The sequence below is a fragment of the Dermacentor variabilis genome, chromosome 11, assembly GCF_050947875.1.
Source record: "Dermacentor variabilis isolate Ectoservices chromosome 11, ASM5094787v1, whole genome shotgun sequence".
NCBI lineage: Eukaryota > Metazoa > Arthropoda > Arachnida > Ixodida > Ixodidae > Dermacentor > Dermacentor variabilis.
The window spans coordinates 9,890,719-9,945,185 of NC_134578.1; the positions used below are offsets into that span (position 1 = coordinate 9,890,719).

General features: G+C 45.4%; 1 protein-coding gene across 3 annotated transcripts; it reads left to right on the plus strand.

Annotated features, from left to right (window-relative positions):
- Positions 1-1,026: 1,026 nt before the first annotated feature.
- LOC142564282 (venom metalloproteinase antarease TserMP_A-like) lies at positions 1,027-44,926 on the plus strand. 3 transcript variants are annotated; one of them, XM_075675223.1, is made up of 13 exons: positions 1,027-1,178; positions 8,748-8,920; positions 22,737-22,829; positions 25,551-25,689; positions 26,395-26,549; positions 32,713-32,784; positions 32,862-32,992; positions 33,084-33,133; positions 33,795-33,903; positions 36,225-36,392; positions 41,715-41,856; positions 41,982-42,125; positions 44,667-44,926. In XM_075675223.1, exons 1-13 carry the CDS (start codon positions 1,097-1,099, stop codon positions 44,826-44,828), a joined length of 1,620 nt encoding a protein of 539 aa, XP_075531338.1. In that variant the 5' UTR covers positions 1,027-1,096; the 3' UTR covers positions 44,829-44,926. The 3 variants fall into 3 exon arrangements, with proteins under 3 accessions (XP_075531338.1, XP_075531339.1, XP_075531340.1); XM_075675224.1 differs by lacking the exon at positions 36,225-36,392 and adding an exon at positions 39,979-40,044; XM_075675225.1 differs by lacking the exon at positions 36,225-36,392.
- Positions 44,927-54,467: the final 9,541 nt, after the last annotated feature.

Consider the following 54,467-nt stretch of genomic DNA (forward strand, 5'->3'; position numbering starts at 1 on the left):
ATGGGCTGGGGTGCGTTTGGCAGGCATTCTCAGATCATGAACAGCAGGTTGCCATTATCCCTCAAGAGAAAAGTATATAATAGCTGTATCTTACCAGCACTCACCTACGGGGCAGAAACCTGGAGGATTACGAAAAGGGTTCTACTCAAATTGAGGACGACGCAACGAGCTATGGAAAGAAGAATGATAGGTGTAACGTTAAGGGATAAGAAAAGAGCAGATTGGATGAGGGAACAAACGCGAGTTAATGACATCTTAGTTGAAATCAAGAAAAAGAAATGAGCATGGGCAGGACATGTAATGAGGAGGGAAGATAACCGATGGTCATTAAGGGTTACGGACTGGATCCCAAGGGAAGGGAAGCGTAGCAGGGGGCGGCAGAAAGTTAGGTGGGCGGATGAGATAAAGAAATTTGCAGGCATGGCATGGCCACAATTAGTACATGACCGGGGTTGTTGGAGAAGTATGGGAGAGGCCTTTGCCCTGCAGTGGGCGGAACCAGGGTGATGATGATGATGATGATTTTTTTTTACTTGCGGTGTTGCCTCAGTTCTTGCGTCTGCTTCACTCCTGAATCACTATTTAAAAAGGTGGCCTGTACTGATTAAACAGCCGATTTTACTTAGGGAACTTAAAATCAACTTCTTCAATACGTGAGTAAAAATGAACGACTTCGGCTTGCGCCTTCGCGTTAAAGTTGGAACGGTACCTAGTGCGCTGTCTGCTTTTTATGTAAATAAGTAAATGTTAAAGCGTTCTCGAATGTGAAGCATCTAATGGGTATGGTAATTAATCATTAACCCCTGGCCATGTGATTTTATTTTTGTTCGTGTCCCTTTTTTTCATCACTGAACTGAAAACAGAAAGAAAGGTGTCTGAACTGTGATAAATAAATTTACGTTTGGTAAAGGTAAATGCCATGAAGCACGAGGATCAACCTTTCGTGTCTCAACGTAAGCTGACGGATCGGTAATGACACCTCTCCCTCAAATGACATGCCGTCAAGCGCGCCGCTTGCGGATATAAATAAATTGTTGCTGGTTGGTTACAAGAGTCTGCAGTTTAAACTCACATTGATGAGATAATCAAGAGAACCATGTGGACATTTTATGGGTCGACGCATTGGAGCATGCTCCGCTTTGTCTATTTCGTGGCTGCAGCGATACCCTGTGTGGAAGGTAAGCTGGTATCTTTATTCGCTCTTACTGAAAAATGATTCTGGCTCTATGGGAATCGCTATACTAGTAATGAGGTGCATAGCGACACCCATAGAACTAGAATAATTTTTCAGTTAGATCGATAGCCTGACTGACTGACCGACTCATTGTTCCGTTCATTTAATTATTAGCTCAATTGATTTGCATATAATTAACCGCAATGCTGAGTGGCTTAGGGTGGCGTGACAAGGGGATGGGGAGGGGGGGGCGGCCCGCTCCGGGTGCTGCTGACTTCGTCACTGGTAGCCTACAGCTGATGATCTTTAACCAAGAAGTGTTCGCACTAACGGCATAGCGTCTTCTCGGTAACATAGCGTGACAAGATCAAGATGACGCTCGAAGCAACATTGCCCTTCCAGGATATTTTTATCAATCCGAGAAGTTTTTTTCAAAATGAATACGCACAACATATATCAACCACGTGAACAATCTACCTGATTAGACTAGACATTTGCTGTGTGATGCCATCAGGGCAGTCGTATGAAGAGTGAAGAGTATTCGAACCAAAGTAACGCTCCGTCATTCGTAGCATGTTCTCGATAGTAATGAGCAATTGTGAACGACGACGGCAGTCGTTGCAAAAAAAGAAAGCTGCACTGTGCTTAGCACCGAAGACAACGGGCGAACATCACGTAACTGCTATAAATGTGACAAACAATGGGAACGAAGCGCTTCTGTGCCAACGCAAGAGAACCCTACTACGCCCTGTTTATTGCTGTTGGAGATGAAAGGATGAATGACAGCATCAAAGGAAACATCAACTATCTGAGGAACTGAACTGGGTTTAGTTGGTGTCATGGCATTCCTTGAATAAGTACGTCTCACTGTTTCCTTACGTGTGGTCGTTTTTTAATGAGCATGTCTCACAGAAGTAGAATTTCAGCATCTAGACGCGAAGAGTTAGAGCGTTCACTTTATTATTGTTTCATTACATCTAACTACGACTGATTGACCTTACATATACACAGGGCTCTAGCTGGCCATTATATAAACTTTTCGAATCTGGTAACCAACCGGTGTGGTGCACCTCGATCTTTTGTGCTCGTGTTACTTTGACTGGTTAATGAAACAACACTAGAAAGAGGATCAAAGACACATGAACGTTGGCGACAATGGCTACAGCAGTGCATGAAATGCAAATATGTCCTCATTTTGGTTTCCAAGGGTTCCCCAAGAAGGTTGAAGGGTTGCACACGATTCGCGAGCACATAAGCCTATCTGCGCACTGGACGTAAATCACCCCTTGAAACAGGGACATATTGACAATGAAATCAATGGAGGTGTGAAGGTGCTCACCGCAGATACCATATTGGAACTTAGGTAGAACGCAATCGTAGAGTAAATTTGTCCTGTCATCAGCACGTCTATTTCGCGCTCCATAGATGATGCAGTTATCAAGCTGAATTGCATGCCATTTTAAACTCACTTAAAGATAAGACCACCTGAGCCTTATTTTATCCACGAGTAGCGTGGAAGTCAAGGGGAGTGGTGCGAAAATAGACGTTATGCCGCGGAGGTGATGATACATCGGAATCGCGTTAAGTGCGGTTCACACTTAGTGGCAGAGTAGGAGTATTCTTGCAATGTGATCATGCATTTTCGCTGTCCCTAAAGGATACAAGGTTTTTTTTTGTATTCATCAGAATTCCGAGTGTATCGATTTCAAACGCTTCATATGTGCATCAGCATACCATGCTGGGTACGACGTTCCTCAGGCTCAGCTCTACATTACATCGTTGGCTACAGCTCCCTTTCTTTCTTTTATTTTTAGAGCCCAGCTCTTAGGCTTGCCTGTTCCTGCGGTGAGCGTCGGTGTCGGCTGCGGCGTAACCGAGTGAACGACACCAGCGAAAAATGAAAGCGAACGTGGAGCGCAGCGGGCGATGAAAGATGCGGGGAGAAAAGCGGAGAGAAGGATGCATCGGAACCATGAGGCGGAAAGCGGAGGGTATGGCGAAAGCGTGAGAAGAAAAGCGTAGTACCACGATGATGGGTACGAGATGGCACCAGAGTAGCGCGCGCCGTCTGGGAGGTCTGTCGGCGGTGGCTGCTGTGAATCGCTCCCCCGTGTCGGCCATGCGCTGGCTCTGGCGATGTCCAGATTAGCGAGGCAGTCGCACCGCATTTCGCTCCATTTGCAACGTGCCGCCCCAGGTTATCCGCGCTAACCAATATATCGCGAAATGAAAACACGTATAGAGCTGCACTCAAATTTCGCTAATAGCGTATCGTAAGCGTCGATGAATTTTTTATGCAAAATCATCGAATGGTCCGTTGAGCGAAAAAGCCGGCACCTGTCGTCTGCACAAGCAAAAAACCGCGCCTAAATTCCCATTGGCGGTGACGCCACGTCACCTGCACGCCTCGACGAAGCAAAGCTGGCTAAATGGTATGGCTGCAGCCGCGACAGCACGCAAGCAGTTGCGTGAGGGGATAGGGCATCGCCGTGACGCCATGTCATCCTCACTCTCCGAAGCCTGTGTCATTCATGGGTTCCTTGTTCGCGCAAAGCTTGTGCCGGCATTCTAACTGCGCCTCGGTAATCGCTATAAGAAACTAATGTGTCTATAAAAAGCAGCATAATTTCGAAAAGAAAAACGTAGGCGGTACAGAGTTTCAAACCTACGACCCTACGCTTAGAAGCCGAGCTCTCATTGGGCTAAACCAGTGCCTTCTAGAGATCAGGCCTGTGCATTCTGCTTTATGACATAATGCTGCTTGGACTGAAATTTTTATTACCAAACCCGGCGTGACGAAGTCAAATTCACCGTGGCTTACTAAGGAGTGTCCCCGTTAGATCATATGGCAGTCGGGTAAGGTAGTATGACGTCACGGATCGGAGTGCACCGGCCTTGTGCTATCTAGGAGGCGTTGGGCAGGCGTCTCAATGCGCTCGCTAGCCCGCGAGGAGTTAACTCGAAGGCCCGTTCGTAAACTTCAAAACTTGAAAACGTAAAATTCAAAACTCGCAAGAAGTGCTTAGGTTTCCTAGAGTTTCTTACAGAGAAACTGTTAGCCTCTAGTTGGCAGGGATTTTTCACGGCGTTGTTTTCACGGAAAACAGAACTTCAGCGTTCGAAGCAAAAAATGTATACATTGTTTGGTATCACGCATACAACATATAGCCCATCATTCATTTCGATAAAGAAAAAACGCCATAAGAAGCAGCCAAACAACATAATTGATGATAAGGCGCTCCAGCTAAAAAATCGAGGCAAATATCGCTCCCCGTATTCATTTCCCGGTAAAGATTACTGTTGGGCAAGCTGCCACGGCGACGACAGATTGCGACGTGGGGAGTGACGTCACTAGTCTTTCATATATAAGAGAACCAGCCTGGCAACTTATTTCATTGTTCTTGCCGTACCGAGTGGTAGGCAACACATAGTTAGGACTCCCGTGGACCAGCATGAACATGAGGAGCTGCAAGGGGAAGAGAAAGGGCAATATGAACCAGCGACGGCGTGCTGCAGCTGGTCGCATTGGCGTGGAGTTCCAGCCCAGGGGAAATCCGCATCTGCACATTCTCATGTGGCTCAATAAGCGCCGGAGAAGGAGCTGAGCAATGAAGCATTGCATAGCCTCCTCAGCAGTTGTAGCGCTGGTTTTCAACAGCTTCGCTAGATATCAATTTGTAAAGATGTCACTAGGGTAGTAAAGGTAGACCCGATTTATTGCTACGTTTCTCTGGCTGACCTCGTCCTCTTCTTTGTCTTACTACGCCACTGGCGATGTGCATCGCCACACACTCCCAATCGGCTATCCTGGGCCCCACGATGATAATAAAGTAGCATATTCCCGATTGAAGCCTTTCAACTTTTTCACTGGGTCCTTGGTAGTATATTGCCTTCAGCAGTCCTTGCTGTCTAGCTGTCTTGATGCCGTAGCAAGGTCCTGTAAACGGCGTTTCCGAATCAAATCCCTTTCGGACCAGAATCGACGAGTCTGGTTCAACCTCCGGCATCTTTTAGCAGTGTCTGTGGTCAAAACTCTTTTTCGTTGTCGCTCTATATTTTTGTCACTGATGAGAAGTCATGGAATGTTCCTTTAGATCAGTATGTTTTACTATGCCCAATACGTGGTCCGCTGGTAGCCATGAGCTCATGCCAAATCCCGCAGAATATGGGCTGCACGCTAGGCCCGCTGCATATGATCTGTCGTGATGTGTAACGGCGGCTTCCAAAGCGCAATTTCAGCCGCGTTTGAATTCGGGGTATAATCGTACGTGCATCTTTATGTCTATTATAATTCGCATTTCAAGGGAAATCGCTTCTGGATGGTAAGGTGCTGGGATGCGAAGGGTGATGTTTCTTTTCTCAGCCCAAGGTCGCAGTTTTTCGTTTTTAAAGGCTGGGCCTTTGTCTACGACAACGACTCTGATGTTCTTGAAAATTTCTCGTTCCAGAAATATTACGCAGTTTGCGTCCTCCTTTCCAGTTTTGGCGGTGACAAAACGCGCGCATTCCTCCACGGCGACAAGGAATGCTTACGTCCTCTTAATTCCCTCCCCCATCTTTTTGATTTCAGCGAAATCAAGATGCACAACCTCGAAGTCGATATCGCAATACCCTGGCAATACCATCCTGTTGGCTCTAGACTTGTACTTGGCTTGAAGAAGCTGATACTGGTGACAAGTGTTCTCATAATTTGTGATGTCTTCTTTCATATTTTTCCAAGCGAAACACTGGGTTATATTCTGGCATGTCTTCCAGAATCCGTCGTGTCTTCCTGACTCTGGACTAGTGCGGTAAAGCTTCAGGACTGTTGGTACTTTGGTCTCCGGGATGTATAATTCGCCTTTCTTTACATCCATCTCCTGTGTGCCTTCCCAAAGCTGTAAAAGGTTTATATTTCTAGTTGGGGTTTCAAGCAACATGTGGAGTCGAGATAAAGCATCGGCATCTTGATGTTTTTGTCCAGGGCGATGTATGATGTCAAAGCTGAATTGCTGTACTTCGCTAACGCATCAAGCTATTCTGCCCTTCGGCTGCGATAGATCTAACAAGTACGTCAACGCATGGTTGCCTATGAGCAGTTGGAAGTGGTTGCCTTGCAGGTAGCTTCTGAAGTATCTCATGGCTAACACCACCGCCAGTGTTTATGTCTACGTAGTTGCATAATTTTGGCGTACCTTCGTAAAAGTGGAAGAGTAGTAACCAACTGCCCTCAGCTACTTTCCTTGGTGCTTTGTAGCATCACGCTGGTAGAGTATGGCGCCAACTCCATAATAAGATGCGTCGGTATAGAGCTCAAAGGGCGCAGTCGGAAACAGGAACCCGTGGAGAAGAAGATGAACGTCGCGTTCAAAGAGGGACGAACTACCATCGAGGGCTACAAAGCAAGTGACAAACATGCCGGGCCGCTGGATGATGTCACCACGCTTGGTGTTCAATGGAGCGTTCCAAGTACCTCCGCTTTACGGCTGGCGACCCCGTCACTAAAAGTACCGTTGCTGCCTACAATAAACAAGACGAGTCATCTTAACCCATTAAACTCAGACAGCTGCAACGCCGCCAAGAAAGTGATATAACTGTTTTCAACGCACTTCTTGACCTTCAGTAAAGCTCGATGAAGCGACAGCAGCAGCTGGTAGATCTTGTTACGCTGTCAAGATCTGGAAGCCTTCCTTAAAACCGGACATATTTGATGGAGATTCGTCCGGTGTACATACCTGGCTTCATTTTTAGGAGTATGCTTGCTCCATGAATAAATGATTGACTGACGAGGATCGCATACAGAACATGCAGGTATTTCTGTGGGGCAACGCACGGAAATTCATGCTAGCAAATAAGGCTGGAGATCGGGCTAGTGGGTGTCGTTTTCACGGTAGTTGGGTGGTGTTGTGGCTACTCTGGTCATCTTTAGCTTCACGTGCTGAGTGACTCCGTGTCCCTCAGTTAATAAGCAGTGCGCTTTACATTGTGCTTTATCGATTCATATTTGTGTAAAGCGACTCAGCAGCATAAATAAAGTTGGAATGGACTACAAATAAAGAAGTATAGCATCGCGCACGCATGTATACAAATAGATAAGTAAAAAACACATTATGCCTACCGCATAATTTTGATGCGTTGGCAGATATTCTCGGGAGTACGTTTTAAACAATTCTAACCTTGTAGCCGACGATTTAGGCACTCATTTCATTAGTAACGAAGCATTTTAACAAACCACACAGGCCGCTCATTGGGCTCATTAGACGGCTCTGAATGCAAGTACACGTGCGTATAGCGTTCATCTTGCATCTACACGCACTTTCGTTCCCTATTAGTCAACGGAAGCTCTGATCTATGCCACCTGACCCGTATGCCATTTCAGCGTCAGTCGAAGCGCACTCAACTAGTAATTGGGCTTTTCTGGTGCAAAGCGTGCCTGATGTTAACGTATCAGTTCACATATAAGCTCATCTAAATCACTTTTGTCTTGCAGCCTGACTGGATGCAGTGTGTCTAAACCGCCCCTTTCATGGTAGCATGGCCATGGTAGCAGATGCCTGCCACATAACACAGACTTGTCCAGCCTTACAACCCGTATAGGTTGGCCTTGTCGACGAAGACACAAGATGGCACTACTAACATAGCCAGTGCGTCCCTTTTTATTTAGATCATGGTGACGCGAAACAGTAATTGTCGGGCTGCCTAGAGTTTGTCGTTGATTCTCGGGTTTTCCTTGGCTTCCCGAAACTTGGAGTGGCTTCGTGTGACCATGAAGGACTTAGTGTTCCCGCAGGAGTGATGCATTTCCTGAAGTTGGATATTTTGGCTCCTGCTTAAGTTTTTCGAGAGAGGCCGCATTGTTCAACGAGTAGATACGTCTAGGAGTACTTATTTCTGGTCAGCAGCCGCTGAACGTAGTCGGACTGGCTGCTCAGTGGATGTGGGTTGGCTTGTCGGAGCAGAGGCTCCGTATCTTCACTGCGTCTGGTACAATTCTCAAACAACTTTGCAGCGTCAGTGCTAAGTAACTACGTTTTGCATTTATTTACTTTACATTTAACTGTGCGGCAAGTTTGTCTATTGCAAGTCGGAAAACGATGCTCGGGCGGAGCAATTATAGGCCTGGCTATCCAAAGCTAAGTTTGCCTAGCTAACGCCATTCTCCTCCCGCACAGTTTGAGACATATCAGTCACCGATGCGCGATTAGAGCTTTAGACTGAGTTGAGAATGGTTGAATGAATTGCAAATAAAGAAGGCTTGGCTGGTTATCTTGTCCTTCTTGCACGCAAAGTGGGTGAAACTGTGCAGACTGCCAGGTCTGTTTTCTGGATATGTCAGTGGGGAAACAAGAAAAGGGATTATTTGTTAGCTCAACGAGGGACATTATATTTTTGTAAAAAAAAATCGAACGATACAAAATTCATGTCGTGGGCGCAGCGAATTTCGTATCATATTTAATATCTACAGAAAATACATATCTAATGTGGACATACCGAGTGGACATACACATATACTCTTTATACAGAATGGGCCCTTGCACCATCGAACCCCACACATCATTATCAACACACCCTGACCACAGGCTTTGTCATGCAGGTAAGCAAAGTGCGAGGCTCGTTTACCCAAGACTTCTGGAGGAGAGGTCTTCCGACGGGAGGATGGTGGTTCAAGTGCACGATGACCTCACGCTCAACCTCAGGAAATCGTCAGTCGCAGCCGGAGAAATCCGTGTGCTGACGGAGGAAGACGGACGCCGGGTCACGCGATTTGTGAGTTGAACATGTAGTGAATGTCAGTAAACTATGAAAGCTACTGTAGTGAAATATTTATCATGATTACTTGCCCCAATCTCACGAGATGCGCACTTGTTTTTGAAACCCCGTAAGGAGGCCCTATAACCGCAAGTATTCAGAATAAACAAACAAGTATTGCGCAACATGTATGACGCAAGGCTCAACAGTATCATGACTTCTTTATCTTCGTTGCCATAGCATCTGGGGCCGAATTCACAAAGCTTTCCGTTCGTAAGTGCTATTTTTCATTGGCTGATCGCCTTCGCTCATAATATGGCCTACATCACTATTGGCTGGCACGAATGCTTTAAGCACAAGAACGTTTGTGAATACGGTTCCTGATTGTCACAGGAGGAGCGAGGAACCTTTCACTTAAGAATGTGTAATTATGATAATCGCGTCTTGCCTTACTGCGACGCCATACTAGTGACAGCAGACATCAGTAACGGTCTGATTGTTACTGGATATTTAAATATCTATCAATATTCGCTAATCACTTTGTTTAGAACAAGTAGGACGCACAATAGAGTGGCGTCGCCAGCGCCTAGCGGCAGCTAGTGGAGCTCCATCTTGGGCAGGGGTTTCAATCACGCCTGAGACAACTTCGTGCTGCAATAGACTGTCATTTATTTACTTATTGTTATTAATGCACAGTTTTTACAAATAATTGCTTAAATATTTATTTACTTTGAGGCGAGAGTGGAGAAAAAAATTTAACTAACAAACGACGGCATTTGACGGAATTGACGGCATTGAAGTGCACGTAATTTTTTTTCTTTAGACCTGTTCAAGTCAATTATTTTATTGAACATGTTAAAGCTGTACAAGATTTCGTGGTTATTCCTCAGTACTAAGTAGGAATTGGGAAAATAGCAGCAGATCCTAGATATCCAGCCTTCAGGCTCTCGGAATTGTGAATCGGTTTTAAAGATGAACATTTTAGAAAAATAAAGCTTACCTCTCTTAAGGTGAAACGAACCTAAGCGTAACGCCAATGTATTTGATGAGCGATTAATAGAAGCAAGTTTATGATTTTTTTTACTAATAATACATCCCGACTGCAATTCGGCAACTGCAAGAAGTGAACTAGCCTAGGAAGTAAGAAAGTACAATATCTTGTATACTATTGCCTAATTACCGATTACTACAGAATATCTGAGGCCCTTGTTCACCGTCTTCCTCGCCTAAAAGTGTCGTTATTATGTCTACTTATATTTATATTTGAGAACGTTGGCCTTCACACAGATGAGGCAAATGAAGGCATATCACTATTGAGACCTTTCGAAGTGAAATCGCTTGAAGAACATCTGTAAAACTTATTTACTTATTCAGCTATTTCAGTTTTATGCAATTTTACAGTATAAAAAAACAGCTGCCATAGAAGTGCTTTTCCTAATAACATTCGGCAGGGACCCTTTAACAAATTTGTTGGGTCCCAAAAGTTTGTACTTGGCCATTGTAAGCGTTAATTAGGTTAAATAAACTTTCAAACTTTCAAGCCATTGCAAGGTGTCTCTTCGCGCCACTAGCACCAGGAAATTTATTTTGCTTCGTAGACGTGGCTCTGCAAAACTTGTGAAATCAAGTATGACTTTCACAGAAACGATAACTATAGTAACCATCCAGTACACAAGAGCAACTGCAACAGAAAACCTGAATAATACGATTCATTAAAGATAGTAAAGCGAATGGATTCAAAATATATAATTAATTTCAGGAGTTTTAAGGACGCCTCCGTTTTACAACAGATACGGCAGGCACCGCTATAATATGAAACAATGGTTTAAATGTCGCCATGTTGAAGAGTCGTCCAGACACAAGAAAGAAATGTCGCTCAAACGTCCACACGATTAAAAAGTCCAAAGGACACGAGCGCTACTTCAAGCGACATTTTATAGAAAAGACCAGCGAGTATACGATGAACAAAGAAAAATCAAGACGGCTTCAAAGAGTGCAGAAAGCGTCTTATCGTCTTACTTGCCTGCAATCCCTAGATGGTGCAATAGCTGCCTGTAGTTAATACTGCATGCATGTTGTGCTTTCTTACCTCCATCGTCTTATTGTATTATTGATGGAAAAGTAATTTTTTTTATCCCATTTCAGACTATCATAGAAAATTGCCCTTCCAGCTTTCTGTTGCTCAATAGATGCTAGCAAAAGATTTTCCAAGCCAATCAGAAAACCGGGAAAGTACTAAGAAGTGAAGCAGCACTTTTTCGTATTTCGCGGGCTTTCTTTCACGTATATGTTTATAAATATGTAGTCAACACTTGTTAAGGCAGCCAATAATATTTGTTTTCAAAGGAAACGACAGTGACATCTCATGAATGTTTGACTGAGTTGTTCGGACGATGCTGTGGGTCACCGCCCGATGCTTCCGTCGGTGGTACAGTAAATTTGAGACCTGGAGACTAAATGAAATCAGATTAGAATAGTTTTCCATTATACGACTATTGCTGTGTTCAAGTCACAGCTGACCAACAAATCACTACACACCTATCTTGGCCGATTTTTTTCGTCGGTGTAACGTCGATACAGTGGAACAGAACAAGTAAATTTTATATTTATCATACAAGATCGAATGCATGCGTATTGCCTTCAACTAAAATAATGTCGTATGTAACAGGTGACAACACTCCTTCAAATACAGCAGATGAGTTCTACGGAAGCCCGCAAGGTGGTGGAAGGTTTGTGAGCGGGAACTAAGCACTACAGATAGATGGAGAAAATTTTTTCCATTTAAAGACGTTCCTACGGGCTTCGGCAATACTGATATGCCTGTCGTATTCAGTTTCCCTGTTCGAGTTCTCGATCAATGCGGCCTGGCTCTGCGATTCGCTGGCCTCCTGCTTAGCTCAGATAGCAGAGCGACCTCCTCGGAAACGGGTTGGTCCTGGGTTTGATCCCGGGAGCAAGACAAATTATTCGTAACTGCGAAGTTTTCTTTCTGAGAAGCCCACATAGTTTCAGAACGACAGTGAAGCTGAGCTAGTTGGCAAGGATTCAGGAAGCAAAGAAGGGGTAAAGCGTGCAGACACGGACACAAAAGAAGTGGAGAACACGAGCGCCGACAGCGTTATGTTGTTCATTTCTCAACTTTTGTGTCCGTGCCTGCACGCCTTATCCGTTCTTTACACTAAGTAGGTTTGCTTTGTAGCTTCGTGCTAGATTAGGAATTTTTGGCAGAGAACAGGACAGAGTTATTCACACTAGCTATAGCTTTGTTACATTAATGCTTGCTGCTTTGGTATTACATTCGTGACACTTTACTAAGTTTCTTCCTTTTATTTTCATCGTGATAAATTGGTGAGGGCAAGGCAAATCACCATAAACTTCGAAACATTTAAGAGGGCTTGATATTTTTTTGCTCGCGACAAGTGCCCGAAGATGAAGTTGTTACGCCGGCTGTGCGAAAAGATAACTGTGCTGAAAAGCCTCAGATGCCTACATATACAACAAAGCTGTCATAGTGACAAGATGTTACTGAGATCGTGCACTCCAACCGCTATTGCAAAATGACGACGGAAGTTTATTGAGAAAATTGTTCGAGCTAGAGCGTTAAGCCTTAAAGGGCATGTTGAGAGAGAGAGAGAGAGAAACGAAAAGGGAAATGTAGGGAGGTTAACAATGACGCGCCCGGTTGGCTATCCTACAAGACAAGTTTTTTTGCCGCAATTGAACACTCACAAAAGGAAGACATAAAGACAACACGGGTGTTCTGTGTCTTCCTTTTGGGAGTGTTCAATTGCGGCAAAAATCATGTCTTTTATCAAGCACCAACTAGGTCAACAAGCAGTTCTGTGGCTATCCTACACCTGGGGAGAGGGAAATGGGAGGAATAGATATGAAAGAGAGAGAAGAAAAATAATAAAGAGTCAGCCATTCACAGAGTCTGTCGCAGAGGAAAATCAACTGTCACAAGCGCTCGCACAGTCCAGTAGCCTTCAAGAGGGGCAGAAGGGCTCTTCTGGCCTTCCGCATGCAAGAATGCACAGACCATTTTCCGACTATGTTTTCCTCCGAGAGCCCTCTATTATATGACAGGGTGAGCTTAGGTTGTAGAGTACTTCGTTGAGCGTCAGAGGATGGGCAATGAAACAGAAGGTGCTCTAGAGTGTCAGCTAACTCGCACAGAATGATCGCCGCGCTGTTGGTCATTCCTATTAGAAATGAATAGGTATATGTAAGTGCGACGCCCAACCACGCGTGACACAGTAATGTTGTTTCGCGACGGGAGAGTCCCGGTAGCAGCCGAAGTCACAAATTAGGGTCGAGAGAGTGCAAGCGTGAGTAAGTGAAACCCAGTGAACTCCATTGTGGAAATGCAGTGTGGCGAGACAGTGATTGGAGTTTCCGCTCAGCATCCGTTACTGACAGTGGTATAGGCACCCGCTGATGCGTTTGATGAGCCGAGCGAACAGTTTCATCTGCACTGTCGTTGCCGACAATTCTGCAGTGGCTCGGCAACCACTGAAATAAATTGCGTCGAAGAGGCCGAGGAGTGCGGATGTTTTCATGTCGGCTCCGGCTTTCTCAAATGTTATCGCAGATTTCTCTGTGATTAGCGACCTAAAGTTTTCACCAAACGATTCTTGAAGTTCTCCGGACTCTGTGGACACCTCGCCTTCAGGTGGGACTTTCCATTTTCGTGGGAACCGCACCTTTTCTCCACCCGCCACGCCGCCGCCGCACTAAGCCTAGCTGGCCGGTCGTTAAGCCTCCGACTGCACCGACTGGGTCTCGGCGGCGTGTCGCGCCTCGGCGCGCGGCGTTTACATCTCCTACCAGAGTGATCCCGCACCTCTGTCTTCGCTATGGAGATCCAGGTCGCCGGCCAGGATATTTCGCCAGATGAAGTGACCGCCCAGTCTGGCTGGCTCACTGCACGATCCCGCCGCTCAAAACGCGGCACGGACAGCTTGACCCCGGCCGATGAATCATCTCAAGCCCCAAGTAGCCGGCCCCGCTCTCGGGTGAGGCAGCCCGTTAAAGCTCAAGTTTTGAAGGCGGGCCGCATGCCGCCGCTTCCGACGGAGGATATCAAAATTGTCATCCGCCCCAAGGGCGCCCTTCATATAGCCAAGATCGGCAGTCCTGTGGTAACCACCGCCATTCTCCAAGCAGCCAACCTCACGGACGAAGAAAGCTCAGGAGACACTGTCTGCCCGAATACGCAACAAAACATCGTTGTCGTGAGCACACCTCACCCGGACCATGCAGACCGGTACGCTCGCATCCGCTCTATCCATGTGAACGGCATCACACACGAGGTCAATGCATACGAAACCGCAGCTGAGCACACGACGAAGGGGGTCATCCGTGGGATCCCACTCACGGAGACTCCCCAGCAGATCCACAACAAAATTGTCACTGCCCGAAACCCGACAGCCTTGGCAGCCAAGCGCATCGCTTCTACTACAACAGTGATAATCGCTTTTGACGGACTGGATGTGCCTTATCAGGTCCGCTACGGTTCCACGTTACTCCCATGTTCGCTATATCGGAAGCAAATTGATATTTGTTACCAGTGTGGCCGCCTCGGACACCGTATGGACGTTTGTCCCTACCCAAATAACAAGATATGCCGGGGCTGTGGTGTCCGCAACCCCCCCGCCGACCATAACTGTAACCCTAAGTGCTCACTCTGTGGTGGTCCCCATCTCACCGCGGACAAAAGCTGTGCCGCTCGATATAAAACCCCGTACGTCATCCGCAAGCGTATCGGAGAACGACGAACAACCAGCCAAGCCACCTATACACAAGCCGGCCCCTCCACCCTGAGCACCAGAACCAGGCCACGCTCCCGCACACCGTCAAGGGGGAGCCGTTCCCGCTCCAGAACTCCATCTCGATCCAGGCAACAACGCTCAAGATCCCGGTCTGCATCGGCTTCACGCATCACATCTACCAACCACAGCAAGGTGAGCTTCGCAGACGCTGTCATGGGCACCTCGCGAGAGGGTCGTAAGATCGCCAACACACAAGTCACCCACCCTCCTCTTTCACCAGAAAACCCAGAAATAGCTCAGCTTAAGCGCGAGAACGCCATCCTACGCGATCTCCTAACTAAACTCTCGCAGGAGGTTAGAGACCTCAAACAGTCCCAAACACCAGCCCCTACACCTATCGCACAGAACGTCCCTGCCCCTAGTCAGGAGGCCCCCTCGACTCCCGCCCCCAAGAAGAGAGCCCTGCAAGATGGAGCCACGGGCCAGGTCCGCTCTGAAGTCAAAGACATGCTCATCTCACTTCAAACAACTATTAGTACTTTCCAACATGCACTGGACTCCATCCAGCAAGCCTTCATTGGTATTGTCCAACGCGTGACCAACCTGGAAACTCATATTCTCACGCCTCCTAGCCATGCCGCCCCCGTCTGCGACCCTTCTGGGACGCCGATGGCGACATCCACCATCTCCCATCATGGCTCACACTAATCAAGACGCCCTCATCTGGCAGTGGAACTGCCGAGGCTTTCACCATAAACAACCGGTACTCAATCAATACCTACGCCAACATACCCGCCGCCCGGATGCTATCCTACTTCAAGAAACCAACAACGCCCCGACCACGCTCCCCGGTTATCAAACCTTCCATACCACCCACCCTCTTCACCGGGTCTCCACCCTAGTACGGCGTCGTATTCCTGTTATTGAACATGATCTCAATAGTCCTCACATCGAACATCTATTCCTCGAATTAATTCCCAATCGTAAACGGAAAGAATGCATCTTCCTTCTGAACATTTACAATAGCCCCAAGGATAAAGCAAGGTGTCGCTTCCTCACCCTGTTTAAGAAGGCTCTTCACGTAGCTGGAACGCACCCCCTACTCATCGGCGGTGATTTCAACCTCGCCCATACAGGCTGGGGCTACGTTCGCACGGAAGCTGCAGCTCGCAACCTCTGGCAAGATTACCACGACTTAGGCCTTACGCTCATCACGGATCCCTCCTTTCCTACACGCCTCGGTACTTCCACTACCCGGGACTCTACCCCCGACCTCACCTTCATCAAACATATCAACAATGCACACTGGACCAATACCCAGCAAGACCTGGGCAGCGACCATTATATCCTTGCTCTCTCTTTACCCCAACTCGCTGCCGCCCCTGCCCCCACTAAAGAATTCACCATTACCGACTGGGACGTTTTTCGAAAAATACGCATAGGTTCTACCTCAGCAGAAGGCATTACCGACATTAACACCTGGATGCAAGCGCTACGCACTGATGTTCAAACGGCCACTCGGGTGGTAACTACAGATGCCTCAGTTGAACGCATGGATAGCCGCCTCGCCCATCTTCTGGAGGCTAAAGCCTCTATCCTAGCTCGATGGAAGGGGCAGCGCCTAAACCGTCGCCTCAGAACTAAGATCTCCAAACTGAACACAGCCATCGAGGAGCATTGTCAAACCCTCAGCCGGCAACAATGGACTGAGCTGTGTAACACGGTGGATGGACAACTTCATCGCCCTTCCTCGTGGAAACTCCTCAAACATCTGCTTGATAATACCACCACCCGCACCACCCAACAGGATCAGCTGCAGAAGCTCCTGTATACGGAGACCCTTAAGCAAGGTCCACAACAGGTGCTTGACTACCTCTGCGCCAGATATATCTCCAGGGGACAAGTCAGTCCACACAGCAATTACATCGGTAGCCCCAACCCTACACTAGACGCCGATTTCAGCGTATCTGAAATACATGCCGCTCTACGCAAGCTTAACGGTCGTTCTTCTCCAGGGCCAGATGGGGTCACTAACAAAAGCCTTCGCAATCTCGATGACGAGTCCGTGTCCCATCTGACTGACTACATCAACGATTGCTGGCGCAGTGGTGCCCTTCCAGCCGCCTGGAAGACTGCCAACGTTATCCTAATCCCAAAGCCTGGCAAACCATCTAGCCTCAATAACTTAAGGCCCATCTCCCTCACTTCATGCGTAGGCAAGGTGATGGAACACGCCTTCTTAGCACGCATCAACAGTCACCTCGAGGACTACTCTCTCTATCCCCACACCATCATTGGATTTCGCCCTCACCTTTCTACTCAAGACGCTATGTTGCAGCTCAAACATCAAGTGCTAAACGATCGTTCCCGTAACATGAAAGCCATCCTCGGACTCGACCTCGCTCAAGCCTTTGATAACATTTCCCATGCAGCTATCCTTGACCAGGTCTCCAACCTCCACCTGGGAGAGCGAGCCTACAATTACATCCGTGACTTTCTCTCCAATCGCACGGCTACCCTCTCGGCCGGGGATTTACGATCAGACAAGCTTCCCCTTGGCAGCAAAGGCACCCCGCAAGGTTCAGTTATCTCTCCCATGCTCTTTAACTTAGTCATGATTGGCCTTGCCAAGCACCTACAGCAAGTCGACAATATCAACCATACCATCTACGCCGACGACATCACCATCTGGTCGTACCGAGGCAGTGATGGTCAAGTGGAATCAGCCCTCCAAACGGCGATTGACACGGTTGAAGCCTATCTCCAAGGGACCGGACTGCGCTGTTCGCCGGCTAAATCGGAGCTTCTGTTATACAAGCCCATTCAGCGGGGTCGCCCTCCCAAACACCAATCTGATCACCGACCCTGTGACGCCATCACCCTACGCCTTCAAGATGGCAGTCCTATCCCACACGTCCCTAGTATCCGGGTTCTCGGTCTCACCATCTCTACCAACGGCTCCAACGCCTTGGCTCTCAACAAGATCTGTGCCCAATCGCAAAACACCCTACGACTTCTTAAACGTATATCTAACCGTCGAGGAGGACTCAAAGAAGAAAGCCTTCTCCGACTCGTCCAATCCTTTGTCATATGCCACATTACGTACGTTGCTGCGTACCTCAACTGGTACCGGGCTGAGCAAAACAAGCTTGACACCCTCATACGAGGGGTCTACAAGCAAGCACTTGGGCTCCCGCATTGCACCAGCACTGAACTCTTCAACCAACTGGGAGTTCACAACAACCTTACCGAACTCATTGAAGCCCAACAACGCTCCCAGCTTGAACGGCTCACCCTTACTGAAACGGGGCGCTTTATTCTGTCCACGCTTGGCTTCACCTACCATCAGCAACAGGGCCCCAAACAACCGATCCCGACCGACATACGTAGCTGGATCTACATAGACCCTATCCCTAGAAATATGCACCCTGAATACAACAGGGCCCGGCGCCGAGCTCGGGCCGGAGCTATCATAAAAGCCCTTGCCCACGTACCTGGCGTCACATTTGTTGATGCAGCCCAATACTCCCATGGCACACGATTTGTGGCCGTCGCCACACGCGATGGAGCCCTACGCCACGCCTGCAGCGTCACTACCCCCACTTCCGAGACGGCTGAAGAAGTGGCCATCGCCCTGGCCACTTTAGATCCCACCTGTCACACCATAGTGTGTGACTCTCGCTCAGCCGTTACTAACTTCAGCAAAGGCCGTATTTCTCCCCAAGCTCTTCGCATCCTCTGCCAGGCACCACACTCTAAAGACAGCATAATCTCCCTAACATGGATCCCGGCCCATGCGGGCCCTGTCCACCCACACCTCCCCAATCTCAACGAGGTCACCCACTCCATTGCGCGAGGTCTAGTCAACCGCGCCGGAGTCACTGGAGATGAGTTGGACACCAGGGAAAGTCTGACAACTTATAACGATCTCGTTAAGGCATTTCACCTCAGTCGCCGAATCTTCCCCCCGCCTCACCCAAAGTTCAGCCGGGCGCAGGCTACCACCCTGCGTCTACTACAAACAAACACGTACCCTTCACCCGCCCGCCTCCACCTTATATTTCCGGACGTCTACACTACCCCCAACTGCCGGTGCTGTGGAATTCACCCGGCTACGCTTCCGCATATGCTATGGGAGTGCCCAGCACAGTACACCCAGACTAACACCACGACTCTCTCGTCGAGGTTGCATGAGGCTCTGCGGAGCTCCGCCCTCGACGACCAAACCTGGGCGACCCAGCACGCCCGCGATGCGGCGGCGAGGCAAGCCCTCGACGTCCCTTCGTGGGAGGCTTAGGCCCGGCCATCATAAAGTGCTGGTTCTAGAATAAAAGTTTATTCCTCCTCCTTGCTCGAGCCTGTGGGGATGAACAAGGTTGACGCGTGTGGGGCAATAGGCGCATGTCCCCGTTTACAGTGCACCAGTAAATAAAATAAAGCGTTTTGATGCACTGCTGCACTTGTGTATGTAAATGAGTACTCCAATCGTTTTACAGCACGAGTAATATTGTCACGGGTATAAAACTATTTACAAGATGTGTTTACAACGCGTATATAAACAGCAGCCGAGAATCCCGAGAGGCTGTTGTCACTTCGTCGTCTTCACTATAGACGACCTTGTCCTCTTTTCCCCATCGTAACACGAACCCCGGCAGAAAAAAGTACCGTCCCGGTGCTTCAGATGGGGCGGACTGTAAGGGCATAGTAAGGCTTAAGCCGAGAGACGTGTACGACGTCAGGCGGTGTTGAGCGAGGTGGCATGACGAATTTCTCGGGGATTATCTCGTAAGTGACATTGGTCACTTGACGTAGAACACGGTAAGGGCTGTTGTAGCACGGAAGGAGTTTCTTGGAGGGGCCCACATGGCGGCAAGGGGACCAAAGTAGCACGAGAGAGCGTGGTGAAAATATGTGTCACGACGGTGGCGATTGAAAGCGTGCCGTTGAGATTCCTGTGATGCTAACAGATGAGTACGTGCAAGCTAGCGCACATGGTGGGCGTGGGCGATGGCGTCACGGGCATACTTGGTCCTCGAATTATGTATCAAGAGAGTGAAGCGTCCAATGGTAATACAGGGTCACGACCGAGGAGTAAGTAAATGGGGAAATACCCAGCATTATCGTGGTGTGATGAATTATAGGCGAACGTGACGTAGGGCAGCGCCACATCCCAGTTCTTGTGGTCGGGTGAAACGTATTTCGATAGCACGTCAGTAATGGTCAGATTAAGTAAGGCCGTTGGTCTGGGTATGATAGGAGGTGGCCAGTTTGTGCTTCGTAAAACATGAGCGGAGGATATCGGTGATGACTTGGGAGAGGAAAGTGTGGCCTCGGTCAGTAAGGAGCTGTCGCGTGGCGCCATGAACTAAAACGATGTCCCGGAGTAGGAAATCTGCGACATCGGTTGCGCAGCTCGTGGGAAGTGCCCGAGTCGTAGCATAGCCCGTCGCGTAATCAGTAGCGACAGCGATCCTCCTGTTGCCGGCGCTGGACTCGGGGAAAGGGCCAAGGAGATCCAAACCCACGCGAAAGAACGACTCGGGTGGAATGTCGGTCGGCTCTAAGTACCCGGCAGGAAGCGTTGCTGGCTTTTTCCGATGTTGACAGGGCTTGGAAGCACCTACATAGCGCTGCACGGAGCGTGCGAGGCCGGGCCAGTAGAAGCGGTGGCGCACGCAGTCGTAAGTGCGAGCAAAGCCAAGATGTCCGGCAGTTGGGGCGTCATGAAGCTCCTGAAGCACGGATGAGCGGAGGTGTTGAGGAACGACAAGGAGAAGGGGAGGACCGTCAGGATGAAAACTGCATCGGTACTATATCCCGTCGTTGAGAACGAACCACCGTAACGATGGATCAGTAGGATCAGATTCCATTCGGTCAATGAGGGTCCTCACAGTAGTGTCATGGCGTTGCTCGTTGGCCATGTCCAAAAGCTGGGAAATGGAAAGAACACTTGCGGAAGCGTCCATGTATACTTGATGAGAGTATACAGGCGCCTGAAGTCACGCCGATTCCCGCCAGTGCCATGACGAGGCTCCTGCCATGTAACCATAAGCTAAGCTTTCATTTACTGATATCGACAAGCAGTTTCAAGAACAGTGTCGAGATGACGCCTAAACATTGCTGTCGATGTGAAACGAAGACTTACTAATCTCTACACGGCTCACTTTCTGCCAACAGGACAAACGGGGCAGGAATGGCTGCAGGGAGGCTTGTCGTGCCATGTCGACCACGATGATGTATAGTTTTCGTGAAGTGGAAACGATCAACAATGAAAAACCGCTCCTGCAGTGAGAAGTTAAATGTACACGACAGTCGGGGTCCAGAAAGGCCGTCGGAGCCTTTAGAAGGTTCCCTCGGGGAGTCATTCGAATTTTAGATCTTAGAGTTCTTATTGCAAATAAACCGCTCAGCATTATTGTTTTGAAATTTTCCGCTTTCTGAAAATTTCCAAACCTGAACGCATACAGTGGTGAACCTCTAAGCTCTAAATCAATTGTTGAAAGTCTTTTTATAAGTTCACAGGTTTTTATTCGTGAGCCTGAAGCGGTCCCGTGTTCAATGGCCACCGGCGCAACAGCCGGGGCGAGGCGCAAGCATACAGTGAAGAAGGTTCACTCAGGCTGCGTAGTATTGTCGCAGGGACTAGAAGGACGCCTTCGCCGGAAAGGACTGCATGGAAACACTCTGATAACATACGGCCTATCTAGGCCTTTTGTGGGTTGTTACCGCACACACACACACACACACACACACACACACACACACACACACACACACACACACACACACACACACACACACACACACACACACACACACACACACACACACACATATATATATATATATATATATATATATATATATATATATATATATATATATAGTGTAGCCGATTTTAGTTGACACATTGAGACGTTATTACTAATTTGCTGATTACGTTATAAGTTCTACCGCTGTGAAAATGGTGATTTTTGAGACCGATTAGTGCCGGAAGCAAATCGAATGGAATATCGTATAGTATAATATATAATGTTATAAACAATGTTCACATCCTGATCTTCTTAAATTCAGCAAGTTTCCGTCTTTGCACACCACGTTATGAAGCGTTGTTTATTAAAACGTCGAATGGAGGATTAGGAACAATAAAGTAGTTTCTTTGCATGCACGAACTCTTCAGAAAGCGCGAATGATCGATGTACAGCCTCTGAAGTACGGCTACCTAAGGGAAGTAGCCTGCTCCACTACGCAAGTTCTGATGTTTCATGTCTATAATGTTTAATTTTGGGGGAAAATGTACCGTGCTTTTGTTAACATTTTGTTTAATTGGGTGCAGGGGACGTTTTGAAACATTTTAAAAGTATAAAAAAAGCATTCCCCTATAGGAATCGAATATTGTGCTATTCGATTCAGGATTTGAATCAAATAGGACAATATTCAATTCGTCATTACACGTTTCCACTATTCGCACACCCCTAGAGTTATAACTGAAATAATATTTCATTATTTTTGCACATCTGTACTCTTCGCAGTTAGAAATAAATGTGAAAATGTTGTTCTTTTTTTTTCTTGATATGGGATGACTGTAGGCATTGCAAGGTTAAGTAACATAATGTCATGTCCAATGTGCAATAAAAACACTAATACAGGAACACACATGAACGTGATTCTTCAAGTAGACCTAGGAGTAAGGACTATATTCAAATTTGCTGGCTTTCTTCAAGTATAATCATGCACTAGGTAGCGAAACAAGCCACTCTTACGAACTCAATGTAAGCTTTTCTGCTATAAACTTGTGACTAGCAGTTATCGCTGTGAAAAACTGAATTGGAGTCGTTGTTATAACTTTAAAATGTTCTTTCTAAAAGCACAGGGCACAAGAGGTTCGAAAATGGTGAACGAAATGTGTTCGTGTACATGTGTTTATGTCGATCATTTCAAACCATTATTCCTTACGAAGTCGCTCAGCTTTCCATAGTTACCAGGTTGGATTATTTATACCTGACAACACGGAAAATATTTTGTTTATGCTTTCTCTCAAGCAAGCTCATGATTGATTTCAGTACAACGGAGAAGATATTGAGAAAAATCTTTATGAAGACGAAGCAAAAATTGCTTCTGTCATGCTGACCACAACTGAAAGCGGTGTCCGCATGGTAAGTACGAGAAATAACTGCCGCCATGTATTTTAGCATGCATGCTTCCCACGTATTATGCCACCGGGAAAACATTTCGAATATAAAAGATAGATAGATAGATAGATAGATAGATAGATAGATAGATAGATAGATAGATAGATAGATAGATAGATAGATAGATAGATAGATAGATAGATAGATAGATAGATAGATAGATAGATAGATAGATAGATAGATAGATAGATAGATAGATAGATAGATAGATAGAGACATGCTCTTTATTAGAAGACACAGCTTTTTGCCTGCGCGTATACAGCCGTTGGCATGCTACTCTGCATAGGGATGGCGAATGGAACTAAAAATTGCAGAGGAGAGTGGAAAAACTAAAAAAAAAGAATAAAAATAAATATGAAATGCTCAAGTGGGCCGGATACTAATATTTACAGGTGAGATGACGGGTAACCTTAGGCTTTTCTATATGAAATGTTGAATCTTTAAAGCTTTCCGATAAGGCCAATTTCTGACAGGTATTCGAGCAGTACATCCAATATATGCCGCTGTGTGGAAGGGCCGGGCATTGGACCTAAGATGCTCGGCGGCGTTAATGTATCGTGGCAAATCAATTGTCACTAAAAAATTGTCTCTCGTCGCGGTACGCCAGCCATTCAAGTAGTACGTGCTCCACTGCCTCTAAGCTGCCACAGTCATCACAGTAGGGATTGGTGGTACGCCCTATGCGGTACAGATAACTGTTCGTGTATGCCACGTTCGGTCGAAGGCGATGGTATAATGTCTCAAAGCGTCGAGGAAGTCGTCGCGAAATTTTCGATCTCACTTCTGGATCAATATAACGCACAAAGCTATCTTGGTGAAGCGGCAGATGCTAGAGGTGATCTTTTTCTCTATAGACATATATTTTTTGCCCTCTTCGAAGCGTTGGAAAAATTATCCTTCTGAAATTTCTGTATTGGAGTTAATTCCGGGTACCTTCATCCGCTTTTTCGTTTCCCGAAATACAGGCATCGGCAGGTATCCACTGGAATGTAATGACCAGAAATCTTAGCTTTGTTGTGAAGATAGCCAATCTCGAATGCTGCAGGTTGGTTGTTACATAGCTTGTGCCTGTTCCACACACTTTGTTGGGCTGGTTTCGAATCCGTGAATATTACCCATGTATTTGGCTGCTGCTGTCGAAGAACATACACAAGGGCCTCCTTAATGTCGTATAGCGTTGAGGCAGATGATTTCGCTCGCTCGAGACGAAACGAGAACTGCTGTCCCGTAGAGGGCACAAAAATTCCGCACGATGAGTGGCGTTGAGCTGTAGAGCCATCTGTGAAAATATGCAAAGCAGTTGCATATTCTTTAAGCATATATTCCGAAGCTATCGGATGGGTCGCTGCTTGAGGCATTTTCTTTTTCGCACTGATTCCAGGGATATATGGCACGATTTTCAGTGGAGACAGTGTCCACGGTGATTTGTTTCGTGGCATAATTTATGACGCCTGAATCAAAATAAGCATGCTTCCGACGGCCTTACCAAAGCTAGACGTAGCATGGCTTCAATAAGAAACCTTTAAAAAGTAGGTCTTTGTATGAACGACGTGCTTGAGATGAATCAGAAGTGCCTTCTGCGAAGTTAGCACTTCAAGAGGTAGGCATCCAGCTTCTGCTACAGTTCCTGAGCGGAACGACCCCTTCGGAAGGCCAAGACATATTGGAAGACAGTTGTTTCGTGCTGCCTCAAGTTTTCTCTTGCTTGTGGGATACATTTTGTGAAGGATCCGTACGTAATACCGCAGTTTTCCGACAACGCAGGCCTTATGGAGGGGCACCACTGATCGACAGTTGCTTCCTCACTGTGATCCGGCTAAATATCGGAGTACGTGTGACACCGAGGAAATATTTTCACTCGTTTTTTTGTTTGAAGTGACCATGCGAAATTCGTATGGATCGTCACTCAAAGAAAGCTTTGTGTCTTGACCTATGAAAGGGTGAGACCACCCAACACTAATGCGTATTTTCCATACGCCTCAGCATGGAACCCATAGCAACGCTTTGGCGGGGGGACAATTTCAGACCCCTTGCATTTAGGTAGGCGGATGTATTTGCCAGTGCTATCTGGAGACGTTGTTGGGTGGTACTGCGGGAACGCGCCGCGCTCCAAATGCAGATGTTGTCCGCATACAGTGTGATGCTGACGCCACGGGACAGGTTCCTTTTATACTCCTCGTACAGCTGCAGAATGAAGCAGTGCTAAAATAGGTGACTAGCTGAATTTACGTTCGCACAAGAAAAGCCTGGTAATTGGTTCGATTTATTACGAGCAGACGTATAAGTGCTAATTAGTTTGTTTTAGCCTTTAAAATACTGATAGCCCATACCGTCCGCTATATAGTTTGTTCTATCAGTCTAAAGTTAAATATGCTGCGGCTTTTGCTTTATCTTGCCCGCCGTGTTATATCGGTGAATATGTTTGGCATTTCGCTGACGAGCTCGAAGTCGCTACTTTAAACCCTTCCGTGGTGGCCGGAATTCCATAGGGGCGAAATGAAAGAATGTTCTTTCTCTTAGATTTTTGTGCATGTTGAAAAAAAAAATTCCAAGGGGTTAAAACTCATCCATGGTCCTCCAGTAGGACGCGCGCCATAATCTGCTGGGAGTTCTGGAACACAAAAGCCCCTGAACTTATTAAATTATTGATTTATTATTTTATTTCGCCTTTTCCAAAACATAAAGGAAGGACTAGTGGGACCGAGACACAGGATCCAACCAAGGCAGATCTCTGAGCGATTTGAAGATGGCGTAGTGCCTCATGAAATCCACGAAATTGAGCAGAAGGAAATGTTGGATAAAACTCTCCCTTACAGACGCAAAGGTGAGGCTTACTTCTAGTGATATTTTGCAATAGGCGTCCTACGAAGATAAATTTCGGCATGATCCACTGAAGAAAATGTTATCATTAGGCTTTGTCTGTGAATGTGCGTATAATTTCAATTGAAATGTTCTTGACTGCTTTACTTTTGATAAGATTGCGCCCTACATCAACTTTAATTTTCAAGCATGTTCCCTGTATAGGAATCTTCGGTAAACGATATCTGAGGAACTTGTGGAAATGAAAGCGAAACATGACAACTGCGCTGAGCATTTCTTGCCACACAAAAGTAAGTCAAGTGCAAAGAAACACGAGGACAACATAAGGCATGGTGGACACACAGGCGCTACTAATCAACCATTGTCTTTGTTTTCTTCGAGCCTAACTAAGGCCCCTTCCGCACACCAGATTACAGGTCACGTGAATAACCTTATAATGAAAAAACAAAGTAAACCAGATAGAGCACAAAAACAAATTCAGAAGAAGGAAAACCGTAAAGAAATGTCTGGAAATTTTATATCTTTTTCAGTCAAAGTAAGGGAAGATGTACTGATGCATGCGGCCACAACGAAATGGTCAATTTTTTAAGCTTCAATCATTAGGCGAGTGGATTCACACTTATTTCTACCCACGATAACAATGTTATTTTGTGTGCTGTAGGCGCTTCGTCTAGAGGTCTGTACGTAACAACACTATTTCCCATTACAGCTCCAGATGTTCCCAGTGAACGAGCATCGTCGTATGGAAGCAGCGTTCCGGACACCGTAACTGTGGAAGTATTCATAGTTTCAGACAAGAAACATCACAGCTACTTCAGAAATACGGAGCACGAACTGTGGTATTTGTGCGTTATGATCAATGCTGTAAGTGTTTGTTTATTGCGTGCGCCATGTTCGGACTAATTGAGTGTAGATTATTATTGTTATTATTTGTTTTGAACACATATACACATATACACAGTTAACAGGAAAGGGAAAGCGAGGAGCAGGCTGGCAACTGCCACCGGAAGCGGCAGTTGCCCCTTCCGGTGGCGTTCGTGTGAAGTGGCGTTTTATTTTCCAATGCGAAGTGCATTTTGTTTTGACTATAATAACCTGGCGAGCTGAGGAAGTTCACATTTTGAGGGTGCCTTTGGTGGACTAAACAAGCGACCTTTTTATATTTATATTTAGCGGAAGCATGGGGAAGCTGATGGATGATGCGTAGGCTAAGTTTGACGTTTGCGGGTATAGTATGGCGTTTGAATTAAATTAATTAAGCAAGTGCTGCAGACCGTTATAAGTGTGTTAAGGAATTGCGTGGAATTTATTGGCCTGTAGAGGAAGAGCTAGCTGACACCGAGGTGAAATATGGTGAAAATGATGGGAACATTATGGCTCGCTGAACTCAACAGAAAGTAAAGGTGCGTGGGTGAACGAAGTGTGCTCTTTTCTAAATATTTCTTAAACAAGTGCTCGTAAGCATTAAATGAAAGCAACATTTCAAACGGTTGAATCGTTTATAGGCCAACGTGTTAAAGTGCCTTTTAATTACGGGCAACTCAAGCTTCCGATGTAACTGCTTGAAGGAAACGGATTCGTCAACGACTGGGCTGTGATCCCGGCTGCGTTGCACTGGTATGCGCTATCTTGTTTTTCCTTCTTGAAAAAATTAGAGGGCTGTGCGACGTTCGCGTGGCTGATTCAATTATTTTTCTACGCCGTTTCTGCAGTTTCTTGCGGGTTGTAACAAGGGCCTAGCAGCTAGTCATTGTACAGTGCTGAACGATTCGAACGCGATAACCAGCCCGCATTGCGGTCTGGGCTTCTTGTGCCATTAGTGGGCACTGGGGTGCCAAGTGCAATCACAATCTGTCACAAATGCCTTCGGTTTAATCGTACACCGCAATGCACTTGACCGCTGTCCCTAGCGCCCACTGGTGGTGGAAAAAGGTTGAGCGCTATGCGGACCAATTATGGCGTCACTGAGCATTGTACGTGTCATATCCTCCTTGCCTCTGTCATCTTTTCCTTGACGCCCCATTTTCAGAACGCCCGTGAGGTCTGCAATTGCTTCAAATATAATTCTAGAGTCGGTGACCGGGTAACAATGCATGAGAGGCTACAACTACAAAAGGGTGCTACACCTGCTCTTCATCTTTTCCTTACATGGATGGCACACACACGCGAAGAGCAGGGGTCCGTTAAGAGAGAAACAACATATAAGAGGGAAGGTCAAAGAGGGACATTTGCCAGTGGGCATCTCCCATTGGCTGCCATGGCCGAAATGAAACGTGCACTTGCCTAAGATTGGAAAGAAGGCACACACATAATTTACGTTACGGGAACGCTTCGGATCCCTTGTTTGCAAGGAAGAGCAGCGTGAGAGCGTCCGATTATTTTTTCTTAAGGTGGCGCCAAGTAGAGAGGTAACTAGGTAACGCAATCTAGGTAACGTGAGCCCTCCCCCTCCCCATCGTGATAATCATGTGTGTTGTCGACGCAATACATAAAGAATAGAGCTGAGCAAATATCAATTTTTATTACGCAAGCATTACACGCCCCATTATGCTAGATGGTACCAAGAACGGGAGTCACCGCAGTCAGTAAGAAGACTTCATAAAATGCTCGGTTTGACGTGACATTTATCAGACAGGCTACCGTAAACAAAGTAAATTTATGGCTTTGAAATTTGGCACAGTACGGTCTGGGTGGGAAACGAGCCTGGGCCTCCTGGGTGCGAGATTAGCACGCGTCCCCGACGCCACCGTTGCTCTCCGGTTATGGTTTAATAAAGGTGTGCCTAGTGCGTACGTTCCTGGCGCGTTCATGAATGTTTTTCGAATATGAATAGTAAGTATCGAATAGCGAATCAAATATCGAATAGTCAAACAAGACGCATACATTTACAGCAGAGATATTGCGAGTGAGCCGACTAGTGCGAGATGGACAGATATCAGGGACAAGGGGTCAGTTTTAAACATACTTTCACTAATTGCCAATAAAAAACAATTGTGAGGAAAGCCTCACCACATGTTCAGAGCTTAGAGAGCTAGGTGTTTTCCAAGAATAAAATCGACGAGGTAGGCGATATGGCCTTGTTGGCCGGTCATCGTTGAAAGGTATCTGTATAGCGCAACAAAACAAGAACACAAGAAACGAAGACGAAGACAAGCGCTTGTCTTCGTCGTCGTTTCTTCTTGTGTCCTTGTTTTGTTCGGCTATCCAGGCACCTTCCAAGAATGACTCGCCGAGATGGCTTATCGGATATGGTGTCACGCTACTAAGCGCGAGGATGCGGAATCGAATCCTGGCAGCTGCGGCCGCATTTTAGGGAGGCGAAATGCAAGAACGCCCTTGTCTCGTGCATTAGGGCATGTTAAAGATCCCCTGGTAGTCAAAATTATTCCGGCATCCTCCACTACGGCGTGCCTCATAATCAAATCGCGGTTTTGGCACGTACAACAGAATTAAATAATTTCCAAGAACGAATGACTGCTCTATTAGTCGCTTTCCAAGATGACGGTCGTCTATTACTCGCTTTCCATGAAGACTGTAGAGAAGATGGTTGCCTAAGAAAAGATGGACTTCGTCGAAAAAGAAATCACTGCCGAACCACTTGTGTGCCGTAGACATATCTGAAATGGGCTGTTTCAAGGAAAACATCACTGATTGAAACACAAAACATAAAACTGCTACATCATGCGTGACTAGACTAACATCAGTAAACGACAGACTACAAGCAAAAATCACAGGTTTTCATGTAGGTTCTCACCGCAACGCAATAAACAAAGCTTGTATTACCTTCTTCTGCATTGCTTCGAACACATTTGTCGTTATTTAACTTCCGATAAATTGCGATACATTGTTTAACAGACGGACGAGGTAACCAGCCTTTAACAGTCGTTTATAGCGCAGTATTCTTTAATTTCATTTCGTCGAAAATAGCAAATAGTTCTTTTTTTAATACGAATATAACCTGTTCAAGTGTCGTATTCCAAACCTCGAATACTCACCCACTCCTAATAACGATTTTGAGAGTGTCCACGAATAGACACTGCTACGTCTCGATTGGGGCAGCAGAATCCCATGCAGTGATATGGTTAGTAGACATGTCATTTTAAGCCAAGACATTCGAGCTAGGGCCGCCTTTCCTAACGTCGTTATGGTACTGCTAAATCTTCTTGTGAAATTGGATATCATGTCCCGGCCAAACGTTAAAGGGGTAGAAAAAACCAGCTACAGCGAATCTGTGTATTCAGGGATTTTACATGCCAAAACCACGATCTGTTTATGGGGCACGCAGTAGTAGCTGGGACTCCGGAATAATTTATACCGCCAGGGAATCTTTAACGTACCCCCAATGCAATGGGCACGGGTGTGTTTGCGTTTCACCCAGATCCAGCAAATGTGTGCTTAGCAATCACGAACCACATGAACGGGCAGCTACAATCGGCAAGTGCGAGCAAGCGGAATCTGGCCAACAGCCTAAACACGCTGGCACTAATACGGGCTACACAGAAACAGAATGAAGAGCCAAATATCTGATCTTGCCCAGCTGCCAGAGAAACTCCTAGGGTGCAGCCGAAGACTTCCATCCCAACACCGCGGTCTAGCCTCTTTGAATGCAGGCGAAGGCCGATATTGAACAGGATGCTAAAAAAACTTGTTAGGTTAATGTAGTAATGCTAAGGAAAATATTTATTCCATAAATTACGAATGATACGATTTGCAGAACTACATATGTAGAGTACAAAATAGCTAGAAATGTATTCCGTTGTTTTCAAGATACTCTGAAAATGCAAGACACTGCAAAAACAAAATAAGTTCTACATCACTGAAGCGCTTTATTTCGTCAAACAAAGCGTAGGGTTAAATTGCGAAAAACTTTTCGTCGCCTTCGGAAAGCGTTGCTTTTAAAATTTTGCTTACGTAAATACCCTGAAAAATATCTACAGAGATTCCACAGCCACCTTAATTCCACACAAGAAAAGTAGGAAGATACCTATAAAGAAAGGGGTGACACAAGGAGACACAAACTCTCCAATGCTATTCACAGCGCGCTTAGAAGAAGTATTCAAGCTATTAAACTGGGAAGGCTTAGGAGTAAAGATCGATTGCGAATTCCTCAACAACCTTCGGTTTGCCGTTGACATTGTACTATTCAGCAACAATGCAGACGAGTTACAACAAATGATTTAGGACCTTAACAGGGAGAGCATTAGAGTTGGGCTGAAGATTAATATGCAGAAAACAAAGATAATGATAAATAACCTGGCAAGAAAAGAAGAGTTCAAGATCGCAAGTTAGCCTCTAGAGTCTGTGGAGGAGTACGTTTACCTAGGTCAACTAATCACAGGGAACCAGGACCACGAGAAAGAAATTCACAGAAGAATAAAAATTGCTTGGATCGCATACGGCAGGCATTGTGAGATCCTTAATGGGAGCTTACCGTTATCATTGAAAAGGAAAGTGTACAATCAGCGCATTTTACCGGTGCTGACATACGGCGCAGAGACTTGGAGGCTGACAAGAAGCTTGAGAACAAGTTAAAGACCGCGCAAAGAGCGATGGAACGAAGAATGCTAGGCATAACTTTAAGAGACAGAAAGAGAGCGGTTTGGATCAGAGAGCAAACGGGTATAGACGATATTCTAATTGACAGAAAGAGAAAAAAATGGCGCTGAGCAGGTCATGTAATGCGCAGACTAGATAACCGTTGGACCATTAGGGTAACAGAATGGGTACCAAGAGAAGGGAAGCGTAGTAGAGGACGGCAGAACACTAGATGGTGCGACAAAATTTGGAAATTTGCGTGTGCTGGTTGAAATCGGCTGGCGCAGGACAGCGTTAATTGGAGATCGCAGGGAGAGACCTTCGTACTGCACTGGACATGAATGGGCTGATGATGATGATGAGACTGCGTTATTCTTAAATATCGCCGCCTACACTGAAAGCCGCTCTCCAGTAGAGCAGCGTTGTGCTCAAGATAAAAAAAAGCGCTTGTAGGTGATGTACTTGAATAATGATGTCTCATCTTACTTATCCCACAGTGTCACACTCGATTTAGAAGCGTACTTGTTGTGCAGCTGCATTTTGAGCGTTGTACGCTGGCGAGTTATGAAAGGAAAGTCTTTGTCGTGCGCGCGACTTTGTTGCTCCTTTTCGTTTACTGCAGACCAAGTTGGCCGCTAAGCCAAATTCGCCGAGTCGAAAAAAAAAAAAGCCAAGAACATCATTGGAAACACGGTCGCACACAGCCATCATAAAGGTGCGGGGCAGCACACCCGCTATTTCTGCGCTGATTCGTGACATTTTCTCCAAATCGGCGCCCGATGAAGTCACAGGAATGACTCTAAAAGCGCCAGTAGACGGCGCGACTAAAGCATTAGGACAATCCATTCCCCAATATCTGTAGAGTACAAATCTTAAAAAAGAGGTGAAGAAAAGGCACCAGGTTGTAATTAAGTTACTGTACAAAATTCTGCTTTACGAATGTATATCTGAAATACCAAAATTTTATTTCATTTATTTCCGGAAGTGCCCACGAACAGCTCACAGAATGCTCACAAAAGTCTATGAAATACTGCAAGGATAGAGTACTTCAAATACGTACTAGCCTGGGCGAATGTAGGAATAGCAAGATATGAGAAGGGAGAAGTAGGAGGCAACTCACTCATTGGTACACGTATACATGTTTCTTGTCGGGCGAAATCCCGAGAAGACCGCCTCTTCACATGAAAATTGAGATTCCAGGTAAATAAGGATCGACGAAGAAGTAAACGTTCATCCTGAAGCAAACATTTTGACAGAGGAAAAATTACCCTTGGAGCCCTTCCTTAGTTTTCACGTTAATGACGATCTCTAATCCCACGGTAAGTCCCATCCTGACGGGGCTGTCTGAGCCACGCGTGTTGCAAAACTTATCCTTGCTCAATGCTTTGTGACAGAGGGACACTTCAAGCCAGCGCCATTAAAGCTTGCGCCCGGTGAAGTAACTCTATTTTCTGCTGTAACACACTTATTTTTGCGCGTTCTTCATATTTAGGCAAACATAAGGTATAAAGCCACGTCAAACCCAATGGTGAAGCTCCTACTTACAGGCCTTGAAAGAAGTCAGGTGAGCCACTTACGATTGTTTCCGCGTGCCCAGAAACACTTGCGCTAAACCTGTGTTAACTTTTCATGTGTGAGCAGACGGAAAACTACATTGTCTCCCCGGAGGTCGGTTACCTGTTCGACGACCTAACAATAGCAAAGTTCAAATTTCACGCCATGGGAAACAAGAAAGAGTACGGCGATCCAGATTGCGTCTATCTCATGACGGGGTACTCTTTTTTTCTCTACACTCTGTCCGACAAACCCATGGCATAGGGTTAATGACAGTTAAGAAGAAAATGGCTCATATATTTAATGCAGGCTCAACGTGTTTACCATCTATAACGGCAAACTGACCGACGCCGGTTTAGGTAAGTAAGATTTTATCGCGTATCACGCCATGAGGCACTAGTAAAAAGCGTTTTTTATATTGAGTGAATCCCAGGGATTTTGCTATCTTTTGGCAAGAGTAGGGCACGCAGAGACGCACACGCGTCTACACGCAGAAATATTTTTTTCGGATTTTATGATCTGCACTAATGACATTATAGTCGTCTTTCTGAATGACTTCCTAATTGTGGTAAAGAGCTACGTTGACAGAAAAGCGGTTTGATTTTGTCGAGCTATGGCAATAATTCTCTTCTCCAAGTGATGCCTGTAATCACATGTCGAATCTATTGCACCCCCCCCCCCCCCGGCTATGCACTAATATGAATTGTTCATTCGACGATGTCAACCTCACTACTTCGTCCTCATGCAACTCAATCAGCAGTGCCAGATTTTATAGCGTGAACGCTGCAAAAAACTTTAAGAAAACAAAACAGAACGTTGACCCATAGCGTTATGACGTACAAGATGTCAATAAAGGCCGAGAGGCAGAGGACATGGCATAAATTTTTAGACGCTAGCATAGGATAGATTTACAATGAACTGTAGGGGTTGTTTGTTAAGAAACGCACTAAAGAAACAATCATTGTATCAGTTGAACAAATTCAGTGACGTGCACATTTACAACCATTATGCTCTTTCTAGGAATCGGCTTTGTTTCCGGTGTCTGCACAAGCCACTTCGTCGCACTCGGGGAAGACAGCCCGGGACTTTACAGTGGAACGCACACTTTCACACACGAAATTGCTCATCTGTAAGATAGGCCTTTCGCATGCACCTTTTTTTAATTAGGGCAGGATTGACACAGGACGCATCGTCATCTGCCTTTTAACTGTACTTATACTGCGAAAACATTGAAAAGCTATGGCATATTGGGATTGTATAAAAAACCCCCGGTCTCCCCATATCTCCTATATTATTGGATATAGGAGTCTTGATCAACAGATTAAATATATGAAGCGAACGAGCAAGGAAGTCAAGGAGCGAATAGTGGCAATTGAAATGCCGAAAATAGCGAAGAAAAAGGAAAATGAAAGTGGACGAAAAGAGAACTTGTCGCGAGTGGGAGAAAAACCCACACTTCTCAATGCGTTGCACTACCAATTGTGCTACGGCAACGGTCATCCATTCTTTCACTGGCTTGGGGCTTTATGTTTAATAGATACAACCCTGCGACTCTTAGCCAGCGTCACTCGGGGCCATGATAGGTGGATGTGGAACATCCTTTCTTGCCCGATTGTGTCACGTAACACGTGAATTTAGGACAACCGGCACATGGCTGATAAACCCTCGTACACAACGTAATGGCAGCAAGGCTTCCAGATTAAAGACACCGCTATTAATGAACGAGAAGAATGGAAATAGTGGGGCTCAATTTTTGCTAATCACAATCATATAAAGCCATCAAGCAATGAAGCCAAGGAATGCATAGGGGTAATTACTGTGGTTAAAATTGAGATTTTGAAAATATGAAGGGAACAAGAAAATTAATTTGGACGGAGTGATAACTTGTCACCGGTGTGAGACGAAACACCTCCATAAACATTATGCACTCGAACGGTGGCTGGAAGGGCATCATTATTAAATCTATGTAAACTTTTCTACGCCAAACACAGGGCGAGTAGTCTTGGAGAGCCGGACGCTTGTAAAGCAAACAAAAAATAAATGTTCTGCAAGAACTTCCGTAAAAAAGGCTGAGGAAGAAAAACTGGATGCCAGCACTAAGTTTGGCTGGGCATAAGCCTTCAAGAGAGCCCGAAATACTGGATGATGAATGTTAAATTACTTTAAGCTTATACAATAAAGCAAGCAGTGAACTGTGATTGAAAAAGACATGTCGCTGTAGCCAAGGTTTCCCCAAGTGAAGAAGAATTAGTTTATTTTTGTTTTTTATTTAATTATTTTTTGTTTTACAAGCGTTGGGCTCTCTAAGACTACTTGCCCTCTGTTTGGCGTAGAAAAGTTTATATAGATTTAATAATGATGCCCTTCCTGCCATCGTTCGTGCGCATAATAATTATGGAGGCCTTGTATCAAGCCTTGGCCTGTGATAGAGCTGCTTGCCATGAAAGCGTTTATATGAAGTTTTCGTCTTCCACACCCGGCGAACGTTGGCAATAAGCGGAGGTGTAAGCAAAGTGAGGTGAAATGTCTCAATGTGTTGCAGTGAGCTAGTTGGTTCGGTGACATGGTGAACCACTGCGCTGCGAAGCAGTATTATGGACCAGGATGCCATGGACTAGGACACTAGACCCACATGAAGTGCAGGCGATGAACACTTTGATGAGAACGGCGCAAAACGTGTATAAATCTAGAGTAAGCATGATGCACGCCATCACATGGCGTTTCAAGTCCTATGCGCACGAATTTGTGTGTTAACAAATTAGATTTGTGTTTGTCATCTCCTGCTACTGGCGGTGCCCTAAAACACGGGCCTTTTGATCGCGATCCAATTTGGAATGATTCTATGATTTTTCGCTGCATTTGATTGCTGTAGGTGGCAACGATGGTAGTTCCTTCTAAGTTCTGACTGGTGAAAACCTTGTTTCGCAGTTAAGTGCTCCTCCATGTGACATTGTTCGACTACTGTATTTGTCCTCTTTATGAAGTCCAACGCATCTCTTTGCGGGCAACATCAAACCTAGTGGATTCGAGGCCGTTTTTTGAGTAAAAAGTACTGGGACCATGGCCACATCAATCACTGGCACAAAAAGCGAGTATTGCCCTAGTGCATGAGTTATTTTTCGCAAGCTTGAAAGACCGCTTATAGTGCTCCAGTACATCCTTCCACATGCACTCACTGCTCACTCTCTTCCTCATTCTATTTACCTTTCTCCTTACCTCCACTGTAGGAAGTAAACCGGACAATCGTCTGCTTGCCTTCTCTGTCTTTCCTCTTCCTCGCTTTCTCTCTACTGTTCGTAACTTCGTTCTCGTCTTCGTGTGATCATGTCTTGCTTAGTATGCATTAAAGAAACTCCTTCTGTATATTTCGAGAGCTACGAGCGGCCTTAAAGATTTTGTAAAAACATAGAGCCAAATCTCACGCCTGCCATCCTTATGCACTTTGCAAAGGCTGGGAGCAAAACATGACGGAGACGGCCCAGACACGGACATCCCAGGACACCCTGGTGCAAAAGATTGTCCTTGGAGTGACGGAAACATGATGAGCTACGTCAACAAAGGGCCTGAATTCCAACGTTTTTCGCTGTGCAGCTTGAAACAAATCCGGCATGTTATCCGGTAAGACCGAAAACAGTTGCGGAAGCCCAGCCTTTAAGTTCTCCCCTCGGAATCTTTTATCTAGATTGACACGGTTGAAGCCTATCTCCAAGGGACCGGACTGCGCTGTTCGCCGGCTAAGTCGGAGCTTCTGTTATACAAGCCCATTCAGCGGGGTCGCCCTCCCAAACACCAATCTGATCACCGACCCTGTGACGCCATCACCCTACGCCTTCAAGATGGCAGTCCTATCCCACACGTCCCTAATATCCGGGTTCTCGGTCTCACCATCTCTACCAACGGCTCCAACGCCTTGGCTCTCAACAAGATCTGTGCCCAATCGCAAAACACCCTACGACTTCTTAAACGTATATCTAACCGACGAGGAGGACTCAAAGAAGAAAGCCTTCTCCGACTCGTCCAATCCTTTGTCATATGCCACATTACGTACGTTGCTGCGTACCTCAACTGGTACCGGGCTGAGCAAAACAAGCTCGACACCCTCATACGAGGGGTCTACAAGCAAGCACTTGGGCTCCCGCATTGCACCAGCACTGAACTCTTCAACCAACTGGGAGTTCACAACAACCTTTCCGAACTCATTGAAGCCCAACAACGCTCTCAGCTTGAACGGCTCACCCTTACCGAAACGGGGCGCTTTATTCTGTCCACGCTTGGCTTTACCTACCATCAGCAACAGGGCCCCAAACAACCGATCCCGACCGACATCCGTAGCTGGATCTACATAGACCCTATCCCTAGAAATATGCACCCTGAATATAACAGGGCCCGGCGCCAAGCTCGGGCCGGAGCTATCATAAAAGCCCTTGCCCACGTACCTGGCGTCACATTTGTTGATGCAGCCCAATACTCCCATGGCACACGATTTGTGGCCGTCGCCACACGCGATGGAGCCCTACACCACGCCTGCAGCGTCACTACCCCCACTTCCGAGACGGCTGAAGAAGTGGCCATTGCCCTGGCCACTTTGGATCCCACCTGTCACACCATAGTGTGTGACTCTCGCTCAGCCGTTACTAACTTCAGCAAAGGCCGTATTTCTCCCCAAGCTCTTCGCATCCTCTGCCAGGCACCACACTCTAAAGACAGCATAATCTCCCTAACATGGATCCCGGCCCATGCGGGCCCTGTCCACCCACACCTCCCCAATCTCAACGAGGTCACCCACTCCATTGCGCGAGGTCTAGTAAACCGCGTCGGAGTCACTGGAGATGAGTTGGACACCAGGGACAGTCTGACCACTTATAACGATCTCGTTAAGGCATTTCACCTCAGTCGCCGAATCTTCCCCCCGCCTCACCCAAAGTTCAGCCGGGCGCAGGCTACCACCCTGCGTCTACTACAAACAAACACGTACCCTTCACCCGCCCGCCTCCACCTTATATTTCCGGGCGTCTACACTACCCCCAACTGCCGGTGCTGTGGAATTCACCAGGCTACGCTTCCGCATATGCTATGGGAGTGCCCAGCACAGTACACCCAGACTAACACCACGACTCTCTCGTCGAGGTTGCATGAGGCTCTGCGGAGCTCCGCCCTCGACGACCAAACCTGGGCGACCCAGCACGCCCGCGAGGCGGCGGCGAGGCAAGCCCTCGACGTCCCTTCGTGGGAGGCTTAGGCCCGGCCATCATAAAGTGCTGGTTCTACAATAAAAGTTTATTCCTCCCTCCTCCTGGCCATCCACACAACGGATTTTATAAGGTTTTTTGCATTTAGATGAGAACTTTTGCCGAATGCTAGAGGTAGTTTATTTATTTACGCCTTCAATTTTGTTTACCAAATATGAATAAATCGTAAATTAAAGAAGAAACCATTAAGCTCGTAAACTTTACTCTGCAATGAAAAGAGCTACCACAAATCTGACAATCTTATCAATCAAGAATTTTGACTCAATCAAGATTCCGGGTGTTTCAGTAAACATTTTCAAAAAAGAAATGCCTGTGGCGAATAGCACAATCGTACTCCATGAGCTTGTCTACTCGAAGAGAGGGACATTACTTGCACAAATAAATAAAATGAATAAGTGACTAATTAACATAAGTAAACAAATTAAGATTATAACTAATTACCTCACGGCATACATTGCAATTTACAAATTATAGCCGGGGAGTTCGCGAAGCAGATCCACTTGGAACGAATTCTCCAGGTGACACGAGTTTCGAGATATTTATTCCAGAACTCTGCGGAAAAATGCAGTGGTGTTCCTGTTACTTTTGTGCTTTAATGCGTAAGACGACGTCTTGTTAAGAAAGAAATTAGAACGACAGTGAATTTTCACTCCAAGTTTGACACCGCATATCTCGTAAATAGTGTCGTCCACACAATTATTCTCAAGTGGATGTGCCTTGCAGTCCACCAGCTAGAATTTGTAAAAAAAATGTGCCCCATAGTAATTACTTAGAAACCTAATTAGGGCATTTTAGTTAATTGGTCTACTGCGGGTTTCACTTTTATTGCAAGTGATGTCCGCCTCTTCGAGTAGACCAACTCATAGACTACTGCTATCTGCCAAAGGCAAGCTTTAGCAATTTTTGAAAGGGTGCCCTGAAACACATAGTATTGAATTCTGGGGATTTCACACATGACTGCTTAAGCTTGTTGTCTTTAACCTTTATTTAGTGGACTACTGAAGTTAGAACCTTAATTTTTAGTTGAACTGGCTGGTTTACGTTTCTAAAAACTTTGCTCAAGATTCAGGGCATTGCACATTTTTTGTTTATGTACATGTTCTTTCTTCAATGACTACTGCCCTGTTCAAAGTGTTGTATGTGTATCCCAGTGTTGTAAATTTGACTCTATATGCTGCGTCCCAGTTCAGTTTCTGTTATTTGATTTTAGTTTTGCTTCTGAGCTGAATCGGCCGAACATATCGATCGTTAAAAAGCTGTGCAACCCATTCTTTGGCAAATGTTTATATTGCTTTGTTCGTGCCCCTTTTGTGTTTCGTTATTTTTCAAACGTAGCAGCCAGCTACGGAGCTACGGTAAAGTCGCACTCCTATGGAAAAAAAATACGACGATCACTTAAGCTCACACTAGGATATTTGCAGCGACTGCAGGACGTATAATTACTGTGTTGCAGAAACATATAAACAGGTTCGTGCCTTTGTGTGCATTTGGATATGCGTATTTACATGTGTACTCGTAATTCTTTCCGCAATTGACATATCAATTTCAGCGGGGAACCAAACAGCCGGAGTAAAGTCACGATTAAGCGTGTTTCCATTCGAGTAGCGAGAGAAAATTTCAAATGGTTTTTAAAAGTGCCCGAGGAGCATAGGTCAGCATAGCAAGCGGATATTTAATCTGCAATATTTTTCCAGGCTATGTACTCGATCGCATTCATTTGCGCTCATACTCGTCGGCGCTTACGTTCAGAGTCACTTCAATTCACACTTCCGGGCTGCCGCGCCCACACGAAGGTGCTCACTCGAACACATGCTCACGTCCACCGAAACTCGCGTTGATCCTCACGCCTAATTAAATCCCACCGTCACCGTATTTCACTCTTGCTCATGTTAATCACCATTCCCTTCCGCTCAAACCCCTTGTGATTTACTAACGAACTTACCCCACTTCTGCAGAGTGGGCTTGAGTCACCGTACTCGTGAATGCCGGCCTATTCGGAGCAGTCTCTTGAGCCGATGGCTGTTAGTATTTATTCACTTTCCGGGAGTTGTTCAGATAGCGGGGAAGCGTGCTAATGTTACTTTCCAAGGCTCAAACGACCCCATTAGAGTTGGCTTAAACATTTTCCAGTATTATACCATAGGGTGTTTTTCAAGTTCTCCTGGGGTCACTGAAAATAAGTGGGAAGTGGGATCTTGGAACCGTTACTCGCAGTAGTTGATATCGAAAGACAATCACTGGAGTACGGAGTCTTAGTTTTGATACGGCGGTCTTGATACACGAGAGATCATGACTGCCCCACCAGTCTGTTAGAACCTGTATTCTGAGATTTGCAATGTTCTGATGCTCGATTGGTATTACTTAAATTTTTATTAGTTATAAAAAAGTGTCAGATAATTGGAAGCAAGGTTTGCGTTACTTCAGAAACTCCTAGCTCCAGTGTAACTCACAGACGTCACAGGCGTTCCTCAAGGTCACGTGGAGTCACTGAACAGAAGTGCAAAGTGGGGTATTAGAAGCACTACTCAGAGTAATTGATATCGAAAGACAATCACTGGAGTGCGGGGTCTTAGTTTTGATGCGGTTCCCTTGATACATGAACAATCTTGACTGCTCCAGCAGTTTGTTAGTACCTGTATCCTCATAATTGCAATGTTCTACTAGTCGCTTGGTATCAGTTCAATTTTTACTACTTGTGCAAGAGTTTAAGATAATTAGAAGCACGTTTTTTGTTACTTAACAATTTCTCGTTCAGAAACTCCTAACTCCAGTGTAAGTCACAGGCGTTGCAAGCCTCACTTTAGCAATCTCCTTGGGGAAAAAGTGTTTGCGAAGGAATGAACCTATTTGCAGTGCAAAAGATTAAAAGCTACGCATAGACCAGTGGCGGGGGCAGGCTTATCCAGAGCAAGCAACGGTTGACTCCGGGGTGCCTGTCAATTTCCTCATTTTCTGGTATCGCAGACCGGTGCTGTGATGTTATAGGCTGGGCGAACATTCGGAAATTTGGCATACAGAACAGAATATTGCCTTACTCCATTCGGTCTTCGAATTGAATGCTCATTGTTTGTAACCACGTATATTTTTATAGCAGTTCTAGCAATCATTTAAATTGCAAATGTGCGATGAATTGGACCCCGGCGGTCACATAGTAGACATAAAACACAAGAAGTTATAACGCAGCGGAATGCGATGCACTTAGCTCAGGGAGCCAGATTTTTTAGGACTAACAGCCATCATTCACACCCACCAACATACTGGGGGTTTACTCCTAATGTTCCGTTCGTGGTTTTAAGAAACAACACTTTATGACGTCTAATGGAATGGCAGAAATTTCCTAACGTCCTTAATGTGTTGATATATGATAATCGATAGTGAAAACGTATTTTAATTGCTGGAAATTTATTATAAATGTATTCGCAGTTTGAGTCGATTCCATTTGCTTCTGGCAGTTTTCGATTTGCATTTGATCTGTTCTCAAAAATTGCTTTTTGCACACCTCTAATGTTACATTCAGGGACGTAAATTTTTTTACTATAGTGTACTGTACATGTCCGAATACACCATGCGTTTTTCGTGTGCTGTTGTTCTGACATGACTGCACTGTTACAAGTAAGAAAAGTACTCCCTCAAAAAAAAAAATCTCAACCGCTTCGGTTGGTGCAACTGCTTTGCCATTTCTGAATTTCAGCCGTGCAGGACCAACGTGCTGGAAAGTGTCATCAGCGGGGAGCACTGTGAAGCGTGTGTTCCCAGGAATGGCGGTGACCTTTAAAAAATTTTGCAGCGCCTTGCCAACCGACAAGGAAAACTCCACGTATGAATACGTCACCGTAAGAATAAAACGTTTTCCGTATCAACATTTCGTACTTCTAGCGGGAGCATAAACGGCCTCTCGTACAATACCATTTTAAACGAATATATTATGAAATTATTGATCTTTATGCTTCTCATGCAGGTCAATCAAAGCTCCTGTGTCGTGTCGTGTCATTTTTCCAAAATGTACACGTATGTATGGTATAATGGAGTACCGGAGCATTACAAGATTTCCTTCGCCATAAAACAAGACGCGTTGGACTACATGCAATGTGGCCCCCAACATGTAAGCACCGGCCGGCAGACTTAAAACTTATGCATGCTTAGTACACGTCAGCGTCAAGTACTTGGACATGAAGAAGCTCTCAGGTGACAAACATCAAAACGTGGTGGCATTATTTAGAGAGGAACTGCAGGTAGGAGAGGCGTTGTGCATAGCGCAGAAAATTGTGTAGTTAGACTGCAGGAGCGTTGTAAAGAAAAGGAGCCGAGGCAGAAGACAGCTTTATACTAAGGTCACTAGAAAGTGTGAGAAAAGGATAATTGAAAGACAGGCAGGTTCACAAACACTTGACTCGTAATAATAGAAGTAAATCTGGTGATCCAATCCTGGCCGTCGCATTTGTAGTCTGGCCAATCAGTTCAGCAAAGACCTTCCCTGTGGAGGAAGTTTCAAGGAAGCATAATATTGTCATCCCTAAGGAGTATTGCCAAAGCAGGAAAGAAAACAATACAAATTTCTCAGAAATTAAACAGTAGTTGAAGAAAAATAAGCTCTTGTGCGAAGGCGGAACCTGGAACCAACGCATTTATGGTGCGCCCGTTCTACAATCTGCATGAGGTGATCAAAAGGCTAGCAGATCGCAGAGCTAGGCTGAAGCGCAAGACATAGAATATGGCAAATATTTTCTGAGGATGCCTGCAAGTGGAGAAAATTTCATATAAGGAAAATGGTGTCACGCACATAAGCGTTTAGCACGAAACTACAAACGAAACCCGTACAGGCTTCTCAGGGAAAAAAATTAGTTTTTGTAGCTTAGTGATACTCCGGAAATGATGTAATGCTTTCATTTTACTGTCGTTGTAATGTGTGCGGCGGGGGCTTTTGTATGATTAGGCGTGCCTTTGATCACAAAAAACAAAATAAGTACTTTTAGTGTACTCTGCAGTTTAATTGTATTTCGTGCTTGCCTCGAAACTTCATTCGGAGGGGTTAGGCGTTCACGTGAACAACTAAAGTAATTTAATCATGTAGCAACAGCGAACGTGCAGGTACTCGCGATCAATGATATATTTAGAAGTAAAGAAAGAAAACGAAGAGAAATCACCCTTCGGATCAGCGCTTCCTTTTGAAAAAGGGCAGTAAACACATGTTTAGTTTTCGAAGAATAGTAACATGAACCTTTTTTAGAAAACATCTCAAGTAATGAAAACACGAAATTACATATCAACTTATCATGCGACGAATTGCACTTTTTGGGAACGTGCAGCAAAACAAAACATCAGCTAAAGATGTCGACAAACACTGTAAGGTGGGGAGTCCGAACATGTAACGACGCAAATATCACATACAAATTTTATGTCAGACAGCTTCACTACTTCAACAATTAGATTACATACTGTTCCCCATTTTTATTACATACTCTCCGACCCTCGCTTTTCAACGTTCCAATTCTGTTGAATGGCACAATAATCTGATAACTAAGATCTTGTGAGCTGTCAACATTTCTTGAGTCTCCTAGTGATCCTTATACAACCTCATCAGAAAAACATGCTGTAGAGGAGTGTATAAACAAAGTAGTCTAATGCGGCACATAAGTATTATATCAGCCTAATAGAGGTTATGAGTCGCTTTTGCAGTATCTGCATGAAACGGAACTACAGGCTTATATTTAATTCCATTCTGACGTTATTCCGCGTGACAACCGAAGCGATTAAAAAAAAAAACGTTCTAACGATGCACACTTAGCACAGTCAGTATTTCCCAGCATCAACTTGCGGTGTATTCCTGCTGAGTGGGTATGCATCACGCTCATTTATTTTCCTAGCGTGGTTAATGTCATTTTATTTGTCTGAGCTGTACTGGCTTCAGAGAGCTTGCGTGCCATTAAGTTATGACTATCAAACACGCCTTTTACTCGGAATACGTGGTACTTTCGCGAGCGTAAATGTTTATTACTTGCAGCGTAGCTACAACTATGCTCGACGGGCACGGGAAACCATGAAGGTGTGTTTAGCCTTTTCTTTAGATGCTGCTGCACTCTAATCAGCGGGTTAAACTTTATTTATTCATTCAACTAATATCTAGGTTCATGTGTGCTCTACTGCCCCAAAGAGCCAGTTTTAAAGCGCCATTAGGTCAGGAATACAGAGCACGTCTATATGTTTGACTAGCGTCATCACTATCGTAATACTCGATGTTCATCACTCACGCTTGTCTAGCCTGATGCGCAAGCAATGTGTTTAGACTTGCGTAAGCGTTACTGCCTGACCGCAGTAAACAACAGTTGCGCAGGTGTGATACGCCAGACAGTACTGAAGTATAGATTTTTCTTCGGTCATATTGGTAATAGATGTTATACTTTATTGTCACACTTACCCGTAAGACACAGGTCACCGTACAAGCATGCACACTGAATCAAATTAATTACGCTAGAACCTTTCATAATAAAGGGTACGAGCAAGTCACTACATATTATAAGGAGACTAGTATAGGCCACTGCAAGAGGTAAACAGAAAGCACATCTTACAAACAAGAGTTTTAGCGAGTTTGTCCCCTATTTTATGACGAAGAGGACACTAAAGCGGTTATTCATCTTCTCTGCAGGTTTGCATACAAGGTGTGTGCATGGAAAAGCCTTCTGACGTTGACGGACATAAAGATGCACAGATACCAACTGCTGTCGTTGAGACTTCTTATGCACAAACAACCCTAACACCGACGACAAGACGGAGGTACCGGCGGTGGCTCAAGGCAAATAGGCCCTGACCGACGCGATGGTAACGCAAATGTGGAATCAGTGTGCGGACTTCTAATGTGGATCGTGCACAGTCTGTAACAAATAAATATAGTAATACAACAACGTCGCAGGCGATAAACGTCGCAGGCGTCGCAGGCGATAAAAGCCCATACCTTTAATCTAGGTGAGAACATTATGATGTCACCTTTACAACTCCTCTATATGGCGCCTTATAAGGCACTGTGGTGGCCCGCCATGATAGAGTATTGGCTGTGACATAGCGCTACTAAGCCAGAAAGTTAGGAATCAAATTCCGGCCACGGTGGTCAGATCTCGATGAGGCGAAATGCTAAAACGCCCGTGTAGCATGCGTTTGGTGCATGTTAACAAACCCCAGGAGGTCAAAATTGATCCGCAGTCTTCTGCTACGGCATGCTTCATATTCATATGGTGGCTCTGTCATGTAAAACTGCAGGACTTAATTAAGGAAGCCCTATATTCTTTTGCGGAAGTTGTTAGCGTTCCTTTAATCTTTGTCCTGTGCTAGCGCTGTTTGCAATAGTACGTTCGGCACCTGACGTACGCGCCAGATGTTTCAAAAGTAATCTTACCATGAGAGGAACATGTGTGCAGTCACGGCTTGATGGTTCACGGTCAGTATCCTACCTAAATAACGCGTGAAAAAAAATAATGGCCTAGTGGTCAGATGGTTGGGCTGCTGTACGGGAAGACAAGTTTGATCCCTCGATTGGTCACGCACATTTTTATAGCAATATAGTCATACTTCAGCCGTTTTGGAGGTAGCCAACAGAAAACTCGTAGTTGGCTGAGCGTACGCGAGCCCGTCACACTACATTGCAATGTTCGTAATAGGTACGAAGTATAGAAACGTCATTTTGGATAAATAACAGTGTGCAAGGTCACCCAGTGTACATGCGCCCGCAGTGTCGGAAGGTCAAATCACCGCAATCCAGGTATGCAATCGCATACTCCTGACCTAGTTTTTCTGAGAACCATCTCCGTGTACTATACAAAGACAGCTTTTCGTTGCCACTGAATATACAGCGGGCAGTGAAAGAAACAGTGAATGGAATGACGCCGGTGGATCTGCCAACCTATCCAAAGAAAGCTAGAATTTATTGACAGGAAAAAAACCTTAACACGAAATCATCACAAAACAACATGGACTTCATCCTACAACTCGGAAGCCTGCAACGAGTGCCCTTGGCAATATAGACCTTTCATGGTATGCGACACAACATCTTAGCGTGCTTTCGACGGATATATAGCAGGGAGCGTCGCTTCACTTGTGAAAAGGGTGGGGAAGAGGAGGATCGCAGGTTTCTTTTACTTCCATTATTTATACCCCATTGGTTTTGTGCAACAAGCATTTAGTCCAGAACCTAGACAACGATCTTGAAATATTGAAACAATTTATTCTTCGAGACTTAAACCTCTAGGCCGGAGTAACGAAGTATTGTTAACATGGTCAGGAATCTGGAAAAAAAGGTAGCATATGCGCTCCAAGCGGGTCAGTACACATGGAAGTCTAGATTTGGTGTGCTCTGGCTTTGGAAATTACTGCGACAGCCAAGGCACACCGACGTAGACCGAGGTAAAGGTAGATGCAGAGCGGCTGCCCCGGAAAGGCGGTGGTCCCGGGTTTGAGTCCCGGACCAGGTCGAATCTTTCTTCAACTGCGAGGCTTTTCTTTCGAAGAACCCGCGTTGGTTTCCTTTGTAGTAATTGCTACGATTGGGTGGGCGTCTCATTTTCCCTTAATTAGACCTACAGGTGCGTCAAAAGCCTTGTGTTGTATGCTCTGGAAAGCATAAAGGTTTGTTTTCCCGATGGGTGGAGAGACCTCAGGCTGCCTTCTGAAGCAACCATGGTGGTTCACATGATTTTTTTTAAAGAGATTGTCACTTGGTGCTAGATCCGAATCTTCCTCGTGGCGTAGGTAAACACCTCTAATACGCCTGAGAATCCCAAGGATTACAAAGGTGGCCCCGATATCATCACCGATGGTTCTAAGGCGTTTTTAGACAAAACGGATGCTGACTGCGCCCATATTAGAAGGTTCGGTAACTTGTACGAATTCCACGCCGCTTTTGTCGTTCTGGCCCGCCTAGTCATAGTCAAATTGCCAAGGTCACACATGACTACGTCCATTGGATGAGCAGTGGCCGTCTTTAGATCATGCCGCTGTTGATTATGTTAAACAGGAATCGACGGGTGGTTTTAATAGTGTTCTGTGATACGAAAGTTGCACTACGAAGTCTGCAAAGCGCACTGCGCCTAGGATCTATGAGCAGTTGAAATCTAAAATCGCGCAATCGAAAAAGGACACGTTTTCTAGTGGCCGTCTGATTCAATGTGGCAATTTCGATCCAACGAACATCGGCTCAGCAGGCAGCGAAAGCACTTCAGTACTTTTGAAAAAACCTGGCTTGTGCGAGAGCCTTTGAGTGCGTGGGGCTGTCCGAGCACGTGCACATAATCATAGTTTTCGTCTCTGTATGCTTTATATTCCCCTTTTGCTTCCTCCGATGCAAGGTAACCGAATGCTTTTTGGTAAACATCACTGGCTTCTTCCTTTCTTTCCTCCCTCTTTCTCTCGGCAACCATCTTGCTGATGAAGCGGTCCGATGTACCCAATGATACTGGATAAGTTACGTTCATCCTATTATCAAGAACGGACGCAACTAAGAACTTCGTCGAATTGCTCGCGGCATTATGCTGCTTCTTTGCAAGACACCAGATAATTCTAACCACCGTTTCTTCATGCTTCGTCCACTGTAGTTGTGATAACCATCGTCTCTGTCCCGTTGCGACACTACACTGCTGATGCGCCTACAATTCTGGGTAGTCTTTAGAAGCTCGCACTCCTAGCTCACTGGGATGGCTGGCTCCCTCATATGTGACTAGAACTGCGAATATATCATCGAGCTATCATCTGCTATGGCACAGCTTCGTACAAAAATGACTATTAATTTTTTTTGAGATATCGTTGAGTGAAGGAAGAATGAACATGTTTAAAATGGTGTCTCAACAGTTCTTTAGCTTGCACAAGATGTGTTCAACAATACTGATGTTCACTATTTCTCAACAAAAAGTTGTTGACTACATCATGTCAATTCACTGAGTGTCGGAAGGAAGGAAGGAAATCAACTTTATTCAGGTCCTGCAGGCCACGAGAGCTTTGGGCTCTCATGGAGTGGGCGTCTCCCACGACGGAACCGGGAGGTTGAGTTTCCTGGCGGCGTCGTGGACCTGCTGGACGGCCCAGAGTTGGGGAGCGAGTTCTTCGCTTCGGATTGCTTCTTCAAACTTGCGCTTGTCCTGTTCGTAGTTTAGGTGTCGGGGTGTATAATCTGTGTGCGTGTGTGATTGAAAAATAGCCAAACGAAGGGGCTGGCGTTTTCTTTAGTTATTAGCCTAAAATATCGACAGACAATGAAAGTAAAGAAAACATAATGGAAGCGCTCACTCCACTACTCCTAACCTAGACCAGAACCAGTGACCAGAACTAGACCAGAACCAGTGAATGATGCTACCTCGATCAGGCCACATCATGCCCGAGCGATGATATCTAACTCAACTCTTAGTGAATTTACATGACACTTATCTAGTGATATTCCTGTAGAAGCATCCCTCAACAAGAAAGTTGACAATATAATGTTGACTTATTGTTGTGCAATTATTGAGGGCTAGCGAGAAGAAGAGCCCAAACGACTAGCTTATTTTCTTGTGCGTTCGTACGGCGCACGAAGCCAACAGGCAATGACGCCAACGGAAGCTTAGTGGAAATGTCCACTCTGCCAAAGCGGCCGACCAGTGCCGGTACAGGGTGCTACCTCTGGCGCTCGTCTGTGTGCCTCTGTGTACACTCCGGTATCTCTGGTCTCGTCTGCCTGCACTAATTAACTCAAATTACACCACCTAAGCTCACCGGAGGTAACAAGAATGTTTAGGAATCCTCTACGATAACAGCTGCAACGCAAACAAGTAGCCTCCGCTATATAGGGTGTTTTTTAGCTGTACCAAATTTTTAAGGCTAGAATAGCAGCTTGGGCTTGTTGGTTTTCCATCCTGCTAGTAACAGCGCAACATGTAGACAAGAGACGAGACAAGAAGACACCATAAGCGCTGACTTTCAACAACGTTTATTCCAAAAGAAACACGGCTTCTTATAACCATTGCCCACACGTGTCGCAGTCACGTGATCGCACATCAGAATTCAGACGCTGTAAAGTGCTGAAGAAACACAACCACCAGCTGGTCCGGGAGATAATTGAGGCAGCCGGGATTACCAGACTTCGTGACCAATGCGTTAGCACGCCGTCCTTGTTACTGACAAAAAAAGAACTTGAGCTTTTGCACGTGCAACCACTATCTTGAGTGCAAAAATGAAAAAGTGCATGTTTCACATGATGTGCGATCAAGTGACTGCGACGCGTGTGGGCAATGGTTATAAGAAGCCGTGTTTCTTTCGGAATAAACGTTGTTGAAAGTCAGCGCTTGTGGTGTCTTCTTGTCTCGTCTCTTGTCTACATGTTGCGCTGTTACTAACAGGACATTTTTAAGGCGTGTGGCAGATAACACAGTTCTAACCTTTCATTGTATTAACAAATTACTCGACGAGGCGGCGATTACTAGTACGAGAAATGAAAATGCTCAATCGAATAATTAACATAATTACGCTAAATAACTTTTTGAATTAGTTTACGGCACATATTTTACCCTACAAATTGTAGCTAGTTTGTTGGTATGGCGTATCTACATGGAACGAATTCTCTCAACCGCTTCAGTTCGAGGTAATTTTCAAAGTGCCCGACGAAATGCATAGGAGTTCCACTTAGTTTTGTGCTTCAATGCATGTAACATTGCTTCCTTTTAAAAGATGTATTTCTAACCTAAAAATAACTGGAACGTACTGCAGTACAGTCATCTCCCCATGTAAACAACCGGATGGTGATGTCCGTTGCTGTTTGTGGAGATACTCATACTATGATTTTGCCCTTCGTACAACTACCTCCGCTGTCGATGTCTGTGCAGTCCGAATGAAACATTTTCCGTAGCCGGCGAAACAAATGCAAGCTGCAAAGCCAAACCAAGCAGCACGGGCAAATCCGGGCGTAAGCATCCACGTGTACCTAGCGCCGAGCACGACAATGCAGTCTAATGCTAAACAGATGACTATGAACGCATAGACCAAAATTTACCAATAATTGACAATAAGAAGAGAAGCCTTGGACTGAGTCCCAGTAGTCACATGTTTGCTGGAGTTGTGCTTTGAAAAAAAATTAAGATTGGTTGCGTATCTGCGCGCTTCGCTGCAAATGGCGTGCAAACGTATATTTGTGCTGGTGCTACGTCAGTGCTCGCATGCAAACACAATATCATTCTCGTCAATTACATTGTTGTCGTGAAGTGGCACCCGACTTCCTTACAAACCGCATAAATTTCCATGCAAAGCAAGCTTGAACAACAACAAAGCTGCCAAAACACGTGGACCTCTTCTGGGAATATGACTTAAGCAAGAGACATTCTTCTTAGCATAACAGCTGTCACTGTGACATTATATCTTGAGTACAGTGACCTCATTATTTGAATCTTTTAATATAACCTTAAAAATAAATTTGAACTATTAATCTTGCAGTATTTTTCCATAATGCAAACAAAATATTTATCTTTGGAGAAATCATATTAACAAACTGATTAACAAACACATTTTTCACAAATCTAGGGAAATGTGACGAAATATTTTATCCAAGAACACTGGCTTCCGAGGTTTCCAACACTGACGTGCAGTTACTGTCACGGTGTGACGCCCCAGCGCTTGTTGCTCTCGTGTTTTTGTGGATTTCCTTGAGTGTCATGATTCACTGAGACCATGGACGTAGCTTTGAAGGAACTGCTGTGCTGCACGCACTTGAATTGTGAACCTAGATGTAAGAAGGCATCTGTTGAGAAACTGGCGAGGGCACCACATAGAACTGGTGTGAAGACCTCGGCGTTGAAGCTGACCTGCGGAGATATTGAAACCAAGGCTGCAGATAGTGTGTAGGACTTTATCGGGACTTGTTACCTTCTGCCAAGTTGCCGAGATGGACGCAGCCATTTTTTATTTGTGGCCACATTTCTCTCAATTTGCTGATTCTGTGGGGCCTGTTCTGTCTTTCAAGGTAAACTTATCATCTTCACTTCGCACTCAACTTGTGCGGAAAAATGCCTTTATAACGAAGTGCCTGGTATTTCCAAAGTTCTTCGCTGTACAGGTCACTTCGTTTTAAGGATCACATACCATCTTACTCACAACAGAGCAAGTTAAGCACTTTCAGCAAGTGAAAACCTTTATTGACCATGAATTCAATAGAGAATGAGTGAACTTAGCTACTAATTTCGTTTGCGCATATTCTATAATGACATGTGTGACTGCAGCGAACCTTATAGACCTTGCTTCCCAATACGCGCCATGGCGAAATATGGAAGCAACTCCAGCTACAGCTTCATAATCGCATCATCTCGCTATCGCCTCCCTTGCCGAAGAATTCTGGGTTCGTTTACAGACTCCTCACAATTAACTTTTGATTTTGTTGACGTTCACGTCTTTCCCGCTCTATACAGATTTGAAATTGGCGTCGTTCGCTCCATCATCATTACATGATGGCGTCGTCATCAACTGCGGCGTAATCTGCAACCGTCGCACCCGCTGCTGTGCTGCAAGCAGCATACGAACTGAGTGATGCCTGGAGCAGCGAAGCAAAGCTGCAGTGCTCCTTGCCATCGGCAAGATCACCAAGTGCGTGGCTAGCGCTGCCGCTAGCTTTACCGCGAACCGCACCGCAACGGAGTCTGCGGACGGCAGTGACGGCACCTCTATGCGGCGTTCGTTGTAAAGCAACAAATCAGCCGCCGGGGACTACATTACTTCGTTGTACATGTAAATTTGTTGTAGTGATCTTTGCTGTAGAAGGGTTCACACTACACACGTCATTTCGTTGTAGAGGTGTTCCAGTGCATTTGAGCACAATAAAATATTTTCCTTGAATTTAATTTTCTTTCTGAAAACACTTGGTGCGTGTATTGCATCTTGCATGCGCCGTTGTTCGAGCAAATGAATGGACGAGAAAATAATTACGGTGACAAAGAACTGGTTTGTGGCCAACTGGAGTGCATAACTGTAACCAAAGCCTTGCCGACTAGACGCCGGCCGCCCCTTGTTAACTTGAAATGCGGGGTCTTTCATGATCGGCAATGATATCTCAATAATATTTCAAGGAATGCTCAATGTGTTGTCAATATATTGTGTCAACATTGACCAATAGTATTACAAAAATTTCTGAATATTTTAAGGGGCACCCGCTTCGACGCTCAACGTCAGTTTCTTCAATGCGCGATCAGTGAACTGGATCGTGGACCCTAAACTGCATGGTGGACTCGTGATTGCATGGCCTAACGCTAAGCGCCACGAATAAAACACAGAAAACTGACGACTTTCCTAAAATCAACAAATTTGAGAACACTTCAGAAAACCAGAGAAAAGATTTAGGCTCAAAACACGACAGTAAGGAGAGACACCACAACGTCTGGAAGATGCTTATAACATAATCTTTCTAGCACTGTGCCTCCCTATGCCTTTTCGTTTCCTCAAATCCGTTATTAACTTTATCGCATGCAGGGTAGACAACTGGGCGTCCTCCTGGTTAACATTAATTAATTTTGAAAAATACGGAGTCCTTGAGTGCCAGAGATTATGATCAACACGCCAGAAAATTGTTTTTCTACTAACATGTTGTTGCTCATCTCTGCTTCTGTCATTTGCTACTATTTAACTACATTATTTTATCACCCTAACTATTACTCAAACGTGTATTTGTCGCCAAGGAAACTAGTTCCTTCACGCCGATTGCAATGATCTAGAGATGAGGGACGACGCAACGCAGTAATATGAACTGTTATGTCTTTAGTTTAGACTGCTATGAAATTATTAAATTTAACCTCTTATGCAAGGCATGCATATGAAGGTGTCGTTGCAGAATGACAACTCGATCTGGCAAGAGATCTACAAATACTTCTAGTACATTAGCCCAGTCTGTCTTTGAAGGGTAAGTCATAAAAAAAAACATTTGCCCTTTGAAGTAGCAGTGGCTGCTGTCGTTGCTCTTGTCAGCCTGGAAAATTTGCTCCTTTTTTTCGGGGCAGATGAAATGTACTCCACTGTAGTGTCAATCCTGCCGAAAATGTTAGATAGCCGTGAAGTGCCAGAAGGAAAATTCAATTGTGGCGTCGCCGAGCACATGTGATTTCATCAAAACGATTTTCGTACCTCAAAAGCACACTTTCGACATCTGGATCCCGAGTGACATTATCACCAAAGCAGTCAATAATTCGTTTCTCGGAAAATGTGATTCAATGATCAAGCAATGTCGTTACTCCACTATCGAGTTGACGAATTTCTGCGGTTTGCACTCAAACAAAGTATAGACGGCACCTTGGAAAGGCTCGATCACTCGATCTCGAATAGAGTGCCGTGTTGAATAAAGCTTACTCTCTCTCTTCTCCGTTGTCTGCGCTTTTTATGTCGCGTAAAAGAAGCGTCTGCAGATTATAGTTTCGGTCACATGCAGCATATTCCCGCACGCGCATGTTGTCAACTGTACAGATATGGGAAAGCAACAGAAATACATTTGGCATTTAACACTTAAACAAAACAATTGAATGCATTGCACTGGATTAAAACAGGTAACTTATAGGATTGTTCCCAAAGTTAATGACTTTAATGTCACAGTCTTCGTATTCGTGTACGTTGTAACTACATCCAGAAGAAAACGCCATCGCCGCGTCTTCAAAGTGTCGTAGAGAGCCACGAAAGGTATAAAAATGTAGCTACCAATGAGACGATAAGCGAGAACTAGCCGCGGAGCAGGCAAAATAATGTTACGGCCGGGCACTATTGGCGGCAATATAATAAAAAATAACGACATTACACTATACCACTGCGAAGGTTGCAACACCGGAAATATAGACCAACTAAGGCGAAGCCACCGTTCAGAACACTTTTGGGAAATCGAGCGAGTTAGCTTGAACTAAGCAGGGCTCTTGCGAGGTAATGATGTCTGGAAGGCGACTCCTGAAATGTCCACAAGAAGCGAGAAGTAGTCGCAGAGTAGGTCATATAACGGTACGGGCTTACTTAGCGCGAATATAGCCGAAAGTGAATCACTTTGCACCATAGAGTGTACTATCTCTGGCATTAGCCCCCCTAGTCATTTAGTCAAAAAAGACAAAAGCCACAAGAATGAATGTTTGCAATACAACGGGGCACACTCGTAAGAATAGGGAAGTACATTCACAGATGATATTTAGGCCAACATTGACAGTGTCACTTGAATGCATGCTGCAGATCTCAAGTTAAGAACTACACGTTTGACAATAAGGAGGGTGATCTAAAATTCATTGCGCGCCCATCATTGTATAAAAGAGGGAAACATGCACGAGTAATAAAATGATTCATTTCACCGCAATGTGGCAACTAATTTGTTAAGAAATGACGTACAAATTCCAGCTGGAAGGCTCCAGTGCAACGTCATCTTTTGCGTCAGACATAGGCCTTGTCATCGTTTCGTCGAATACAAAGGCTGACTTGCTACTAAGGCTATTTT

What these genes read in the sequence shown, in the direction of transcription:
- LOC142564282 (XM_075675223.1), top strand. Translation starts at nt 1,097, where the DNA reads ATGTGGACATTTTATGGGTCGACGCATTGGAGCATGCTCCGCTTTGTC. An exon ending in GACGCCGGGTCACGCGATTT is followed by an intron (nt 8,921 to 22,736) that starts GTGAGTTGAACA and finishes GATTGATTTCAG; the next exon opens with TACAACGGAGAAGATATTGA. An exon ending in TGCGTCTATCTCATGACGGG is followed by an intron (nt 32,993 to 33,083) that starts GTACTCTTTTTT and finishes TATTTAATGCAG; the next exon opens with GCTCAACGTGTTTACCATCT.